Below are 72,089 nucleotides of genomic sequence, written 5' to 3'. Positions count from 1 at the left end.
TTTTTTGGATTTTATTCTCGAGGAAATTCGCCATTGACTCAACCCATTCTATGGAAGGGCTAAACTAAATAGTCACTGGAGGTGCAGTCCAAGCCCGATGTGCCATCAGTGATTAGCAGCATGGATCTATTGGGACACTTGAATCATAAAGCACTACATTTGAAAGAGGTACCCTTGGGTGGGTCGCTAAGTGCCTCCCGCTGCAATTGCGCTAATAATGCCACAAACAAACCAACACAAAAAAGAAGAAAAAACTCCCCCCCTCCCACTCCATCCCTCCCGGTGGTGGCAGCACTCCGCATTCATACTAGTCCATACGCACAACACTCACACCTGGAAGAGATGTAGGCTCCTCAACGTGGGTGGGTAGACTGCTGATGGCAATCCCCTAGAGAGGAAGGGGAACAGAGGTCCCCAGCGAAAGGTAAAGCTTTTAAAATCGCCCAGAAAGACTTCGGCCATACGTTCCATGCTCAACAATCTCCACAGTCTAGCATGCCACAAAGAGATCGCTGGGGCCTCCCTCTTTTTCCAAGCCGCCGCCAGGGTGATCTTGGCTGCCCCAATACACAACCAGAGGATTTTCTAATCAGCCCGGGTCTGGTGCTCCAGCAGTGGATCACGGAGGCCCAATAGCACGTGTGCCATTGAATCCGCTACGGGGTAACCCAGAATATCTTTAATGTGGGAGAGGATTTCCTCCCAGTAGTCGCGGATAGCTGGGCAGTCCCACCAGATGTGGCGAAAGTCTCCTAATAGGCCACAGCCGCGCCAACACCTGTCGGAAGTGCCAGGGTATATGCGATATAACTTAGCAGGAGAGAGGTACCAATCCATCATTGTTTTGAGATGTGCCTCGCGAAGTTCAATGGAATGATTGTGTTTCGCCAAATCTCTCCACAGTTGTGACCATTCCACATCCGATATATCGCGGTCCAAAATTTCTTCCCAGAGGCCCATGTAACGCGGTCTGGGGGAAATAGCCGTGGACAGGAGGTGTCGGTAGAGAAAGGAGATAACTCCCCGCATGGCAGTGGCCCGGGAGATGAAGGCCTCAAAGGGGGTCAGGGCTCGAGTGGCCGCGTCCCGAACAGCAGGGGAGAGCGCCCAGTGAAGCAGCTGGGCATGATGGTACCGCTCCGCTGGGAGGACTTCATAGTCCCGTCTACAGTTGTCAAATGTGAGCGGAGCATCCCCATGGAACAGGTGGGTAAGGGCAAAACAGCCCCCACTCCTCCAGGCATCAAAGGGCCCCTCACATAAAGCGGGCGGGAAGGCAGGGTTGAAATGAATGGGCGTAAAGGGGGAGGGGAATGTTGTCCACCTCTCATCCCCGGAGACTGAATCCCATACCTTCAGGGTGGTGCCAGTGGGAATGCTAATATATGCATTCTTAGGTCTATCTCTCTTGGGCTTCCAGACTAGATCCCAAATTGATCTCCCCGCCACACTCCTGTCCATATGTAGCCAATGCTTTTCTGACATAGGTTGAGACCACTACACCAACACCCTGAGCTGCGCTGCTTTGTAATAGAGAAGCATGTCAGGAAGGCCAACCGCTCCCCCCTCTTGCGGACGCCTAAGAGAGGTAAAGGAAAAGCGAGCCCGCCCTCCTAGCCAAATAAAGTGGAGCATAAGGGTTTTAACACGGCAAAAGAAGTCAGTGTCTACAACTATGGGGAGCGTTTGGAATAAATACAGAAGTTTGGGGAGGAGTGTCATTTTAATCGTGTGTATCCTCCCTAGCCACGAGATATACAAAGGCAGCCACCGTCTCAGATCTGTTCGGATACGCGCCAACAGGGGGGGAAATTAGCGGCGTACAGTTTCCCCACTGTGGGGGCAAGGTGAACCCCCAGGCACAGCAGAGAGGAAAGGGTCCACTGCAAAGGTGACAGCGGGCGAAGGCGGTCCACCTCTGCTAGGGAGAGCGTGAGATTTAGAATAGTGGACTTGTCGTAGTTGGCTTTAAAGCCCGCTACCGCCTCGAAACGCGCCAGTTCCGTCTGAACGTGGGGGAGGGAGTGCGCGGGGTCGGAGAGGGATAGTAAGACGTCATCCGCAAACAGGGAGATTTTATGTTGCTCGCCAGTGAAAGGTAATCCCCGGATGTCCGGGTGCACCCGTAACGCCATCGCCAGCGGCTCTATACTTAGGGCAAAAAGCAGGGGAGAAAGTGGGCACCCCTGCCTCGTGCCACGTGAGCGTGGAATAAAGGTTGATAGGTGGCCGTTGACCGAGACTCTGGAACGGGGGCAGCTATAATTCACCCCCACCATGGACAGGAATCTGGGCGAGAAGCCAAAAGCCATAAGGGTCTGGAATAAAAAACCCCAGTCCACCCGGTCAAAGGTCTTCTCCGCATCCAGACCCACCAGGACTGCCGGGATACGGAAGCGATTAGCCTTTTCTATAAGGTGGACCACTCGTCGGGTGTTATCGTGGGTCTGGCGTCCCTTAATGAAACCCGATTGGTCTGGGTGGATGAGAGCGGGCATGAGATATTGTAATCTGGACGCTATTATAGATGAATATAACTTAGCGTCAATGTTCAGCAGAGCTATAGGCCTATATGAGGTACACTTGGTGGATCTTTCCCCGGCTTGGGGATAACCGATATTACAGCCTCCGCCATGGAGCCCGAGGTTGTGCCCGACTCAGCCATGGCGTTAAAAAGGAGCACCAGATAGTCACTTACTTCCGGTGCAAAGGTCCGGTAAAAAAGCGCTGTGTATCCGTCCGCCCCGGGTGCCTTATTGAGTTTTAGAGTCTTAATTGCCGTCAGAACCTCCTCCTTAGTGAAGGGGGAAGCGAGCAACTCATGCCACTGGGCAGAGGCGCGAGGGAGCGGAAGGGCATTCAGATAGTCTCGCTGAGCCTCCGGGTCCAGTGTGTCCCCCGAGTACAATTCTGCGTAGAACTCCCCAAAGAGTTCAGCCTTGACCTCGTCGCGGTGCCTCAGCTCCCCTCCTTGGTCTTGAATACCGCCGATATACTCCTTCTCCCTCTTATCTCTCAGCTGAGGCGCGAGGTGCTTCCCTATCTTATTTCCCTGTGAGTAAGAGAGACGGCGCAACTTCAAGAGAGTGAACTCCGCCCGGTTATTATAATGGGCCCTAAGCTTACCCCGGATCGCCGTCAATGTACGGAGTGTCTACCTGGTGGGGTTCTATTTGTGGGTCTGTTCCAACCTGGATAGTTCCTCCTCCAACCCCTCTCGTTCCTCCCGCCGCAGCTTATTGAGAGCCGCGTTAAGGGCTAAGCAACTACCCCTTATTGACGCCTTAAAGGCATCCCAAGTAACAAAAATTGAGGTCAAAGAAGTTGCGGATCGCTGTCCGCAGTGCCTTACAGGAGGAATCGTCTTTAACCAGGGAGGCCGGGAAATACCACTATTTTGACATTTTTACACTTGTTAGCACTGTACGGTATTGCTTGCTCCTCATTTGGTCCAGGTTAACACTCAAATATAGCAATAAGCAACAAGAAAGGTGCAACCATGGTGCAAGGATGGCAGCGTCATGGGGATGATCATTTATGTGCAGGAAGGTGTCCCTTCCTGCACATAAACAAGCTGAAATGGCGTTTTTCAGCTTCTATGCATGGTGCATTAGCACACATAGAAGTTGCAAAATGTAATTTTTTTTAATGATTGTTTATGTACAGGAACGGACACCTTCCTGCACACAAACAATCACCAGGGGTGATTTCTTCGTTCTATGTGTGCTGTAAAATGCAGCACGCATAGAAAGAGAAGAAACCGAGGAGAAATGAATACGTTTCTCCTTGTTCTCCTTTTTCCCCCTTCCTACGTCTCTCCTGGGGAGGCATAGCATTCAGACACATTTCCAGATTTAAAATTTCTCCTAAATCTGGAAATGTGTCAGGTTCCATGGGTGTTGCTTGGGAACACCCATAGCAACACCCATGGAATGCCCTTTCACGCAAAATGCTGCCTGTTAAGGGGTCGTATTTACAAGGACAGGAAAAGACACGCAGGGTGTTTTTTCCTGTCCTTGTGAATATGGGGCAGCAAAATGCGCCTCCGGTGCATCACAAAAAGTGACGCTCAAGCGGCGCAAGGGGTCTGTAAATAAGCCCCTCAGTACCATCTACTTAGACCCTACACGTAAATGAAATGTACCAATCACATATATGCCAAACAACGAAATCCAAAAACTAAATCCAAACTAAATCCAAGCTGAGTTTTGGGGGGTTTCCCAAGACAGAATGGTCTCAGTCTTGAATTAGAGGGGCTTCAAATTCGTGCCCCAGAGACACCACAGATCCCTGCCCTATCTAGCACCTGCTGACAGTAGCGACTAGTGTCCGATAATAATGGTGCGGCAACGCTGGGGCAGTAACAAACAAACAAAGCACAAAAAAACACTTACCTGATGCTCAGTGCTTTTCTCCTCGCTGCTGTTCTACTCCTCTGGGTACAGGCTCCCAGACTCCCCTGCAGCCAATCCCGATGCTGCTCTTATCAAAAGAGCACATCTTTATTGGGAGCAGTGCACTGGTTTTGCGCTCCATTGGGAGCTGAGAGCCTGTGCCTGCTGGTATCTCCACCTAGCAAGGCAGCTGGGTTGGGGAGAAGTCAGTGCGCATGACGGTTTGGCCATCCTAAGGTGCCAAACCACCATGCGTACTGACAGCAGTGCCCAACACTCCCCTCTCCCTGCTGCAGTGCCGCCCACAAAACTCAAATGATTTCATTTTTCATCTGCCTCTGCAGGCAGGGGGGCGATGCTCCACCGTCATAGCGGAGGAGCCGCTGCCGCAGGGCCTGTGACACCTCTTGAGGTGGAACAGGTGATCCTCCCAGATGGAATTAATGACAGTTGTGTCATCCAGGTTGGTAGCACTGAGAGCCTCCATCCCAGCCAGGACCCTGTTAAGCAACCTCTAAAAGATGGCAGGGGTATTCCTTAGCCCAAAGGGTTTCACCCTGAATTAGAAATGGCCTTGTAGGTGGAGAATGCAGACCTCTCCTTGCCCCCTCAGGTAGTTTGATGTGCCAGTCCCCAGACATTAAATCAAAAGTACTGAGGAAATTGGCAACTCCCAATCTATCTATGAGCTCATCAGCTTGGTGTTTTGGGTGTGCATCAGTCTTTGTAACTGAGTTACACCCCGACAGTACACACAGAATCTGAGTTCTGGGATGGCACCTGGAGGTGCAGCACTGGGTATCAGCACCACAGGGCTGGACCAAGGGCCATTGGATTGCTCAATCAACCCCAATTCAAGCATCTTAGTCAGTACCTCCTTGATGCTAGTTCTCACCTTTTAGCTAGATAGCATGTAAAATGTGTTCTCCACTGCCCAAATGTGTGAGCCAGGGGTTATGGCGAATAAAGAGGCAAGCTATCCCAGCAACTGGCGACAGTCCCTCTGCTGTCCTGGGGGCAGGGTATGAGAGAGGTTGACACTTTCCATTGACCCATCCTACTACTTTGGGAGATAGTAGGATGAGGAGAGGATCACTCTTCTCTTGCACCCCATCAACTGTCACCAGGAGCATGGCAATTTTCGACCTCTTGTAGTGGAGTTTGAGGCAGTACACTTACATGGAGTACACTTAATGGGTTCATGGAAGTCTTGTCCTCTCCATTTCTCTCCTTTACCTCATAAGGCATAGAGCAGAAGTCTTATAGGGCCCTAGGCTGCACTGGCTCCGTAACACACACTTTTTTGCAAGGCTGAAACTCGAACAGGGTGGCCTTCTGCTCATGCCAAAGCTTCATTAACTGTTGGCTGGTTTCCAGATTCTCAGAGGCCTTCTTCCAGAGGTGCTGTGTCTGATTTCTCAGAGGCACATGTAGCTAATCACATCCTGGGGGAAGGGTGTTCTTGGGAGCTTGCTCATACCCCTCCTTCACACGACAGAGAGGCTCCTAACAGAGTGGTAATACAGGAGCTAAAACTGACTAAACCCATCTCCTTTCTGTGGCACCTCCCTGTAGGAAAACAGAAGGTATGGATAGAAGATATCAGAATTTCATCTCATGGACTCTGGTGCACCCATAATCATGACTTTAAGAGTCTTGCTGAACCTTTCAACAAGCCCATTAATCTGAGGGAAATACAGTGTGGAGAACTTGCAAGTTACCTCATACTCATCCCACATTGACTTCGAATAGGCAGACAGGAAGTGTGTGCTCCTGCTAGATACTACTTCTTTGGGCAAAAATTCCCAGCAATGTCCTAGCTACTGTGTGTGCAGCTACAGTCCTGAGAGGTGTAGCCTCTGGGTATCTAGTGGCATTGTCCACTAAGAGCAGATAAACCCATTTTCCGAAGCAAGTTTTGGGATTCAGGTGCCTAACAATGTCGATGCCTACCCTTTCAAATGGGGTGTCAATGACAGGTAAGGGAGCCAGGTGAGCCTTCAGCTTTATCTGTGATTTCACGTTGACCTGGCAGGTGGGACATGGCATGCAGAATGTATCTGAGGCTGTGTTCATCCTTTGCCAAGAAAAGTGGGTGACAAGCCTGACGAATGTATTGTCCTGTCCCAGATGTCCTGCCAGATGTAAGTAATGACCCAGACCCAGTAGGGAGGCTCTGTACCACTGGGGGACCACCAACACATGGGCTTCCCTAGGCTCAGAACTCTTAGGCTCTCTATATATTAGGTACTTTTTCCAATAGAGCAGATGATCTCCAGAGGCATCTCCCGCTGCCTGGGCCTCAGGCTCTCAAGGGTAGGACACTCCTTTTGAGCTCTGAAGAACTCATCCCTGGATGGCCACCCTCTGCTTGCCAACCAGCTAGTGAGGGTAGGTCTCTCCAAGCAGTAATGCCCCCCCCCCCCGCCCCTTTAGGTTATAGGATGTTGCCATCAGGCTCAGCCTGCTCCCAGACTGTAGGAGTTTCAAGGGCTGGTTTCTTCGCCACTGGCCCCTCCTCCTCTTGGCTGATACTTGAACTATCTTTTCAGGACTTCTTGACCACCCTTTCCAGCTGCCATGGACATTGTGGTCAGGAAATCCCACTCAGATAAACCTAACATCTCCAGGTGAGACTGGACATCCACTTCTTTTCAGAAGGTGTGCTCTTAGTGATTCCCTATCAGGCAACCTACAGGCATGGCAGAACTTACAACTACCTTCAAGTAACCTGAGACCCCCCACCCCACTCAAAGTGAACCAGAGCCACTGGATAGTGACTCTCACGGTTCTCTGCTATCACAACCTGGTGGGATATATTAGGGATTAGTTGCTCTGAGGACACCAATCCTGACAGTAGTAATAATGGCCCATGTGTCCCTCGGAGCCTCCACCCTCTGCCCATGGATAGTGACCCACTGCCTGTACTTGGACGTATTTGAATTCATGTGGGCTTTGTGTACCATCTGCTTGTCATCCAGGGACACTAGGGTAACCTCTGTCCTAGCCCTATGCTACACTGGCCAACCGTGGTGTCTGACATCCAACAGTGGAGGGCTGTGCCCTCTTGGGACACTTGGCATCCCCTTCATGTTCCCATACCCATAGCACTTGGGGATGAATTTCCCTGTCATCTTATTAGGAAACCCATTCTTCTTATGATCAGGTGGGGATTGTATATTCTTCCCCCATGAACTATTTTTTTTAATTTGTCGATCTCCCCTTTCTCCTGTTGGAGACACTGTCTCATGGATCTTGGTGCTGTGCAAGTGGTAAGCTTTTACAGCAAGCTCCATAGGGCCAGTGAGCTTACTATCCACTAGGTGTTGCTGCAGCTCTGTAAAACATGGGCTGAACATGTGCTCACTGGCAATCAAATTATACAGCCCCTTGTAGTCATCTACCTTGCTGCCCTTCACCCAACTACTCAATGCATTGCAAAAGTGATCCACAAAATCCACCAGGACTATTGGGACAACTTTGTGCTGTCTCTAAACTTCTGCCTACACTTCTAAGGTGTGAGACACTATTTTCTGACAAGTGTGTCTTTTATGAGTGGATACCTCATCCTGTCTCCCTTCCCTCATAGGGTATACAGTACATTATTCCTTTCACTGTGAATGTACCACCAGAAACTGGCTCTGCAATACTCCTCAGGGGCCATATACATCTCCAAGGCAACCTCATAGGCCTCAAACCACTTATCAATATTGCCCCCCACACATTGGGAATGGGGACACTCATATCTCCATTGGTCACTAGAGTATCACTGCCACCATTGCTGCTGGCAGCTGGGCTTCATTTGCTTTAAGGTCCAGTTCTTTTAGACTTACTTCATGAACCAAGATCAATTTTCTCTTGAGCAAGGCCCTCTCAGGCTCGGCTATCTCCTAGTCTATCAATACGGAGCTGTTGCGGGAACAAAAAGAACAGGTCGCTCTCCTCTCAATTTATCAAATACACAAATGACTGTTCCCTCAGGCTTATCAAATCACAAAACTGGACGTAGAATTTGTATTTTTTATCTAGGTTGGTCACTCCTTACTTCTTACAAGGTAATGTCCCACAGCTTTATTGGCCTTCTTTTTATAAAATGGTGTTTTTATCAAATGACAGTCATAACCCATCAAATATTAAAGACGGGTAACAATGGTATATATACCCCAAATAACACACCCATAAATGTGTTTAATATCTCAAAAATAGTGAAAAAAGCAAAATGGCACCTCACGTGTGCACCATCAGTCGAGCTTGCTGATTGGTACTCACCAGCTATGCTCACTTTTATCATAATCGGTAACCATTTTGCTAAAACTTATAAGTGTCCCAAAAAAGTGTGATCAAATGATTTTAAAAAACACACACACTATGTGCTTTGCAACTACCAAAACAAAACAAGACCCAATGCAGTATAAAACTGAAATAAGACGCACAAATTACCAATGTTATTCTTTTCTTGTGCGCTTATTCAGAAATTTAAAACCGGCTGCATACATGCAGACCATTTCCTTTCTTAGCCGACATGTTCCATTGCCATTCAATCTTTAAGGCAATTTCGTCAGAGCAGGGTAATTCGTCGCTACTGTTGAACACTGGTGCAATTTTCTTAAAATGACTGTCAAATGACAAAACAACACAATGGCAGGGTTACCAGAACACATCTTATCTCTCCACCTCTTTAAAAAAAGGGGGGGGGGGCAAGCATACACACATCACTCTAGGGCATTTTATCACCATAAGGGAGCCAAGGCCAGTCATACCAGCTCTCCTTATTATTAGGGGAACTCCTGTAGTGAGGTCGTTCACGGCAGGAGTTCCCCTAATAATAAGGAGAGCTGGTACGACAGACCTTGGCTCCCTTATGGTAATGAAATGCCCTAGAGTGATGTGTGTATGCTTGCCCCCCTTTTTTTTTAAAGGGGTGGAGAGATAAGATGTGTTCTGGTAACCTGGTCATTGTGTTGTTTTGTCATTTGACAGTCATTTTAAGAAAATTGCACCAGTGTCCAACAGTAGCGACGAATGATCCTGCCCTGACAAAATTACCTGAAAGATTTTATGGCAATGAAACATGTCGGCTAAGAAAGGAAGTGGTCTGCATGTATGCAGCCGGTTTGAGATTTCTGAATAAGCGCACAAGAAAAGAACAAAATTGGTAATCCTTGCATCTTATTTCAGTTTTATACTGTAATGGGTCTTGTTTTGTTTTGGTAGTCGCAAAGCACATAGGGTGTGTGTTTTTATTAATCATTTGATCACACTTTTTTGGGACACTTATAAGTTTACTGATGGTGATAAAAATTTGCATAGCTGGTGAGTACCAATCAGCAAGCTCGACTGGTGGTGCGCACCTGAGGTGCCATTTTGCTTTTTTCACTATTTTTGAAATATTAAACACATTTATGGGTGTGTTTTTTTGGGTACATATACCATTGTTAGCCGTCTTTAATATTTGATGGCGTATAGCTGTCATTTGATAAAAACACCATTTTATAAAAAGAAGGAAAATAAAGTGGTGGGACATTACCTTGTAAGAAGTAAGGAGTGACCAACGTAGATAAAAATAAAAATTCTACGTTCAGATTTGTGATTTGATAAGCCTGAGGGAACAGGTCTTGTGTGTATTTGTCAGCTATCTCCTAGACCAGGGCAATCTCTGATCTGCCCTCCTTTCTTGCAAGGACCTTTTTGCAACAGTCCTTGGCTGCTTACATTTCTAGGTCTTAGCTTTACCATCTGCAGCCTGAACTCCCTCTCAGCCTTCCTGTACTCCAGTTCCTCAGGGGCCAGGTTGTGGGAAGAAATGCTGCTGCCTGCTCTTTACCTTGCAGGAGACCATGCTCCTGTGGGTCTTCCTCTCTCCTTTGGGGTCATGGTCAGAAGGTTCTCTCTGTTTCTCCATCTCCTTATCCCCCATCCTGAGCTGCAGCTTGTAATTTGTACCCTCCTCTCTGAGGGCCTTCCTGGTTTCCTGCTTTCTGAAGCTCCTATTTGCTGAAAGCCCCCCTCTCCCTGCAGAATCCCTTGAGCTCAGTCACGGTGTAACTGTCCAGGTTGTTGTGCTCAAACTCCATGCTTGCAGCAGGCAGAGTCACAGGTGTACAAAGTCAGAGGGAATAGAAGTGAATTTGAGAAAAACAAAAATAGAATTTAAAAAGTGATTGAGTCTGATGTCAAATTATTTATATGGGATTTTAGTGTTACACAAAAGTACTGAGTGGCACTGCACAAACACAAGCAATGGATCCCACCACTGAGAACTAATATAGGGAAATTAGTTTTAGGTTGAGTGGGTTGATAACCCAACTCAACCAACAACCACAAGCCTTGTCAGGGTGAACGACAAAAGTCACTAAATTAACATGTGCTTAACCCTCTAGTACTTTTCCATAAAAGAAGTCATCAGGCTTAACTTAGAGTCAAGTGTAAAGTATGTATGCAGCACCCAAACAGTAATAAAATTAAAACACAGCACAAGAAAAATCCATAAATAATTTTGAAAAATATAATCAATTTTATTGATTAAAATGATTTCAGGGCAACAAACATTCAATCAGTAGAACTGGAGATATTGAATGTGAAAGTTTTAGGTAGGTATAGCGCAAGCTTAAAAGCACAAATAGCTACTCACAATCATCTGGTTGTGCTAGACCGAGGAAAGTCACAAGCTTGGGCTGAACATGATACATGAATCAGGTTAGTCCTACTGAAAAAGTTACCTTCTCAAAGTCCGGCTCAAAGAGTCCAGAACTTGTGTATTTCTCCTTTTCTTGTAGAGGAGTGCACTTTCATGCCAGCTTAAGGTCCATGGCCTGCGGAGGCACCTCTTTGGGTTCAGGGACTCACTGTAGTAGAGAACAGAAGGGCTCAGGCAGGCCCAGTTTTAGCAGGTTAGCTGGGCAGTTTCAGGGAGGTCCCTGGATCTGTGTCTCTGCAGGTTACAACAAGAGGTCAGCCAACTGACTCTTGGGAGTCACTCAGGTAGCCTGAGCTGAAGGGAGCAGGTCTAGTCTTCCTTCACAGAGAGCAGGGCAGGTCTCAAGCAGCAGGGAGGTCCTCTGGGGAACAAGGTAAGCTTCAAGCAGCAAAACAGTCCTCTGGTAGCAATACGGTAGTCCTCTGAGGAACAAGGCAGGCCTCAAGCAGCAGGGCAGTCTTCTGGGGATCAAGGTAGTCCTTCTGTAATGTCTGCAGGTTTAGGAGTGTACTGAAGAGGGGCTCAGAAGGTCCAATTTTTATATCGAGCGCCACCTTTTGAAGTGGGGGAACTTTGTAGGCTACACACATCTCTGGTTCTGGAACATTCTTCCCTTTCCCTGCCAAGGCTCAAAGAAATCTAGGGTCATAAAAGACTAGTGTTAGGTTACCTTGTGTGCGCTGGAGTCGAGCCCTTTGAAATGTAATTGGGGCAGAGAAAAGCTCCACCTCAACCATCCTGGCAGGTTGGTCTATCCTGTCCACAACTAGTCTTGTATTGTTCACTGTTTGGGCCCAATACACATTCGTACTGGAGGAGCGTTAACAGACCCAGGCAGCTGGACACTCCTAGAAGGTCTTAAAACCTTTTGGGCAGGAAAATGCTAATTTTCTAAAAGTGTGTAATCTAAAGTCCGACTTTACTATTAAAGAGGATTTTAAATTTCTATTCATTTGAGTCTAAACAAGACACTTCTACCTGCTCCCAATCAAGAGCTAACACTTATTAAACTGTAATAAGTTAAACCAGTGTTATCCACTAGCAGAGCTAGACCTGACATTAGTGAAAACAAATGTACACATTTTTCACTACCAGGACATGTAAAAATTAAAACACATTTTGTACTTTTTAAATACAATGCATTCTGAAAGTTTAGGGATGGCAAATAGTTTATTTTTAAAGACTGTCCCACAGGCTACAGTGGCAGACCTGATAGTTTCTTTTTAAAGACTGTCCCACAGGCTACAGTGACAGACCTGATACATATTTTAAAAGGCTACTTCGCTGGATGCCACAATGAGTGCTGGACGCCCACGTGTAGCTTTTTGTTTACAGGCCAGGATGCTTGTTTCTGGTCCAGGGAAGACATGGCTTGGCAGTTCGGGCTGGACTGCTCCCATGAGGCACAGGATCAGACTGATTTGTATATGGCCATGTCTGAACTGGAGTGGTGGAGTGAGCTAAAGAATGATGAGGAATTAAACCCAGATCAGTTGACTGGGGGTGAGTGCTTCCAATGTTCAGCATCCGTCCATCATCCCCTTTGGTTTTGCTTTGTTCGACCTAAGTTGGCAGGGTATGCCCAGACGTGGGTCCCTTGCTCACTTTGACACTAGATTCAAGCTAGCCTGGCTGATGATGGCTGATTAGCGAGAAACCGGTCCCAGAATGCTTGTTTTCAGTCCAGGGAAGACATGGCTTGGCAGTTCGGGCTGGACTGTTCCCATGAGGCACAGGGTCAGACTTATTTGCATATGGCCATGTCTGAACTGGGGTGGCGGAGTGTGCTAAAGAATGATGATGGATTAAACCCAGATCAGTTGACTGGGGGTGAGTGCTTGCAATATTCAACACTCCGTCCATCATCCCCTTTGGTTTGCTAACTTTCTACAAGTGGCATTTTCAAAATTGTAATCTAAAGTCCGACTTTACTATTAAAGAGTATTTTATATTTCTATTCATTTGAATCTAAACAAGATACTTCTACCTGCTTCCAATCAAAAGCTAACACTTATTAAACTGTAATGAGTTAACCCAGTGTAATCCAGTAGCAGAGCTAGACCTGACAGTAGTGAAAACAAATTTACAAGATTTTCACTACCAGGACATGTAAAACGTTAAAAAAAAAATGTATTTTCTAAATACAATGCATACTGCCCTATGGGATGTGTAGGGCATACCTTAGGGCAGGGTGCACCTTAGGGCGTGTACACCACCGGAGGATCACATTATATGGTCCTGATGAAAGCTGAGCGACTTGGGCTCCAAAAAAGCAGAAACATGTCGACCAATATTTTTCACTATGGACTAGGGGTCTTTAATAACTGAGACCAACCCTATGGGTCCATTTATATCTGTTTTTAACCAGTGCAAACCGGACGATTTATAAAGTAGTTGAAAGTCACGAATTTGCACTTTTTAATTAATTCTTTTTCACTTTTTTGCACTCACCTAGCTTAATTTGGCCGGAATACACCCTCAACACACACAAGAACCAGCTCCGCTGTAAACAGGCGTTGAAGCACACTGGAAAGACACTAGGTCTTTCCAGTGGGAACCCAGTGATGAAGCATGTCACCACTAGGTTGGTGAGTGAGGGTTCTTAAATTATCTTGTATTGTCTCATCCCTCTGTTTTTCCTTCCACCTCATATATTATTTTGAGGTTGTTTGTTATTTCTTCACTCTTCTGTTGTTTATTGATAGTAAGGTAAGGGGTGTAAGAGTGAATATCCATACCCTTACTCTCCTGTTGTTTTTTGATGATTTAGGCAGCGCACAGCTTCGAGAGTTAAAATAACAACAAGTTTTGCACTTCCCTGAAAGAACTTCTCTTTCACATAGCAAGGACAATGGAAGACATAGGTCTGTCTTTTTCAAAGGAGGAGGTTGATGCTTTATTAGGGGACAGTTCCCTTTTTTCGGACACACTGCTGGCACAGACTATTTCTCAGACAGAGGATTGGGACAAGTTAGAAAGCTCAAAAGGAGTCGTATAAGGGCCATACTACACGGCACTATGAGCGCAGATAGCTTGGCACTGCACAAGAGATTGGGGTATTCTCATCATAAAAACAGCGTTACGACTTTCTGAGACTCTATTATTAGAAATCCAAACAACTGAATCCCAGTTTAAGGCAACACTAACAGGTTTTAAAAAGAAGTTGGAAGAGCTGAATAAAGAACAGAATGAGTATAAGGAAAATCTAGCACAATCTAAAGCGCAAAAATTGCAAAAAGATCTCAAACGCTGGTCATATACACAAGTCTATCCTTATTCCAGCCCAGACTATGTCCAGCCCACAACAACGGACTATAGTTCTGACTCCTCAATAGATTCAAATGCGAGTGGCTCAAGCGGGGGAAATACAAGAAGCGGTAACAGAGGAAGGCGACTTGGGCGTGGTCGAGGCAATCAGGCGACCCCCACGTATCAAGGATGGCCACAATACTTCCAACATCCTGGACTAGTACCCTACCACAATAACCCTTTCCCACCACCCACACCACCGATGATGGGGTGGAACCCTCATTTTGCTCCGCCACATTTCCAACAGAACACCTACCGCCAGCCTTTTTTAGATCAGGGCCGACGAGGCAGGGGGAAACGCAAGGGACCGAATCAGGTACATTGGGACCAGTCAGAAACAGTAGGGGACAATACCCGAAGCAAAACGGGGGAACAGAGAGCAGGCCCAAGCAACAAGTAAGTCTGGTAACAAACTTATCCTCTTACAGTTTGAATGACGATGAAAAAACGGTTTTGGAAAAAGGCCTTGGGTTCATATCTACCCCGAACTTTGACAAATTCAAGTTGTTGTGTGAGCTCAATGAGTTCTTTAGAAAACTGAGATTGAAGAGTTTCTTTGAGAAGAACAAGGACACTGAACTCACTGAAGTAACCAGAAGCGATACCCCTTTCAGACTTAAAATCCAACTTCACCCCTCCGACTCATCTTGTACCACCTGAAGTTCTAGCTTTTGAACAGGCTGTTTTACATGAGGTTGAATCACTTTCCTGCCCACCTGTCTTCAAAAAATTGAGAGCAGTGGAATATCAGGCAATACAATCACTGAAGAAATACAATACTATTGTGATTAAAAGTGCCGATAAGGGCGGAGGCATAGTGGTGCAGGATAAACAAGCTTATGATACTGAATGTAGACGGTTATTGAATAACACTACCATCTACACTATTCTGAGAGTGGATCCCACCGAAAGTCTCCGTGATGAGATTTTAGAACTGGTTTCCACAGCAGAATCAGATGGGTGGCTATCGAAACGAGAAGCCAATTTCCTGACTTCATTAGCTGGCAGAGTACCATATTTCTATACTCTGCCGAAAACCCACAAGAACATCTTGCCTCCACCTGGGCGCCCAATCGTCACTGGGATCGGTTCATTATTGGAACCCCTTTCTCAATATTGCGATTTCTCTCTGAAGCCACTGATACAATCGACTGAGACCTACATTAAGGACACCAAAAGCCTTCTAGCCATGCTTAAAACCATTGAGATACCTGAGGAACCCATACTCCTAGTCACCCTGGACATCGAGAGCCTTTATACCTGCATACCGCAGGATGACACCATCAAGGTAGTGGCTGATGCTCTCGACCGGGCTCCCTGGGATTTTACAGTACCGAGAGGTTTTGTGGGAGACTGTGCAGCGCTAGCCCTGAAAAGGAATTATTTCGAGTATGAGAACCAAATAGTCCTTCAAATAACAGGGACTTCCATTGGCAGCACTTTTGCCCCTTCGGTAGCGGGATTGTACGTTTACAGCTTCGAAAAAAAACCCATCCTAGCCCCCACCAACCCATTTTCTACCAACATCGTCCTGTGGCAACGCTACATCGACGATATTTTGTTGCTATGGAAAGGAGATGAAGCATCCCTACTTCCTTTCTTCAATTGGTTGAATACTTGTGATCCTCATTTGAGGTTCACAAATGAATATGCCAAAGAAAGTATCACCTTCCTGGATATCACTATTGATAAAAAGGAAAATCTTCTGCACACTCAAACGTACTATAAACCAACATCGAAAAACAACCTGTTGTTGTTCAGCAGCTTTCATCCCCGTCCGTTAAGGGAGAATCTCCCCTACGGACAATATCTCCGCATAAGGCGCAACTGCAGCGAGCTGAATAATTTTAAAAAACAAGCAGATGACCTGACGACAAAGTTGGAGGAGCGTGGCTACCCAAGGAGAATACTCCAAAAAAGTCGGAAGAGGGCACTCAATCAGAACAGAGATGCCCTTCTGGAGACATACCCTAAAAACACCCAAGAGGAGGTTCCTTTGACCTGCGTGACCACGTATAACAGCCTGTCTAACGTGGTGAGTCGTAGCATCCAAAAGAACTGGAAGATTGTGACGAGCAACCAACTGACCTGGGAGAAGCCTCTCTTTTCCTACAAGAGAGCGACTAGTTTAAAAGACTCTCTAGTCCATACTCGCCCAGTGAAGAAGCAGATAAGCCAGGATCCCACAGTCTTATCCACCTGGGGACTGCCACCGGTGATGGGACATTTTCCATGTGGCGATTGCAGCATTTGCCATTTAAACACCCACACCAAATTCCTGAGCTTGGAACCTGGAAAACAATGGGAACAACGGAGTCATACCAACTGTAATACTAGCAACTCAGTGTACTTGATCACCTGTTCCTGCGGTCTGAATTACGTTGGTATGACCACAAGACGTGTCAAGCTCAGGATTTGTGAACATCGAAGTAGCATTCGATGTAAAAGGAATGCTACCAAGCTGACTATTCTATTATTATTCTATTAAAATTATTTATAACGCGCACTATCACCATCGGTTTCTTGGCGCTCATTGACATATAGCGTTGATCCAGAGTGAGGGGTTAATCATAAGCAGCTTGAAAGAGCAGGGTTTTTAAAAGTGTACGGAAACAGTCGTACTTTGGGCAGAGACGGAGAGAGGAAGGTAGGGAGTTCCAGGTGGAGGGGGCCAGGACAGAAAAGCTCAGGCCACCGTGCTTTTTTCTTTTAAATCTGGGGACCTCGAGGAGGTTTAGTGATGCTGAGCGAAGAGCTCTGGAAGGGATGTGACGGGACAAGGTCGAAGAGATGAACCTAGGAGCTGCGTCCGAAAGGGCCTTAAAGGTAGTGCAAGCCAATTTGAAAGTGCAGCGTTTAGAAACAGGGAGCCAATGCAGACTGCGGAGGAGGGGAGTGACGTGCTGGTGTTTGGGCTGGCGGAAAATCAGGCGAGCAGCCTGATTCTGCACCAGCTGAAGTCGGTGGAGGTGGCATGCAGGAATTCCTGCGTACAGAATGTTGGCATAGTCGAGCCTGGAGGTGATGAGCGCGATGACAACTTGGGTCAGGGCCTCTTTGGTAAGAAACCTGCTGATCTTGCGGATCCGCCTGAGGTGGAAGAAACAGGCAGAGGTAACCGCGTTGATATGTGGTCTCATTGATAGATCTTCGGAGATGATCACCCCCAGGCTTTTGACTGAGCTCACAGGAGTGGGTGCAGTCCCCAGAGATGTAGGCCAGAAGGTGGCATTCCATGGGTGATTGGGGCCGCCTACCAAGACGAGCTCAGTTTTGGTAGGGTTCAGCTTTAAGTGGCTGTGGTACATCCACTCCGCGATGGTCAGCATGGTGGACTGGAAGTTGATACGGGAGGAAGGGAGGGAGTCTATGGGAAAAATTAACTGAAGGTCGTCCGCGTAATTAAAGATTGTGACCGGGGAGTTATGGAGGGAGGCTAAAAGTGGTTGGAGATACAAATTAAAAAGGAGAGGGGATAGTGCAGAGCCATGTGGGACACCGCAGGGAAGGGAAGTGTAGGGTGCAGAAAAAGTGGAGAGGTGGACGGACTGTGAACGCTGGTGAAGGAAAGATCTGAGCCAGTCAAGGGCCACTCCCTGAATGCCGGCGTTGTGGACACGGTCGATCAAGATGGTGTGATCGACCGTGTCAAATGCCGCCGAGAGATCTAATAGGACAAGGGCTTGAGAGGTGTTTTTGTCAGCGCCTTTCCTGAGGGTGTCCATGACTGCTACTATGACCGCCTCGGTGGAGTGGAGGGGTCTGAATCCCGCTTGTTGAGGGTCTAGTAAATATGATTTCTCTATGAAGGAGCTCAAACAGCAGGTAACGTAGGTCTCCAAGATCTTTCCTAGGTAGGGGAGGAGGGAAATGGGTCTGTAGTTACTAAGTATTGTAGGGTCTGCATTGGGTTTCTTTAAGATTGGTAAGACTGCAGCTTGCTTGAAAGAAGATGGGACCTCCCCGGTAGCAAGGGAGTTGTTAAGTAATGCTAGAGGGGGGCCTGGGCATGCAAGAAAGGCTCCTTTCAGGACCTGCGGGGGACAGCAATCATTGGGGGATCCCTAGCTGACTTTATAAAGGAGGGAGGCAAACTCTTGTAGAGATATAGGTGGGAATTCAGTCAAGATGCTAGTGTTTGTAGGGGGGAGAGGAGGAGAAGTAGGAGATGCCGGGGTTGGGATATTATTTTTTATTGTTGTGATTTTTTCTATGAAATAAGAATTGAGCGAATCACAGAGGATTTGGGTCGGCTGAGGTTGGGGGGTGACTCTATCTAGTAGGGAGAGCTCATTTACAATTGAGAAGATATCTTTCGTTTTGTTATTTGAATTCAAGATTTTTTGTGAAAAATATGCTGTCTTGGCTGCCAAGATAGATTGTTTGTAAGATTTTAAGGTCTCAATGTAAACAAGTTTGAGCTGAGGATCGTAATGGCGACACCAGCGGCGTTCAGTTTGCCGCAGGGCGAGTTTGTCCGCTTTAAGTTGGTCCGTAAACCAACGTTGAGCGTCGTGGGGGCGCATAGCTTTAATTCTTTTGAGGGGGGCAGCTTTGTCGCTAGCCTGACGCAGCCATTCATCGAGTTTTCCCGCCTGATTCTCTAATGAGGACAGCGGCGTGGGTGCAGTAGAAGCCAGTAAGTCGTGGAAATCATTTAATTGAAAAAAATCATACGCCGAACGACATGCGTTGGACCATCGTGGAACAAATATCCGGTGATGAGAAGACTCTTTTTGAGAAGGAGCAGCGATGGATTCATCGTCTATCCAGCCATCGCACAGGCCTTAACGATGATATCGCCTGGGAATCGGTACTACGACGTTAATACAGCTTTAATTACCACTCATTAAAATATTTTGGGCCTTACATTGGGTATATCTTCACATTGGGTAGGATCATTTTACCTTTAAGTGAATCGCAGGACTTCCCTGATAGCCCCTCCATTATGAAACATAACGTTGTTACAGGGGTTCTAAACCAACATACAGACGTATTCTAAAAAAACTTCCGTTTGTAGGTATTTGTTCCCCTTGAGTAATTTCTGATATTTCTTTGGCTTTGGATTAGGCTTCTTTAGTGAGATACAACATCCACTTTACAAATGAGTTGCGTCTTTCAAATAATCCCGATAATAATAAGACTGTCATCTAATTAATTTGTTGGATGAGTTTAGATGCATCTTGTCATAGATATAGTCAATGCCAGCATTGTGTGTTTTTTTAGGTGGGCCCCCCCCCTTTTCCATGCAGCGTTCTTTGTTAATTTCACACGCAATTGAAGCAAATCTCTCTGTCACATAAGAGAAAAACCTAAGTTGCACACGTAACTGCGTGGAATAGTGTTCGGGTATTATGGCATTTACCAACGACAAACTAAACGAGTACGAAGACCCTATGAATACTTGTAATACTCGCTGAATTAACCCACCTTCCGACTTTTTAACACACCGAGTCGGAACAATAATAGTACGTCCCCTTTAACATCTTGGGACGATATCACGATCCACACGATCACATGACGCGGTCACGTGCTATTGTTAGGAAGTACGAATACAAGCAGCGCCATCTTCTCAGCGTTTATACCGGGCCGCGGTGGTGTTCGAATAGGTATTCGGCGGGGAGTCGCCTGAAAAAATGTAAGTACCGACCTACAAACGAGAATCTATGACCTAGCGTTTCACTGCTAGTTTGATTCTTGCACTGAGACGTGAATATTTTACTTTAAGTGAGTTGTCCCTTTGGCTGTCTTTGTATAGATATGCGGCATGAAGATAACCCCTCACCGCGTTCGCCCATGAGGACATGCACTGACGTTCCTCCTGTGAGTTTAGACAGAGACCTCCCTGTCTTCCCATTGTTTGATCCAGTCCTTGCCTACGGAGCCTTTTTGAGGCCCCTTTTTTACGCAAATATCACTTAAAGTGCATTGCTAGCTTGTTGTTTTCTATTTAAATATTTCCACGTTGTTATTCTTGATAACAGTTGGATGTTATGTTGAGCCACAGGAATTTGGAGGCAGTACATAATTCACTGATTCACAGAATGCCGAACAGGTTGTGATGTTAGCTTATGTCAATCGCGACATTGGGAACACTGATTAGCTACCCCATTGATTAATTCACCACATAGGTTTTTTCGTCTGGGTGATGGGATTGAGTGGTATTAATTGGTACTGCACCATATTAGTTGAGATTGCTTCATTCTAACTATGGAAACATTTCTCCCTACAGGTACCTGACTCCAGCAAAATTGCTGTAGTGGTCTTGAACGGCTTACAGCCGTAAGTATAATATATACTAAATAAAAATAAAAAAACATTATTTTTCTTTTCACACGAATTCCTCACGGCAGGGTGCACCTTAGGGCGTGTACACCACCGGAGGATCACATTATATGGTCCTGATGAAAGCTGAGCGACTTGGGCTCCAAAAAATCAGAAACATGTCGACCAATCTTTTTCACTATGGACTAGGGGTCTTTAATAACTGAGACCAACCCTATGGGTCCATTTATATCTGTTTTTAACCAGTGCAAACCGGACTATTAATAAAGTAGTTAAAAGTCACGAATTTGCACTTTTTAATTAATTATTTTTCACTTTTTTGCACTCACCTAGCTTAATTTGGCCGGAATACACCCTCAACACACACAAGAACCAGCTCTGCTGTAAACAGGCGTTGAAGCACACTGGAAAGACACTAGGTCTTTCCAGTGGGAACCCAGTGATGAAGCATGTCACCACTAGGTTGGTGAGTGAGGGTTCTTAAATTATCTTGTATTGTCTCATCCCTCTGTTTTTCCTTCCACCTCATATATTATTTTGAGGTTGTTTGTTATTTCTTCACTCTTCTGTTGTTTATTGATAGTAAGGTAAGGGGTGTAAGAGTGAATATCCATACCCTTACTCTCCTGTTGTTTTTTGATACCTTAGGGTTGACATATATGTATTTTAATAAGGAAAGTTTAGGGATGGCAAATAGTTTATTTTTAAAGACTGCCCCACAGGCTACAGTGGCAGACCTGATACATATTTTAAAAGGCTAATTCACTTGGTGCCACAATGAGTGCTGGACGCCTACTTGTAGCATTTTGTTTACAGGCCCTGGGTTCATGTAGTGCCATTTACTAGGGATGCACAAGTGAATTAAATGTTTCAATCAGGTATATGCCAATTGCACCATGCTTGAAGGAGAGAGCAGAAGCAGTTTAGCACCGATTAGCAGTTGCATATTGCCCAGAGCCGTAATGCCAAGAAAAACTAAATGATGACAATAGTGGGAGGTGGAGGCAGGGGGGGACAAAAAGCTTGGTGGAATTCACATATTTTCCAATGGTCACATGAATTGAATTGTGTTGAAAGTGATGTTTACAATGAGCATTGTTTAATAGTATTTTATGCACTATGCCGCTAAAAAAACAATAACGTTTCAATTGTCTTTCTCCTCTCTGCCTTTAGCTCTAGTTAGAATGTTTACTCTACAGTCTTACTACACAGCTTGAGTAGTCAAAGGTCACATTACGCAGAGTGAGCCAATCCAACCAGAGCAGTATTCCATATTAACATGAATTGCCTTGTCTGGGATAAATGTTATCTGGCTCTGGGAAACCCTACCCCTTCTCTCTGCGTTGCAGGTAAAGGATGGAGCCAGCCCTGGGAGGGCACCTTGCTAGATACTAGGCAAACACCAAGAATCAATATTTGCCACCAGCTGATAGGGAGAAGGGGTAACCTACCGGATCCCATTCACGTGAAGCAGAAAGAGTCATCTGAAATGGAAGAGAGGTCAACAGACGCACCCCTAAGGTAGGCCCGAGGGAGGAAGACCCTCTGGCTCTGGAGTAAAACGTAACATGTATTTATGAACTTTATTTTCATTAAAGTGCTTCAGATGCTAGGGGAATAGTGCAAACTGCTCTTCCTCACAACAGCAGAAAAACATTTCAAGAGTGGAGGGTCATGATTGCAAGCGATAGACTAAAATATACTGGAATTATTTTACAGAGGCCTGCGCCTTTAAAAGTACAATACATTTGGTACAAGTTAATCACATGTGAGGCAACAGGTCACATGTTACTGATTCTTCCCCAGCTTTGCCAACATTTCAGGTGTAGCCGTTCCCTCCCAAAAGACCTTTAGGATACACCAGCCTGTCACAAAATCTCCCCATTTGACTGCATATCAATCTTACTGTAGATTTACCATAATGTATTCAACTACATTGAATTAAACTTTCCTTACAGAACCTTATCAATTGAGGGTGACCCATTTCTGGAGACAGGGAGCTTCGCTTTTTTAATAAAACAAGAATGCAAATGCAATTGTCTCCTTTCCCTGAAAGCACTTGTCTCCAGAATACTCAACCTCCTTCAGGGGACTTGATTCTTCTTGTGGTGAATCCTTCGATCTCTTTTTTCTTGTTCTCTCTGCTAGAAACACAGCACTTTCTTGCTGCCCCATTGCATACTTCCTCCCTACTGCTCAGATACTTACAATGGCTGTCCCAAAATGCAATGCTCCCTCTTCCTCTCCAAGTTGGCCTTATGGTGGCATGAAGTGCAAGCTGACTTTAAGGTGGCACACAGTGCTGTGCAAATATCCAATAAAATAAAGTAATTTCGATACCCTATCCCAGAGGGGAGAAATTGTATTCCTCCCCTTCTCGGATAGGGTATCGAAATGGACAGATTTTATGTATTTCCTATCTCCATGGATGGCAGATACCTACCACTTTTTTCGGACATGGCAAATATTTCAATGTATCCAAATATTTTCAGGTTCTTACAGCTGGCCAAAAGGAAAGTAGCATTCCTTAAATTATCATTAGTGGGAAAAACAACTGTGTTGCGCTAAATATTGTCTACAATAAGGAGAAGTGAATAAACATGTTATGTAGTTCGAGTTTCAGGTGTGAGCTCCTGAGATAGTCCAGTGACTTACCTGTGGCGGAGTAGGGAGGGGAGGAGAGCAACACCTCACATACATGCTACCGGTGGTTAAAATAGTAATAATAATCAACATTTGTAAAACGCAAACAATCACCCATAAGGGACCCTAGGCGCTGGGGAGCATCAGGAAAATTAAGCAAGCTACTGCCCAGAGTCACATGGTGCTGGGCTAATCTGCTGCCAGTGCCAGGGATCGAACCGTGATCCCCAGATCCCGGACTCAGTCGCCCTGGCCGTGGCACGACACCATCTGTTACAGGTCTTAGCTAATCCCCCATCCTTTATATCGGGGCCCCTTTGTGTTGAGTTTGACATCTAAAACAAACAACTACCAATCAGGTTGGCCAGAGATCTCATTTTTTCACAGTATTCAGTGTATATTCTTTAAAAAGTACTAGAAGTTGGTTTGGTCAAAAGGTTCTGGTCCAGGTCTGTTCTTTACAGCGTCTTGGTCCTGAATTCCCTTGACCCACTGCAGTTATTGATGCACTTGGACAGTATCCTGGCTGTAGCTTGGGTGAGCTGCTTCACATTCCCTCAGCTTTGGCAAGCGAGTGGGGTAAGCACTAAAGCGGGTAAACACCTCTGCATTCTGAAGTGTAAGCACCCTGTCCATTCAGCCCCTTGTGCGGAATTGCATCATACTTCTGTTTGGTAGAAGTGAACAAACTGACACAGATATATGTTAGAATTTCCCCCAATCTCTTGATGGTTGTGCCTCCCCTACTTATAGTTTCATCTTCAGTGAACCTTATTTTGCTGAATCCATCATTTGAGTGACGGAATGAGGCGTTAAATCTCAAATGGCGCCGCTCCCTCTGCTGTTCAACTGTTCTACACAATCAATCCTTGCATTTTCAGTTCCTAATGGAGAGATAAGCAATCCTGTTTATGGTTGAAGGAAGGTTGTATTTTCTATCACATCAGCTGGTACAGTGAAACACTGGGTCCTAGTTTCAATCAACTTTGCCATAAATCGTGACATGAGTATTGGTGGCTACTGGCATGAAGGCCAAACGTGTGGCTTTGAAATGCGTTGAGGAGAATTCTCTTCATTGGGTGTTACATTATTTATGTCAGACTTCAGATGCATTCATGAGGGATGGTGAACATCACCCTTGGTGTAGGTCTGCTTCCAGCAGTACCTCTAAGGTTAAAAAGGCATTTCTAGTAGAAACGTACTTCTGTTTTGGTAAGCCCCAATAACCTTCTGGCATCCAAAGCATATTGGCCCTAAGGTTAAATCTTTGTCTCCCCTCTTGACGTTTTGTTCCTTCTTGTCATCTAGCTTTCTTGTGCCTAGAATCTCCAATCTTCCCACTCAGGGCAGTGGTGTTTCATGTCCGATTATGGAATTGTTCTCATTCCTTTGGACCTGTCTGGGAGAACTATATCCCTTACTTACTGTTCTCCCTTTTTAGGTCTCACCTGACCCAGCGCATGCACTGATCTGGCGAGACTTTTAGTGAGGACTCAAAAAATGCTACTGACAAACGCGACTAGGCTGTTCCTAGAGTACAAAAGAAGAAGAGGAAGAGGAAGTGGTCATGGGAAGGGCAGGGGTAGTGCTCAGTGGAGGGCTACCCTGGGTATCCAATTTGTTGGATGTAATGGCCTCACACACCCTTGCGAGTGTCATGCTTCTTCATAGGCAATGCTCCTCGTTGGGCAGGCGGTGCAATGCCCAACAGGCTCACCTCGAAGAGGGGCTCTTTGGCGGAGATCTTTTAGAACATCAAACCGGAGTTTTTAAAGAACATCAAACATCAAACATCAAAGAACATGTTGCTGTGTTAATGCTTTGCTGCGCCCGTTTGACTTACAACATGATTTCTCTTTCCACAAACTTGATGTTTGTGTTCCTTTATTTTGAGATGCTTTTAGTATTACTGTCACACACACAACCACAACCATACACACAACCACACACACAACCACACACAACCACACAACCACAGACACACACAAAACCACACACACACAACCACACACACACAACCACACATACAACCACACATACAACTACACACACACACACAACCACAAATACACAACCACACACAACCACACCCACAACCACACACACAACAACCACACAACCACAACCACACCCAACCACACCCAACCACACATCCACACACACTCACAGCTACACCTGCACCCACAACCACACCCACACCCACAACCACACACACAGCCACACCCACACACACATCCACACACACAACCACACACGCAACCACACACACAACCACACCAAACATTGGCATTGCCAATAGGTCTCGCCTTTGGGACCTTATAAGTGTTTAGCCATGCAACAGTTGATGTGGTTGCACCATGGATATTGTGCTGCATAACTAAATAATTAGAAGGTTCCAAAAGCGAGGGATATATGATGTTACCACGCGTACTTTTAGCACGCATACCATTACCACGCATTTTTTACAACGCAGGTCATTTTACAACGGAAACCTTTACAACGCAATACACTACAACGCAGATACTATTACAACGCATACCATTACAACGTAAGTATAGGTAAGTATATAATATTAATATATAATGTAAATAATTATTTTTGTATTATTTAATTTAATTATTTATTATTTCATTATTGAATAATATTATTAATAACATTAATTTTAATTTTATTCTTTGTAAATATATGTTAAAAATACCCCTGTACCCCAAAACACAATCCCAACCCTAAAACCTAAAAATACCCCTGTACCCCAAAACCCAAACCCAGCCCTAAAACCTAAAAATACCCCTGTACCCCAAAACCCAAACCCAGCCCTAAAACCTAAAAATACCCCTGTACCTCAAAACCCAAACCCAGCCCTAAAACCTAAAAATACCCCTGTACCCCAAAACCCAAACCCAGCCCTAAAACCTAAAAATACCCCTGTACCTCAAAACCCAAACCCAGCCCTAAAACCTAAAAATACCCCTGTACCCCAAAACCCAAACCCAGCCCTAAAACCTAAAAATACCCCTGTACCTCAAAACCCAAACCCAGCCCTAAAACCTAAAAATACCCCTGTACCCCAAAACCCAAACCCAGCCCTAAAACCTAAAAATACCCCTGTACCCCAAAACCCAAACCCAGCCCTAAAACCTAAAAATACCCCTGTACCCCAAAACCCAAACCCAGCCCTAAAACCAAAAAATACCCCTGTACCTCAAAACCCAAACCCAGCCCTAAAACCTAAAAATACCCCTGTACCCCAAAACCCAAACCCAGCCCTAAAACCTAAAAATACCCCTGTACCCCAAAACCCAAACCCAGCCCTAAAACCTAAAAATACCCCTGTACCTCAAAACCCAAACCCAGCCCTAAAACCTAAAAATACCCCTGTACCCCAAAACCCAAACCCAGCCCTAAAACCTAAAAATACCCCTTTACCTCAAAACCCAAACCCAGCCCTAAAACCTAAAAATACCCCTGTACCCCAAAACCCAAACCCAGCCCTAAAACCTAAAAATATCCCTGTACCCCAAAACCCAAACCCAGCCCTAAAACCTAAAAATACCCCTGTACCTCAAAACCCAAACCCAACCCCTGTACCCCAAAACCCAAACCCAGCCCTAAAACCTAAAAATACCCCTGTACCTCAAAACCCAAACCCAGCCCTAACACCTAAAAATACCCCTGTACCCCAAAACCCAAACCCAGCCCTAAAACCTAAAAAATACCCCTGTACCCCAAAACCCAAACCCAGCCCTAAACCTAAAAATACCCCTGTACCCCATAACCAAATACCACTAATAAATGTTTTAAAAAAAGGATAAACTTACCTATAATTATACTTACGTTGTAATGGTATGCGTTGTAATAGTATGTGCGTTGTAGTGTAATGCGTTGTAAAGGTAATCGTTGTAAAATGACCTGCGTTGTAAAAGTATGCGTGGTAATGGTATGCGTGGTAAAAAATCCGTGGTAACAGTTACATACCAAAAGCGAGACCTATTGGCTATGCCAATGCTTGTTCAGGATGTATTCAGCCAGGGTAATTCTGAAACGAGATCCTGAACTTGTTCCAAAAGCTTCCTCTAAGCAGAATATAGAACAAGAGCTTTCTATTTCTGTTATTTTCCTTAATCCAGTTTCAAAGGAAGACAGTGCCTTGCACATCTTAGATACTCACAGATCACTTTCCATTTACATAATTGCAAGGGCTGAGAGTCATCATTGTAATTTGCTTTTTGTTTAATTTTGGTTCGGCTTCAAATGGACTAAACCCCTACACTCAGTCAGTTAGCGGAGGGGGTGGAGGGGGTGTTCAGTCATTTTAGAAGCTTATGTCTGTAATAGTGGGGCTCTCGCTTGCACTACTCAGGGGGCCCATTATGGGTTAGCTGCCTCCTGGGCGCTGGCCCAAGGCAGTTTCATGGGCTGTACCTTCTACTTTCATTTCTCGTGATTGATTGTCTTCAAGTCTGATTTGATGGAGAACTCGAGAGTGGTACTGAAGCTTTGGCACATGTCTCTAAATCTAAAGTTAAACAAGGTAAAGGGATGATGTTCTGAGAGGTGAATTACCTCTCTCAGTAAGGAATGGGACGAGGGCGTTCTAGCCAGCTCACCTCCATTTCATATTTGAGTCTCATCAGTGACACGCTGCAGAAATAGACCTTTAATGCCACTGCATTGTAACAGGACACAGTGCAGAATGGTGCGCTTGAGGTTGTGAATGATGGTCAGCAGTACGTTTCCTAGATTAATGTGCCTCGAAACCACTTTCTAAACGTTTAGAAGGCTTTGCTCTGACCTGCACAGGTCGGTAAATAGTGCCAAGCCTTAAGTAAACAGAGCAAGCGCTAAATGCGTGCGATGCCCTGTGAACTCAGTGGGAGGGAGGGGGCACTAGTGAATGAATACCTGTTGCTTCAGAGCATCTGACTGCTTCCTCCGTGAGGTGCCTCGACGGTGACGCGTATTTACCTAGCAGGCATGGGCAGGGCGCCCCAGGAGGGCCCGGGGAGAGGGTACCTCACCTGTCCTCTCCGGTGTGACTGCTGACTCCTGTCCTGCACTACGAGGCCCCGGTGCGGATCTCTCGACAGAACTGCGGCCACCTCGCCCCTGAGGCTCCGGCCATGGAGGGCATGATGGAGGCAAGGGGGGTTTACTTTGAGAGTGGTTATGGAACTTGTGGAGACGAGCTGGAGTACTTCCGGCAGAGCCCCCCAGCCTGCCTGTACGCGCAGGCACAACCCTGCTCCGGGGGAGAGCCTCTTGGGGCAGCGTGCGTCAGAGGGGGCATTGTGCACGGACACAATGAGCTGACAGCTAGAGCAGGGCTCGAGGCCTCCCACTACAGGGCCTCCTCTGGCCCCGGCAAGCAGTGTTCGCATGGCACGCTGTACCCCTGGATGCGGAATACCAAGGCCCAGCAGCCCCAGCGAAGCAGATGCGAAGCTCAGTACACAGGTGAGCACTGCCCGGCCGCCACTCACCTCACTGACATGCAGCTTCCATTCACTTCACTGCTACGCAGGCACCAATCACCTCACCGCCCCCGCAGCACTCGCCTCACAGCCACGCAACCACCACTCACCTCGCTAACACACAGCCACTATTGTCCTCACTGCCATGCAGTGGTCGAAGTGGGCCGGATCGGCAGGGCACGGCGCACCCCTACTTATTTAATTCTATAGATACGGTTCCCATACTTTTTTATTATGAACATGCGTCCCTGGACGTCAGAAATATTCAAGGCCTGCCGAGAAGGCTCGGCATTAGTGGCTGTTCGGGGACGGGCGGGGAGCACAGAAGGAAAAGGTCTCTGCCTCTTACTTCCTGCCCAGACAAGACAAGGTAGGTGTCCGCTTCTGCTCTGCCACTGGCAGCTGCCCCCCTCTCTTTCTTACTCGTATTCCCTATCTTTCTGTCTAGCTCCTCCTTACCGAAAACCAAGATTCAAGAAATGGTTCTCACCCTGTCTTTCTTCCTGTCGTCCATTTGTTCCCCTGTGAAATGGATGCAAAAAAGAAAAGCACTTTTGCTGGAAATGCGTTTTGACATTTTTCTATGTCAAAGTGCAGCCGGAAATAAAATGTTCAAAATATGAAAAATAAATAATTAAATAAAGCAAGACGGAATGTTCTTAAAGTGGCCAGGTTGTCAAACCCAAACACATTAGCGCCACTTTATAGAGTTTGCCAGTAAAGCGCTACTTTTGGTTTCTTGTCTTTCTTTGAACCGCATTGAATACCTCCAGTACCTCCTACCTGGGGGTATAATACCTGGTTGATGGGTGGATTGGAAAACAAAATGTTTATGGCGGCTTTGTGTTGACAAATGTGGTCTTTTTCACCCATACTGCTTACATTTTGTAAGCATATAAGCGGTGGACATTGAAATGGGTCCTTTCTGGGCCCTGTAGTTACGTCCTTAACTTTTCAGGCAAAAATACTCGTTGATTTCTGAATAATTACTGTAAAAGAGTTAAGTTCACCATGTTGTTACTGCTTACGTTTCACATGCTTTATTTAATCTTTCATTCCCTATGAGTGTTTGCTTTTTCCAGGGTGTTGTTACCTTTTCTTTTAGGCAGCATATTGCTCTTGCCTAGTGCATAATTTGAATTGAGTCGCATCCAGTTGTTTATAGCAGTTCAAATTGGATTGTAGTTGAAGGCAGTATGAATTTCTCTCAGTGGGGCAGTATGGTGTTCAGTGAGGGGGCGGATGTAGCACTGCGGGAAGAGCTGCTGAATTTAGAACTGGGGAATCAGGTTCAGCCTTCATGAACAGTCTCCCAGAGCACTCTCGTGGTGGGAGCACATTCCCATGCTAGACCTTAGAAGGTCCCGCAATACTGGAAAAGCCCTGGGGCCTCATTTATGAAAAGTGACGCATCGCTGTGTGAAAACAGCGATGCGTCACTTTTCACTGCGCACTCCTTACGACATTCCTGATGCGTCATATTTAATGTATGACGCATCATGTCGCAAGGAGTTACAGATACGTCAGTATTTCAGACGTATCTGTAAGCGCAAAAGTGACGCATTGCTGGAGTGTGCCACAAAAGTGACGCAACTCCAGCAATGCGTCCTTTCACATGGGGAAAGCCCCATGCGAAAGGGCTTGCGTCAGTCTTACGCCTGCTGTGAGGCAGGCTCAAGATTTTGACGCAACAGCGTCCTAAAAGTGACGCAGTGAAATCCCATAGATTTCACTGCGTCACTATTACGAGGCTTTTTGCGGGGGAACGCCCCCTCTGCATACATTATACCTGACGCAGGTATAATGTGGCGCAGGGGTTTAAAAAGTGACGCATCTACCTAGATGCGTCACTTTTTAAATATGGCGCAACGAGGCGCATTTTTTACACCGCTGGTGCGTCACAAAAAGTGACGCACCGGCGGCGCAAAACTGACGCATGGCCTTCATAAATAAGGCCCCTGGTGTCTTAGCACCAGCAGGTGGACCCTAGCAGTGGCAAGTGTGGGTTCACCTTGAAGGCTTGCCCACCACAATCCATACTGAAGTTCACCTCCAGTCTTGCGGGCCGGCCTACGATGTAGCAGACCCTCGAGCAACAGTGACTCTGTCACTGAGGTCACAGGACCCCTGAAAAGAGCTGGCTCTAGGGCGGTGCGACCGGTGTGACCACAATGTGCACTGACTTTGAGTGGGGGCGTCGTATATTATGGTTTTAAAAGCACTGGCTGCCTTCTTTCTGGCAATAATAAAAATGTCATGATAACTCCGGTGAATAAACTTCTTCCTAGAGCGAGATCAGAGTTTTGTCTAGTGGAAGTTTTGACTCATGGAAAGATAGCGTAGAGGGTTTATGTGCCTGCTGCAAACAAAATGTACCATGCCCATCACAAAGTGCACATATTGTAAATAGGTCAGTGGGTTACTGCTTTTGTCAGTGAGATCCTTTTGCTACTTGCAGTTTATACATTAAAATCCTAACAAAGACCAGTGAGCTATTAATTTTCATCTAAGAGCTGCATACAAACTGCAAGGTATAAACTAGAGCGTTATGGTTTTGTCCCTAAGCCTTTGATTATCCTAATGTTGCAAAAAGTGTTATTTTTTATAGAAATCAATAATGATTATTAAAGAGAACCCCCAATCATGGTATTAAGTTTTACATTTTGAGTTTTTGTTTCTCCAGATGAATCACTATTAAACTATACTGCCTACTCGTATGATTGTCAGTGACTCCTACACCTTGCAGTCCTTTGTCTTCTGTAACATTTACAATACAGTTATTTACACATGTAAAATTGATTGTCTCTGTGTATTCTGCTGACGACAGAAACTCCATGTCTCGGAAACAAATGGCTTGTGCTTCCACTTTTAAGCATATTTGGCACATTCTGTGATTAGAAACATATCCCACTTTGTGAATTTATTTTAATGTCTATAACTCATATTAATCGTTAAATAATCATGTGTATCCATTGGTTGAATTACATAACATAATAAGCTGTAATTGGTCAGTGAAATGCCAAACAAATACAAAAAATTGGGATGTTTTGCGTATCTTGGCTACACCTCTAACTCCGCCCACTGATCCAATCCTCAGGTTATTTCCACCCTTTGATTCTCTGCCCACAGTCCCCCTACTTCCCCTCCCCCCCACTTCGACCACTGCTGCCATGTAGTCACCGTATACCCCCACTCACCACACAGAGGGTGTGGCTTAACAACCAGAGATGCCGACTTTGAAGCTGGGGAACCAGGTTTGAGTCTTGGGATCGGCAGAAGCATCCTGTGAATCTGGGCAAATCACTTCATCCCCGTGCCTAACAAAAATGACCGTGCACGTCTGTAATGCAACTGGTGCGCATGTAAAGCGCTCTGGTATCAAGTATAAAACTGCAACAACAAAAAACTGCACCACGCCCAATTCTCCTACACTCACTCCTTCGGAGCCACCACTCGCATCCCTGCCTTGCAGCCCTCACTCACCTCACCACCACAGAGGCTTTACTCCCCTTACCTGCACACACCCAGCACTCACCTCACTGGCACACCGACATCACTCACCCCACTTTGTACTGCAGTCATCACGCACCTCACTTTCACACAGCCACCCCCGCCTCACTGCCATGCAATCAAAACTCACATCGCTCCCACACAGCTACTACTCACCACAAGCCATCACTCACCTCACCGCCACGCAGCTTTCTAATGTGGTACAAGAGAGACGCTCAGAGCACAGGTCCGTGATTGTTAGATTTGAGAATTTCCTATTGACAACTGTACATTTGAAAATATGAAAAACTGGAATTACAACTTGACATTCGAACTATCGCAAAGACACGGAAGGCCCCTCTGAATGTCATTACTGATCTAAAACGTTAATTATGTTAATCTGCAAAGGGAATTGAAATGAAATTAGTGACCATTCTGGAGAAGACGCTCACATAGTCTTTTTTGTTAAAATAAAACAAGTGTGTGTTCATTTAAGTATTTGATTGATCTTAATTGCTGGTTTATGGCTTTTCTATGTAGGAAGTTATTTGTTTGGGAGACTTACGCAGTCACAAAGACATAGTGCTGTTCACTATTTACCCTTGCACATTAATGTGTCATGAAAAAAATGCAACTGAATTTCAAGCTTTTTTTTTGCTCGCCAAGTAAAGGCATGCACAGAAGTAAGAATTCTTAAAAATGAAAAAAAATGCTGTCCCTTTGTCAAAAGTATCTGCTAAACATTTTTTGGGTGAGCATGCCGTTTACGTTCGCTCCGTACAATGCGAACTTCATCCTTTAACTCTTTTGCGTAACGCTCTTGTTTGAGGGTACAGGCTAACTCTATTAATGCTCTACTCCCAGGTTTCACATCATTATAGGTTACGATGTTATGTTGGTTGCCTCAAAGGGCGGCATAAACTATTTGTCCAATTATTACCAAACACTTCATCTAACAAAAAGCTACCAGCCATATTGGCTTTGCCAATGATTGTTCATCACAGGGGGGATAGTTTAACTATTAAGAACTGCTTAAAAGAGTGCTGTAGAATTGCAATGTATGATTTGCTTTTGTTTTTAAGAACATATAGAGAAGTATCACACATTCAGGGCCTTTTGTGTCTGGCTAACAGGCCCGGAGTTGCCTGTAATTTACATGACCACCTACAGTATTCCCTTCATTACTAAAATCATTGAATGCCTAATAAACCTATTAAATACTCACTTATGCCTCCTCAACTTCCTCTTGGCTCGCTTTAGGTGACACCAGAAACAGCCAATATTTATTTGCCTCCGGGATGACTTGGATATCATGGTAGACCAAGAAGGGGAGATACTACTTTGGCATAATGAACAGCTCCTCTTTATGTCATTCATTGAATATCAAAACCTACTTCAGAGGCTGCAAAAAAATTGCTACACTTCGTGGCTCTATGCAGAGCATGAATGTAATCCTTCACCAAAAATAGACAAAAGCTGCAAATTAAAAGAGAAAGGCTAAAGATCTAAGGTATTCTTAACAAGGCCATCTAGATTTCAATGTGTAATTTCTGCACTGCTAGAATATTTTAGTAACTTTAAGAGAAAATCAGTCAAACATTCGGTGAGGAGAACTACACAAGATGTCTCTAGTTCCTAATAGAAGATTAATAGGAGCCTCTTGATTATATGTTTTGTTTAACCTAGAGCAAAGGAAGAGACATGCCTTTTGTATAGTGTCTCAGTTTGTGCGAGCATTACAGGAGGCCAGAATGTTTATCTCTGATACATCCATTCTCTCACCTTAGACTGTCCTCTTCTTGGTCAGAAGGGGTATATAAAATAACTTAAACATTTGTAGTATGATATGTTACGTGTTATGTGGTGGTTTATTATTTGCTTTAATGAAGAACTAGGAGAAAGTCCTGGCCACTTAATCTCATGAAATGCTACTGCCTAAGCACTTTAAATGAATTTAAATATTATGATTTTCCTTCAACAAACTTGGTTTACTGACATATCAATGTTAAAAATATAGATGAAAAAATATAGAATGCAAAAATATTGACTCTCTATACTTAAACAGGTAAGTACAAAAATATCGAAGTAAAAAACATAGATGTACAAATTATTGATTTAAAAATATATCTGAAATATATTTAATACATTAAATATTAATAATATTTTTAACAAAATACATTACATTTAATAAACATTTACCTAAATATCACATATAAACTTAATATATAAAATTATAAACACACAAACATGATAATTTACACATATACATATATTTAACTATTAACTTTTTTAATTTTTAAACTTTAGAATTATATAAAAATAAAAAAGATATATATCAATAATAAAACAAATTAAAACATTAAATTATTCAAAAAAATTCAAACTTACATTTCACAATAAAATAAATGCAACAGTAAGGAAAAAGTTGGATAGCAAAATAATTACATTTACTATTCCAACTCCAGTCAGTGCAACAGTAGGGAAAGTGTTGGATAGCGTTGGGGGTTAAAATTACTATTCGCCCTCCAGACTGTGCAACAGTATGGAAAATGTTGGATAGCATAGGGGTAAAAATTACTATTTCCACTCCACTGAGTGCAACAGTAGGGAAAGTGTTGGATAGCGAAGAGGTAAAAATTACTATTCCCACTTCAGTGAGTGCAACAGTAGGGAAAGTGTTGGATAGCAAAGGGGCAAAAATTACTATTCCCACTCCAAATAGTTCAACAGTAGGAAAAATGTTGGATAGCCGAGGGGTAAAAATTACTATTCCAACTCCAGAGAGTGCAACAGTAGGGAAAATGTTGGATAGTGGAAGGGTAAAAATTACTATTCCCACTCCAGCGAGTGCAACAGTAGGGAAAGTGCTGATTAGCGGAGGGGTAAAAATTACTAATACCACTCCAGTGAGTGCAACAGTAGGAAAAGTGTTGGATAGCGGAGGGGTGAAAGTTACTATTCCCACTCCAGTGAGTGCAACAATTGGGAAAGTGCTGGATAGCGGAGGGGTAAAAATTACTATTCGCACTCCACTGAGTGCAACAGTAGGGAAAGTGTTGGATAGCGGAGGGGTAAAAATTACTGTTCCTACTCCAGTGAGTGCAACAGTAAGGACAGTGCTGGATAGCAGAGGGGTAAAAAAATTCTATTCCCACTCCAGTGAGTTCAACATTAGGGAAAGTGTTGGATAGCAGAGAAACAAAAATTACTAATAACATTTAAACACTAGAAAAGATTAAAAAAAACATAAAAATAAATAAATAATATTAAAAAAATATACAATGAAATATATTAAACATATAGAAAGAACACATATTATAATATAAGTTATGTATAACAAAAAGCTAAAAATATTATATAAAAAAATTAATAAATACATTTATAAACATTAATTATTTTAAAGGAGCAAATATTAACAAACCAACAAATTACTTAAAACATACATTTATTTATTTTATTTCCTACCCTATAACACCACACCAATAAAAAACGTCAAAAGTTTTATTTACATTTATTTCCATAATTAACATAATTATAATCAATTAAAAAATTAGTATTAAGAAAAAAATAAACATTCATTAAATACACATGCTGTAACACTATAATATCCACAACTCACACCAAAAATAAATTATACAATTACCATAATTAATTTCTATTTAATTAATTTAAATTAATTAACAACTAATTGTTAATTCATCAATTAAAAATAAATTACTTCCCAACCTTCCCACCCTTTACACCTATAAATACCACAAAACACACCTAAAACTAATTACACAACACTCATAATTAATTACTAATTTACTAATTATTTATTTAAAATCAATTAACAACTAATTATTAATTCATCAATTAAAAATAAATTAATTCCCACCCTTCCCACCATTTACACCTATAAGCACCACAAACACACCTAAAACTAATTATAAAATCATACAATTACCATAATTATTTACTAATTAATTATTTTAAATTATTTAACAACAAATTATTAATTCAATTCAAAATAAATTACTTCCCACCCTTTCCACCATTTACACCATTTACACCTATAAACACCACAACACACACCTAAAACTAATTATACAATTACCAATAATTGTCAATTAAGTAATTAAAATTAGTTAATTTTATTCATAACAAATTACTTTGCACATTTAAAACTATAACATCTCAACTAAACAAATATGAATAAATAAAAAATATTCAATGCATTTAATATAATTAAATTACCGTATTTTCCGGCGTATAAGACGACTTTTTAACCCTTTAAAATGTGCTCGAAAGTCGGGGGTCATCTTATACGCCGGTAACCAAATTTTACCGCTCCACCAACCTTGCCTATGCCTGCCTGCTGTTGTCCTTACCGGCTATGGTAGTCGTGCCGCTCCGCTTTCACGACCCAGGTCGCCGGAAAATACGGTATACAAAAGATATGAACAGCTGTGGATCTGAAAGACACAGTTCCCACCACGTTTTAGGTCCTTAAATTGACACTAACAGCTCCCCACGTACCGGCTAGTCTTTAGACTGTGCACTCCGATACAGGGCACCGAGCCTGTGAGCATGCCTCGAGCCTCCGCGTCGGCGCATTTAGTGATGGCAGCGCAGCAGCTCCAGTGGGGAGAAATTCGGGCGCCCTGTTATCTGCCACTGCTCGTGGGAGGGTGGGGGGATGCAGCAGCATGTCCTGATCTGGCGTCTCTCTCCTTCCGATGTGGCCAGAAATCTTGCGGTCATCGGAAGCAGAGGAGCGTCAGTTAATGGCCATAGAAAGGGGACTGTGATATTTTCCCGCCGGCAATACAGCAACATAATGTTTTGCTGCAGTTACCCACAGTACATTCCTGTTGAATCACCAAGACACTGCGTTCTTTTTAAGATCGGATGGACAGTTCTTTACACTTCATGTCACGGAGGAGGGCTAGAATCACGGGTAGTCTTATACGGCGAATATAGCACAAAACCTAAATTTTTTCATGAAAAGTAGGGGGTCGTCTTATACGCCGGGTCGTCTTATACGCCGGAAAATACGGTACTTCCCAACCTATTCTACTATAAACTCACAGCCCGCTACTGAACTAAAAATGCAAAATTCAAATATTTGTTTTTAATAACAACTAAAAATGATCTATACTTTTTATATAATTAAATTACTTTCCGCCCTATTCCCCTATAAAGCCACAACCTGATATGGAACTAAAAACGCAAAAGTCAAAGAAAAAAAATTAATGACTACAAAAATATTAACACACATAGTAAAAATACAAACAATTCTTATACAAAAAACATACATCACATACATATAAAATATATACTAAAATACATGACATTAATAAAAAAATCGATATGTTTAACAATTATATTTTGGCAAACGATATTAAACACTTCGATATTCTAAAAATCAATATTACCTACCTAAAATCAATATTCTTGACCACTATATTTTATCTGTCAAAATTTCTGACCCGCGATATTTTTACCTCGATATTTGTGCATATCGATATTTTTACATCAATACTCCCCCCGCTAGTTTAGCCCTAACAGTGTGATTCTTGATGGCTGGTTATTAACATCATGGATTTCTAATTCATGACAGTTATAGCTGCAAGCATCAGGTGGGGGTAAGCTCGGTGGAGCCGAGTTCAAAGCAGCCCTTAAATCCGGGCCTTCTGCTTCTTTGGCCCCCCTTTAGGTGATCCAGGCCCTCCCCATTCACAGGGAGCACATCCCCCATATTTGTTGTTTTATGTTCATTTGCTGTAAAGACCACCACATTCGAAACTTACATTTGAACGACAGAGCCCCCCCTTACCCTTCCCCTTAGTTAGTGCTGGTGGGGAGAGAGTGGGAGAGTGCCGGCATACCTTCTTCCTGGCGTTGGATGGGGGGCCCAGCTGTCTGCTTCTTTTCTGGAGATCCAGGCTTGGGCATATTCTTCGGTGACTGTAATGTTGCAGGGTTAGTGTCAAAACGGTCTGATCCGCTAGTTTCAGGCGAGCCTCGCCTATGTAGATCCTGTCTCGCTGCTGATCTTCTGAGGAGATCAGCCACCTTAAGGCAGACCGGACTGGATTACCGGCAGCCCCACCTCTCCCCATCCTCTCCGGAGGAGGTTGAGTGTCCTGTATGGAAGGAGCGCGTTGTCCGCCTTGCCTCTTGGTCAGCCCTCCCGTACTCTCGCTACCCTGCTCAGCCGAGCCCGGAGCAGCCTGCGCTGAGGGCGAGTGATCTTCCCCTGGAAGATTTCGACCCAATTGTCGTTGATGTTACCACGGCGTGGCAGACAGTGCAGCCAGAATGTCAAAGAGCAGACGCTGTGAGGCTGTATAGTAATATACACATGAAAGGTGTCAAATGCATCCTCAAGACGGTGTCAGGAAGAAAAAGTCACAAAGGGCAGAAAACATCTCATTGACAATATTTATTTTGTTTCCATTTATTTTAGTTAGAATTGCTGATTGTGGAAGGGAAGTGATGTTGAAGCTGAAAAATGGGACACCGAAACCACCTTGAAATCTGGGTTGAGAAAGAGTCCAGCATGAGATCTTCCAGAAGAAAGATTTCCAAAGGAATCCTGCGGCAGAGAAAGAGTGCCACAAATTTAAGTTAAATAGGAAGCTGGGTGGGCAATAAATGCAACCAAAAATCAAGGTAACAGAGGCATTCAACATATTTGTCTGAAGCCCATACCCCCTTATAAGTGATATAGGTAGGGAATTCTCACAGGGGAAAAGACTGACACCATATTGAACTGGAGACTTCAGGCTGCAAATACTGGCTATGCAACCATCTTGTATAGGGATATATATCAATTTGGTCATACCTAATCTTCCAGAAGAATGGTGTTTTTCTGACCTTGGCGGTGAAAGAAGCATACCTCAAGTTTGACAACCCTCATGCCTTTGCACTCTGCTACCTGTCTCCTGCATCCAGTGCTTTGCTGCACCTGCATCACACCATGCTTAGTGACTTTGACTACAGAGATGCCAAAACTAGCCAGGTGGAGCAAGGGAAAAGCTCGACCACACACCAGGCACGAGAATCAAAGACACATTGTCATTTCGTCACATGACACAAGAGCAGGAGAATGTGATACTCTCTTTTTCTGAGATATAACAATGTACACGGACAGGATGTATTTATGGAAAGCCCTTCAATCCACATTGTAGCATATGCAAGCCATGGATTCTAAGAAATGAAATTATGTCTAATGGGTTACATAAAAGTTGGTAGAGCAATCAAATTTAGTAAAATGAACAGGAGTCATGCTGTTTTCATAATTTAGCTAACACTTGATTGAATGCATCATACTCCAAGCCCTTTGACAAGAAAGACCAGAGCTCGTGGTGAGTGAGCATGAAAGGAAGCAAGATGGTGGCTGCGTAGGTCGCCGACAGTGGCACGCAGACCCGTGGTTGAGTTCAGATACTAAGTAATGGACTGACCTGAGAAAAGGTGATGACCCTTGATATTTTTCATGGGCATATTGGCATCCCCAAAAGCTGCCCACAACTGGCACTGATTCACGGAAGTCTATGCACTATGCTTTTTACACGTACATGTAAGCAAATCATGACTGTAAGATGATTGCTTTGTTTGAGATTTCAGAAAAGGCAATCTTATTTAAGTCCTATCAAGAACTAATGCATAGTCTAGCAAAACTTGACTAAAGACTAATTCAACAATTGTTGGTTTGCATTTAATTTAGTTCCAAAATAATTTCAATACCAATCTCACGTTTTAAATATAATGCATTAAAACATATATAAATAAACCAATAATTGTTTGTGGGTAAAAAAAAAGTCTCCTAAGGCTGAATTCTAATCAAACTCAGGCCTAGGCAGTATCTTCACACAGTTATACAAATTTGTGCAATAAGTGAATATGAAAACTATAGTATTGCATACATTTTCCCATAAATGCCAATTTATTTTATTTGTAAATGCTAAAACAGCACATGCAAGCAAATACAGTGCTGTATTCATTGTTTGCATAATGCCAAGGCAGTATAAAATAAAACAGCATTATCCTTCACTTTGATTAGTCAACTGATAGTAGATCCTTGGACTCCGAGGGATGGAGTAGTGGAGCGGACCCGTGGGGAAAACACAGCGGTAGACAAAGAGCTAAAGCCTGGCACACCTTCAATAACACCCAATCGACTTTTTCCAACCCTCACCACCGTCCCAACTACCACAATATTACGGATGGGTGAACCCATATAATTAACACAGACCTCACAAATTTCTGTTAAAAGTCTAAGGGCTGCCATTGGATAACCTAAGCCCAAAAACGTTGGTCCATAAACAAAACAGGGCCATAAACAGAAACAAAACAGAGCAAATCAGGATCCCAGAATCCATTCGAAGCACTAGTGCCAACTACGTCCCAATATGGCGGACTCCAGAGGCAAAGACTCAAATGATGTTGGAGAGAACAAACCAGGTCAAAAATTATCTGATCCACCAACCATGGATTCACCAGTAAAAGGAAGAACTGGAGCGAACATGGACATTATCCTGAAGAAATTGAATGCCCTTCCCGAGCTAACAATCTTGACTAAGCCACAACCCACGAACAGATATGGATGAACTCAGGAAGAACTTCAAAACATAACACTAGGGGCTCCATTAGGATAACAGGCGGACTTTGCCCGCCCGTCATACCTTCGTAAATCGGGACCGCCCGCCATAAGGGCGGGGGTCCCGGGGGTGCCATTAGGATGTGCCCGCCACAGTGGCGGGCACATCCTCTATTTTCAGCATTGTGGCGGGCGGTGCTCTCTGCATCGCCCGCCACAATGCTGAAAATGCACTTTAACATTGTCATGTGCAAAGCGGCAGGCACGGCGCGGTGCCTGCAGCTTTGCAAATGACAATGAAGGGGGGTACCGCAGGTACCCCCCCACGTGCACCCCCCACCTGTACTTCACTCAGGGGGCCCGCAGGGGGCCCCCAGAGCAAAGACTGCATGCCTTTCCGTGGCGGCATCGCCGCCACGGAAACGCACTGCACACCAACCATCATAATATGCCTGGCGGTGTCTATTAGACACCGCCACCATATTATTCCTTTTCCGCCCCGGCCGCAAGGCGACTGGGGCGGAAAAGTGGCGGGCGGTGTTTCCCTCCGTTGTGTTCCCCCCCGCCATTGTAATGTGGCGGGGGGTAAAAGGGTGGCGGGCGGGCATTTCTGTCGGGCGGATTGCCACCGCCACCATGGCGGTGGGGATCCCCCCGACATCCTAATGGAGCCCTTAGAGATAAGGAGGCAGAGAATAGAGTGAGTAGGGTGGAAGACCAATCTAATTCTCTACAGAAAAAAACAACAAGCCAACAAAAAGAAAATTACAATCCTTGAAAAATAAATCACAATCTTGGAAGACAGAAACAGAAAAAGTATCCTTAGGATCTTTGGATTACCCGAAACAGAGAGTGAATATGATTCTTGTGCGTCTTTCCTAGCGGTTTGGATACCACAAGTCTTGAAAATTTACTTCAAATGGGAATGGACTTAACACCACCAGAATGTCTTAAAAGTGATGTTCTGATGGCGTAAGTTCTTGTACATATGCCCCTTAGACACCCAACAAGATCATTGCACCACCTTAAAATACCACGTCCTATGATGTTCAGACCCTTGAGATATGAACACACTGAGAAAATACTTAAACAAATAAGATCTCTGAGAACAGTAACTTGGAATTAATAAATGGTTAACTTAATTATTCTGCTCACTTGATAACTAAGTTATGCCACTGTATAACAAACCTGTTTCTACACAACACATATTGCCTCAACCCATGTAACCTTTCACTAACCATGCTTGGAATGGCCCACACTTAATTCCTGAAGTTTCGAGACTCTACTTGCATGGTTAAAATTGCTAGGACTAACGTTTAAGATAACGTAAAGAGAGTCCCATTGCAACCATAGTTGCTTACAGCAATTAGTTTGATGTTGGACTTCGAAAACTCTTAGATAAATAACTGTTACTGTATTCCACTGGATATAGTTATTTAAATGCACTGCGTACTGCTTTCTTTAGACTATACGAATATAATAGGCACATATAACATCTATATGTTAAATGTAATTATGACCTATATAGAGTTTTTGAGAACAAGTTTGTCTCCACTAGGCACTAGTCTTGGCCACTGTTTGCTACCTTAACCATCCTGAAACAATTGTCTTACAACACTGTAATCTCGACAATAACATGTTTTTATATGTTTTATGTTTAATGCTGAACACTCAAAATGCTTCAGACGGAACTTAATGTCAATATCAATGTAATTAATATTATCTGTTCTGTTAGCTGTTTTTTCCTTGCTCCAATTGCTGCTTGCATGTTTCATCACCCCATCTGTTAGCGACCAGAGTCCCTGGGACTTCCATTTCCTTCTGTCTCCTGGAAGGTACTCATTGATTTGGTTATGGATGGGTCAAGGGGTTTTTCTTGTGTCCTATCTCCTTCTGTTTTTCACTCTCTGTTCTCCTGATATCTGTCCTTTTTCCTTTTCTATAAACTTTCTTTCCCTCCTTCAGATGTCACAATCACAATCACCACACTTCTTCACAACAACTGCTGGTACATACGCCACCTTGTTATCACCATAGCACTCCATCACTAGCCACGACCCTTACACCACCCTGCATCCTTAACAATCCGATTACCAATCCATATATGTGTCTCTAATGATTAGAGATGGCCTCCTTATTTCACATATATGTGCACCTACAAATACTCACGCTCACCATGAGTTGACTTGGACCCTCTCAACCCCAACTAGAAATCATGGCTAAGAACACACTAAAAGTTTTCTCTCTCAATACCAAAAGTATCAATCACCCTGTAAAATGTATGAAAGTCTTTAAATACTGTACTAAACTCAAGGTTAGATATGGATGAACTCAGGAAGAACTTCAAAACATAACACTAGGGGCTCCATTAGGATGACGGGCGGACTTTGCCCGCCCGTCATACCTTCGTAAATCGGGACCGCCCGCCATAAGGGCGGGGGTCCCGGGGGTGCCATTAGGATGTGCCCGCCACAGTGGCGGGCACATCCTCTATTTTCAGCATTGTGGCGGGCGGTGCTCTCTGCACCGCCCGCCACAATGCTGAAAATGCACTTTAACATTGTCATGTGCAAAGCGGCATGCACGGCGCGGTGCCTGCAGCTTTGCAAATGACAATGAAGGGGGGTACCGCAGGTACCCCCCCACGTGCACCCCCCACCTGTACTTCACTATGAAAGTCTTTAAATACTGTACTAAACTCAAGGTTGATATAATACTTTTGCAGGAAACTAACTTGGGTCGCAAAGACTGCAACTTGCTGCGATATCAAGGTCTACAGAGTATCTCTGCCTCCCCTGCCAATAAAAAATAAATTGGGGTGATAACCCTGATAACTAAAAAAGCTAATATAAAATCATGTACAGCAGGTGGCTAATCTCCCAAGTTAAAAACAATCATTTCTCGCTCTATACTATAAACATATATGCTTCTAAGGCTGACAACCCTGATTTCTGGATCACCTTAAACAAACAGATATTGTCGGGAATACTCTGTCCCGGCCTCAAGTTGCAGCAGGGGTGGAGCCACGCCAGCTTAAAGGATCGAGTAGGGAGGACGGAAGGAACACTTTGCGTTCTAGTTCAAGCGAGCGTTTCCTTCATGTCAGGGGTCACTCACCTGCTTCCAGGTCTCCGCAGCAACTTCGACTCCTGTCTCCTCACGTCGGGTTCTTGGTCAGCGGCCCTTCGTCCGTTCCGCGGCATCAGCAGGAATTCCTCCTGCATAAAGACAAGAAAGAATCTTGAAAAGCATTGTGTGGTGAAGGTGGTAACACGCTTGCACTCCAGATGCATAAATAGAGGTTCCAGATTTAAAATTCTAGAAAATTCCTATCCGATTGGGTCTCCGTAGCTGAAATGGGCATCTGCATTCCCTGTTGTTGCATTGTTTTAGGCTGCGCTGAAGAATAGCAGTCAGTAATTTAGATTCCTGAAATAAAGGATATAAGAAATACGTTAGCCTGCATATTTTTTGCATTTTTATTTGTTGCTACTCATACTTTTCACTGGGGTTGATGACTAGGCTACCATTTTAGGGCTATATTTCTTTCTTTATGTTCATATTCATGGTAAGCCCATTACCTAGTACATTACACTGCATAAAAGGGAATAGGGTACACATTGTGATATTCTCTGTTTTGCTGTTTTCAATGCAGAATTACTTGTTGACCTGAAACAATTATTTTGGATGTTAGTGGAAGAGGGTAATGAATCAGGTAGAGAATATTGACATGCTTTTAGGTATTGTTTACAAACTTGTTTTTCTCTATCTTGAGTATAGTCTTATTCTGATGCCTTGCTTACAGGATCAGGTACCTTTCCAGTGACAAAACTTTGCTGTCCAGGTCACACTGAGGGACCTGCTTAATTTTTTTCTTTCTTTGTTTCTCCTCTTCCCCCAGTACACTGATTTACTTTGACTTTGTTGTGCAGACTAGGTGATAGCGGGAAGTCGGGATCTACTCTTCAGTCTCTTGTCTCTCATTCCTGTGGAAATTTCAGGTGATCTCTGATAGATATGTGAATTACCAAATAACTTTAGCATTCTCCTTGCAGAAGATTTTAACCTCCCATGGGATGCTGTATTAGATAGGAATTCAGCTTGCAAATACAGACCAAACAAATCCCATTAACAAATGAGGATTCTGTGTAATGCACACTTCCTGAATGAAAACTGGCCCCTCCAAAACCCAACTAGAAGCAAATTTACATTTTAGTCACACCCACACAACACAGTAGCAATAACAGACTATATCCTGACAAACAATGTGCTTACACCGGCTGCCATATCCTCAACAATTGAACCAATATTATTCTCATACCACACGTGCATCTCTGTGAACTTACAAAATGATCACAACCCCCTTAGGAGGAATCAATTGAGATTCAACAAAGAGGTTCTCAAAGACCAATCATTTATCAACAAAATTAAAAACTCCATAGACAATTCTTCCTTGAGAACGACTCTACTAAAATCTCTAAAGAAACCACATGGGATGTTATGAAGGCTATCATCAGGGGGAACTCATTAACATTATGTCCAACATAAACAAATTGACTAACAAACTCATCATCAAATTAGAACATTAAATCAAACAACTAGAAAATAAACTCTCTGTTAACAAAAATTAAGAACTTCTGCAACAACTTAAGACACTAAAATTTGATTATAACATGATTTTGAGTAACAGGGCGCACACCTGGGTACAACGCAACAAAATGAAAAACTTCAAAGGTTCAAACAAGGTAGGCAAAGCCCTAGTGAATTACTTAAAATTTAAACAGGACCAAAACTAGATCCCATATATTAAAAATAAATCTGGAACAATGATCATTGATCCTACAGAAATAGCTAACGTCTTTAGAGAGTTCTATAACGACTTTAACAATCCCAACAAAATTACAACAATAGCCGATTGTGAGAAATACTTGGAGAAAATCCAGCTCTCAGATCTCCCAGAGTCTAACTATATTTCCCTTAACCAACCCTTGTCTCGTTTGGAGATTGTGAAAGCAATACATTCCCCTACGCTAGGCAAAGCACCAGGGTTTGAAAGGTTAGCAGCCAGCTTTTACAAAACCTTCCAAAATGAACTAATTCCTCATCTAAAGTCCCTTTTCACTCACTTTGAAAAATCAGGTGAAATCATAGCCACAACACCCGAAGCCAACAATTCAATGATGCACAAAGATTGGAAGGATCCCCTAGAGGTAAAAAACTATAGACCCATTTCAATCCTAAGCTTGGACTGTAACATATATGCAAAATCTTGGTGAACAGACTAGAAAATAACTCTCCCATTCCTTATTCATAGAGCACAAAAAGGCTTCATTAAAGGTAGACATGGATCTGATGTTAGACTTTTCTGCCACGTCATTGAAAAAGCGAAACTTATAACATCGCCAACAATGGCCTTGGCTTCGGAGGCAGGGAAGGTCTTAGATAAGGTTGCCTGGCCTTTCCTGCGGGCTGTCATGAGCAAATTTAACTTCAAGGATACTTTCATTCACCAAACATTTCCTCTACATCCCCAAACATCGACCCATATCAGAGTGAATGGGGTCCTATCCAAAAAAAAAACTTGGCTCAAGGAACTAGACAAGGCTACCCCCTTCCTCCTTTGTCTACCTTTTAGTCATCAAACCCTTCCTTGTTTCTATCAGTACCCACACTCTTATAAAAAGCAGATGTTTTGGGAACACTGACTACAAAGTTGCCTCCTATGTTGACGACTTACTTATATTTTCGCAAGAGGCCAATATTGCCATCTCGGCAATCTCATCTGAAACGCAGTTCCTACGCTTAGGTCACAGGCTACTCCCTAAATCTTGAGAAGACCGAAGTGTTCCCTTTGAATACCCTCACTCTCCGGTCCATTGTGAACAACACCAAACTACAAAGGCAATCCTCTCATATCAAATACCTAGTCCTATACGTTAAAAGCAATCTAGAAGACACAAGGAAAACAAATGAGGATTACCTCCCAAAGAAAATCAAAGAAACTCTGTCAGCCTGGTCTCCAGAATTAATGACCCATTGGGGCTCAGTGGGATGCATTAAAATGATTACTCCACCATAAATACATTTTATTTACATCCATACTCCCCTCACAATTATCAAACACCGTCTATAATAACACTGACAGCGTAATTTGCGAATTTATCTGGAAAGTGAAAAAAGGTGGACTGGCACTCAAGAAACTAAAACAAAATAAATGCAAAGGAGGCCTCAACATTCCCACCTTTCTAAAATACCAACTTGCCTTTTTAATCAAAAAAGTCACTTAGTGCTCACACCCATTAACACTAGACTCCCCGCTTTGAGTTCAAATCGAGGGATCACTGACAAAACCCTAGGTCTGAATCTCACTGCTAACCATGAAAACAGTACTGCTACAACACTATTACACTGTTATCAAATACACTATCTTGGCCCTCAAGTCATTAGGTAAGATGCTCCTGCATAAAATCCAAAACTCAGACTACACTTTCCTATGGTACAAGGCAAAAATATAAATAGATGGCACTTCTCCATCTTGGACATCTTGGTCATCAATTAATATATTGTTCCTCAAAGACCTCACCCATCAACTTTTCCTAAAACATTTGCAGAATTACAGAATGCCCACAACCTGCAAAACATTGAATTCTATAACTTCCTCAAACTAAAGATCGCAAAAGACTCATGCCCCACACAACTCTGACTTAATCCCCCTACTTCTTACATTATCCAAAACCCCTCATGCTGCATCAATTTATAAGTTACTGAACTCCACCAGCCCCAAGAAAAGAATAATATTCATGATCAATTTAATGCACTAGGTCAGCCTCTATCTACTCTATTTCCACCTCAAATTATCCATTGTGGAAGAGGATCTGGACATACTCTCTCAAAAATAAAATATCCCCCACTTTCTCACAATGGAAATACTGGATACTACATAAGGCCTACCTCTAGGGCGTCTTGAATCAGACATTTGCTGGAACTGTCAAAACTCCTCAGGTACTCTTACCCATATGTTATTCAACTGTGGTAAGCTCCAACATTTCTGGAACAAGGTTCAGAAAATCGTAAATACAATCTTCAACATTGATGTTGCCCTAAATTTCCATACAGATACCTAAGGCCCCTGGGCCCACTCTACCACCTTAGAACTAAACCAATCAGACATATGCCACATGGACGTCCTATTGACGATAGGAATTAAAAAAATGCTATGCAAATGGAAATCTTTTGAAAATCTTACATATCACACATGGTGGGCGTGGGCCTGCTTCACGAGAAGCGTGGATAACACTCGCTAACAACGCCTACACTAGCCAGACATCTCAGAAACTATGGAATAGATTAGACAAATACATGCAAGAAATAAAACCTCCTTAAAACCTTAAAACACACTATCCCCACCTTCAACTTTGGGGCTAACCCAAAGCTTCCCACTTGCTTACAGGTGCTGAACAACAGCACAAACCATCACATCACCATCATTCTAGACATCTCTCTCTCTCTCTCTCTTTCTCTCTCTCTCTCTCTCTCTCTCTCTCTCTCTCTCTCTCTCTCTCTTCTCTCTCTCTCTCTCTCTCTTACTCTCGCTCTCTCTCTCCTTTATTCCTCTGTCTCTTTCTGGGGTACCTTTATTCCATTCCTCTGCACCTCCTTACCTCCCCACTGGGATTTACTTTAATTAATATCCCTGTAATTACTAATGTGTTTGGATCCATAACCAGCGGATTATATTTGGTTCTATTCTTGATTGTACCAGCCGCGGCCCGTGGAGGGAGTTCCGTGGGGCAGGCAGGCAGGGCGGCAGAGGGGCAGGGTGGGGGGTGGTAAACACCGGAATATGGATGATTCCAGGTAAGTAAACAATTAAATTAAAAAAACGAATTTTGTTGTGCGCCCTGCATTGCAAAATGCGATGCAGGGCGGGTGGATTGTACTCTTGTTCTACAAGTATCTTTCTCATTATGACTGTCTAATACCTCACCCTTTTTCCATCCCCTTATCTTTGTATCCTCTGATAACAATAAAATACTTTGAAATCAAAAAACAGAAGTCCATGGGCACACAACGGTGACAGTGCACATAGTTCAATAGGCATGGTTACACTTGCGACTACTTTATTGGTATCTCATCAGTCAATGGTCGTCAGTCTTACATTCTTTGAGGAAGTTATTTTAATGGAATTAAAGGAATCTCTTGCTAGTAGATGGACATTCACAATCTGAAAAGGGGCGCTAAGATGCACCTGGACCCCCCTCGGTTGTTCCCACGACTGATTCTAATCGTTCTCAATGTTATATCCTTTGAGTAACTCTCTTACTACAGAATAATGTGTTGGTTAAGTCAGCCAATGCTCTGACGGTCTTATACATAAACCATCAGGGAAGTACCTGATCGAAGAGTCTCAACCTAGTGGCAGTGCAGTTGAGTCTTTAGGCAGACAGCAACCTGTCAAACTTTCTACGGTTCACATCAAGGGAGTCGACAATGTGCTAATGAACTCACTGAGCTGGAAATTCACCTTTTCTCAGGATCTCACTCTTTCCAGGATGACTTTCAGGAATATCTGCAAACTGTTTGGGGTTCAGTTTATGGATCTGTTTGCAGCAAAAGACAATGCACTTCTACCAAAGTTCTGCACCAGTTTTTCTGGAGGAGAAAGCCTGGGGGTCAAAATTTCTGGAAGAGAGAAGATATCTGATTCTGGTGTTTCCCTAATGTTGTGGAATTTTAGAAAGTTCACCTTTTTGTACCTTTTGAGAAGCTTGGTTTTAATTTTTATCCTTTAAGGTTCTTTTCTTGGTGACTAATACTTCAGCCCCTGGTATTGGTGACTTAGGGCTTTTAGATGTAATCTTCCTTTTGTCAGATTTATGGATAATAGGCTAATTCTCAAACCTGGCCCTACCTTTATTACCAAAGTTAATTCTGTAATTCACAGATTCCAAGAGTTGATTTTTCCTTCCTTCTCCCCCTGCCCCCAATGTTGGAGAAGTATTGATGAGTACTCTGGATATTAAAAGGTTTATAATGATAAGTTTCAACACCACATAAAAACGGATAATTTGTTTGTGATATCTGGCAACCCGAGAAGGGGGAAGAAGGCAACATCGATTACTCTAAACAGGTGGACTAGGTCAGCAAATGTGGCGGCTATCAGCAGAGACAATGATCTCTGATAGCTCAAAGGGTCAACATGTTTTGTGCCATAGGTTGTCAATGATGATCAGTTGGCAATTTATCAAGACCAATTATCTCTAATCTACACAGTGGTTGGAATCTGGTATCATATTAAGGATTATCCAATCACAAAGTAACCTAAATATGGTGTAGGTAGATACCTTCATATAGTGTTTTCTAAAATGGAAAGCCAACCTCTAATAGAAATAAAAACATGAAAAAGGCCAACTGTGTGATGCAGGTAACCATAAACATATTCTCATCTTACAGCGGCATGCATAATATTGTTTGACATGCTGCTATCAGTGTTGGTGCACAGTGACAAACAAAACACACAACAAACAGGTGATATACTCAGTGGTAATGGCATTTAGATTTTACGCACTGTCACAAGAGGAAAACAATTCACCCAATTTAGGTAGCACTTCTTCCTCCTCGGTGGGAGCAGAGTTAACACTGATATAGCATGCTAAAATGCAAGTTAAGAGAAGCTGTAGTATTCCCATAGTGGAGATCAGGGTGCTGTTGGGAAGACCTGTAAACAAATCATGTGGTGGTAGTTACCGTGCCGTGGTGAAGACTTCACAGGATGACCTACCAAATCGCTGCTGTCTCGGGAGTGGAGGAGCGAGAAAAATTGTGGACTTAAAAAACCACAGTGGTTGGTAAATTTTAGGTGATTCTAATTGTAGAGCACTGAAGAACTAGACTGAGTCATGGAGGTAAATAGTATGGGCGTCTTTTTGAGGGAATATGAGGTCGCCTAGTGCACTTATTGGGGCCTCCGATCTCTCTGGTAGAAACCAAAAGTAAAGAATGGAGGAGAAATGCCCTGAAAAATCCCCCAGGACCGACTCAGCTTGAAGTCTGATGCCTGGGATTTGGAGCATGTGGATCATGCATGCACAAACCTGAGCATGTGGCCCGGTTCCCTCTTCGCGCCTTGATAGATTGGGGAGGAGACGACCAAGCTGCTAGTGTCTCAAAGGAGGATGCCTTGGAAGTGAGAGAAAGGAGAGAGAGCAGGCAATACGTGCATGCATGTTAGGGCAGTCACGGAAAATCTCCCTGAGCGTCATATTAAAATTGAAGGCAATTATACTGTGGTATATTAAAATATAGACACAATAAGAATTCAGAGCCATCACATTATCGCCATTGAAGGCAATTATACTGTGGTATATTAAAAAATAGACAGTGTGTGATTCCAGAGACAGCACATTGTCGCCTAAGAGGGCAATGGTCCCTGGTGCAAGGGGATGTATACTTAATGTGGTGCATTGAAAAGTTTGGAATATTGATAGACACAGTGCGGTTACCTCACTTTCAGAGCCTATGAATATGCATGTCAAATTGTTGCCTCTAGGGGCAATAAACACTGGTGCAAGGGGATGTATACAATGAAAGATATCCCTAATTACAGGTATGGAGAGAGCCTTGGTCATGGGTGTAAATAATGCACCTGGAGCTACGAATAGAGATGACTGCACATCTGCTATGGAAATTGAAGAAGGCAGATGCCTTATAGTAGACAGACAATAACTGTAGATAGCAATCTGTCTGCTGCTGTAGATCCAAAGGGTAAATGCCCCATCGTCTACATGGCTGGACATAACTAAACAAGGATTTACCCTTTGGATCTACAGCAGCAGACACTGACTTACAAAAAAACCTACTAGCTGCTTGAATCTATACCCCACATTAATACTCGCCTGTACTATTACTATCTGCCTAAAAACTAGGTGCATTACTCTTGAACACATAGAAATCGTTCCTTTCATTTTACATATAAATCAAAAGTATAGGTTCTAACTTCAAGCCTGGGGGCATTTCTCTAAAGAACTCAAGTAAGTATACCCACACAATCTGTACCCCAGAACTTAAAAAAAAAACCAGAACAATGTCTCATAATTGTATCGGCTTTAATACAGAACTCCTGAGCGCTCGCTGGGACAGTCATCTTTTGACATTTCAGGACTTTTAATTATTTCAAGTCTCCTTCATCAGGAAAATGTTTACTTTACTATCCAAAGCACCAAATTGAGTATAATCTAGAAAAAGAAAAAAATAACTATAAACCAGCAAAAAAAATACACACATTGGTAGAAGCTCTGTGATGCATGCCATTTACCCCTGCAATCAAGAAACTGCACTTGATGAATTCCAGAATTTTACCAAAAATCAAAACCACTTCCCAGCCTTACCATCATATAAATATAACAAGATTTACATAAACAACTCCATATACAAATTCATCACAATCCCTATTGCACATCAGTAAAAACTGCATTGTAGACATAAATGACATGCATCATCATTGTTAATACACTCAATTCAATTAAATATTTATTAAAGATTTGGAACTCAAATGAGGTCCTCAAAAAAAAATCACACCTTCATCTTAATACATAAAAAATTGTAAAATATCATGGGGCACATTAATGGCAACAACTACATGTATAAATCGCTAATATTGTTCATGCACAGCCTTCGGATTCAATGTTGAATAAAGGCAATCCAAACTTGATGTGCTCCTGGGGCATAGCTCATTGATCGAGAGTGTGGTGAACAAAATCGATAGTCCAACTCACATTAAGTTGAATCCCCCGTGCACGATTTTGGCCTCTATCTTACTAGAGGATTTGAAATTTGCATGATTTTAAAAAAAAACTGTCATCAATATTTCTGATCCAATCAATTGTATTGGATTATTAGATGAACTTCCATTCAGTCCATTAATGTTTAATATTTATAATGCCATTGTCCTTTTCATATCTCCGAAATACAATGCATTCGGGCAGGGGCCCTTCGTCAGGGATCACTCTAAAGTTAAATGAACATGTCATAAAGTATAGGAGAAACTATAATGTCATTCATAAAATATAAAAATCTGAAATGTAGTTAAAAGTCTGATGAATGTTATGTGATCAAAGGAACAGTAGGTGAATCATTGTGATCGTTGACTAGCGTGTAATACAGGTGGTATTGAGTGGTTGATATTCAAAACTCACGTGTTAATGGTGAAACTACATGTACAAATTTTACTACCTATAGCAGCTTCGACAAATAAAGATTGGGATCATCAGCAATAGGAATAAAGTAACAAAGCATATCCCTAATTGTGCAAAGAGCATTTAAGTAGCAGTCAGTTCATGTTCAAAATACGATTAAAAGCCCAACTTCAGCAAAAAGTTGAGTTCAAAATTAGCGGTCAGTTCCTGTGTAAAATACAATTAAAAATCCCAGAAACAGAAAGTTGAGTTTGAGAATGGCAGCAATAGAATAGGGGTACCAAAGCATATCCTAACATATATAACAGAGGCAGTTGAGTTACTGCAGATTCTGTACATAATATAATCCAAAATCCAGCATCAATAGAGAATTAGGTTTTAGAATTGGCAACAAAAAAGTGAACAAAAAGCAAAACTAACCAGTTATACAAAGAACAATTAAGTAATAGCCAAAGCGTGTGCAAAATACAGACATAAGAGGGAGAGAATATTTATACTCCATAATAGGACGGTAGGCACAGGAGTAACAACCCATTTAGAGGAATGTATAAAAGGTTAAAATATATACATAAACTCCTTAAAAAGTTGACCAATTTTGCAGAGACAGCTTTGTTTTTCGGATTAAAGAGAAAGTCACGGGCTGCAGCTACATCTTTAACACCATTTTGTAAGAACATCGGCCGAAGCCAGCGGCGATGACTCGAAACCAATGCTGGACAGACAAACAGGACATGATCCAGGTTCTCAATGCTGAATTCACAAAAATTACATATTTTTAAATTTTTCATATTCTATGACCAGCTTACTGTTAAATCGTTTAAAGGTAAACGATTCATGCGACAGATGGTGAGTCAACGTCGAATTCCCTGTTCTAGGTTCCAAGATAAATATTTCTGGGAGATTCTCGAGGAGCTCGTCTTCGTTATTATCTTTAATCTCTCTTTTATATTACAGAATTTGATATCTCTATTGTAGCTGAGTTTACCACTTAGAGTTTTTAAAAGGGATTCAAATTCTAATGGCAGGAGGGTAATCACTGATTCTTCTTGTACACAAAAGAGATTTAATGCCAGAGAGAAGTCACGAAATAAGGAATATTTCCCCCCAATACCACCAAAGATTTCTTGACGCATTCTTCCTGCATCAATGATTTTTAACATAATAGTGTACATGCCCATACGCCTGCTTCCCAAATTGATTGAAAATGGTCATGGGCTCGACCCACTGTTTAAATTATTTCCACAGTCATAAATGCTCTCATGGTGTTAAAAAAGTTTATTTTGCTAATGTGAAAGGTCAATAATGGGCCCAACGTATGTACAGGCTGGCTTCATGCACTGTGCTAACACAGACATCTCAAAGTTAACCATCTCACAATGGCTCCCCTACACACAGGACAAGATACAATGTAGAAAATAAATAACAAGAATTTTCAATGGAATAGGTCTCGCATTTGCGAGAGTTTAAGCTATTGGTATTGTAAATGACAATGCCTTTCATTCATGTTTTAAAAACCAACACATAAATAAAAGGCATTGCCATTTACAATGCCAATAGCTCAAACTCTCACAACTGTGAGACCTATTGCATTGCAAATGCTTGTTTTCTGTGTCCGTTGGAGTCCCAGCAAGGCAGGTGTAGCTCAAAAGCAGCCAAATATACGAGAACTATACAGAAAAGGGAGTGGTGATGAACAGAGTGTCTGAATTAAGCAGACCACTCTTACCCAGTCCAAAGATCAGGGCTTGATCCATCACCGTTATTTATCTCACTGCACCATCCCAGCTCAGAACCTGGCTATATGCAAATCAGTCTGTCCCTGGCCCAATGCATCATGGGAACAGGGCAGACTAAACTACCAAGCCAATTCTTCACCAGAAAGGAGACAAGCTACCGGGGACCGGTTTCTGGCATTTTAGCCGTCTTCGGCCCGGCTTGCTTGAATCCTGATGGTGCAGTGAGAAAGGGACTCATGTCTGAGTATACCCTGCCACACCTATAGTGGCCAAAAAACGATACAGAAAAGGGGGTGGTGATGAACAGAGTGTCTGAATTAAGCAGACCACTCATACCCAGTCCAAAGATCAGGGCTTGATCCATCACCGTTATTTATCTCACTGCACCATCCCAGCTCAGAACCTGGCTATATGCAAATCAGTCTGTCCCTGGCCCAGTGCATCATGGGAACAGGGCAGACTAAACTACCAAGCCAATTCTTCACCAGAAGGGAGACAAGCTACCGGGGACCGGTTTCTGGCATTTCAGCCGTCGTCGGCCCGGCTTGCTTGAATCCTGATGGTGCAGTGAGAAAGGGACTCATGTCTGAGTATACCCTGCCACACCTATAGTGGCCAAAAAACGATACAGAAAAGGGGGTGGTGATGAACAGAGTGTCTGAATTAAGCAGTCACAAATGCTCTCATGGTGTTAAAAAAGTTTATTTTGCTAATGCGGAAGGTCAATAATGGGCCCAACGTATGTACAGGTTTGCTTCATGCACTGTGCTAACACAGACATCTCAAAGTTAACCATCTCACAATGGCTCCCCTACACACAGGACAAGATACAATGTAGAAAATAAATAACAAGATTTTTCAATGGAATAGGTCTCGCATTTGCGAGAGTTTAAGCTATTGGCATTGTAAATGACAATGCCTTTCATTTATGTTTTAAAAACCAACACATAAATAAAAGGCATTGCCATTTACAATGCCAATAGCTCAAACTCTCACAACTGCGAGACCTATTGCATTGCAAATGCTTGTTTTCTGTGTCAGTTGGAGTCCCAGCAAGGCCGGTGTAGCTCAAAAGCAGCCAAATATATGAGAAGTCACATTTTGATTGTGGAGAACTGTTGATGTTCCATAATTTCAGTGTCAAGCTCCCATTTCTGAGGTAGTGCGAGAGCTGATAACATCTGTGTTGATTTGCAGCCTTAAGGCCACTGCTCGGTTAGATGGTTATATACCTTAGCCCTTTGCATGCTTTAACAGTCAGCCCACAAAGGTGTCTGGTAGCAGATTTATGAGCCATGCAAAAAGAACACAACATAAATTCTTGCCGAACACTGTATGTCGTGCTTGCATAACAGTTAATTGGCCCCTGAACCTTAACGACTCCAGATCTAGTCCGGCCCACTACCCCCACGCTTCTCTCCCTCCCGCACACACTGACACATTTTAGATAGATGGATGTAAAAAGGTACGTAATTTATCGATTTTGTACTCATCGATATTGGTGGCCATACAGTACACATATCCTGGAAAATAGCTAAGTAAATGTACGTAGTTTATGTACACATGCAGACATAAGTACACATGCATAAAATACGCTTTTGGAAAGCGGTGTGTTGAAGTACACAGCATGCTGGCTGCGAACATACCGATACATAAATAAATGTTGCCACAAACACTTACATACGGTACGTTCTGGAAGTGAATGTAAGGAACTGAGTGACTCTGTATTGTTATAGAGAGGTCTATTGATAAACATGTACAATTTGAAAACACATTCCAAAAGATGTATTTAGATGTATGCGATCAATCTACTATGCGCACATTTATATTCACATATTGACACACACATACACTTATACATACAGAAACAGATATCAAAAGAATACATTTTTTCAGTAGAGCTTCAGACCGCACTCTTGCCGGTTTTAAGTGCTGTAAACAGCGAATGTTACGGTCGCCTGAATTTAATGTTCTCTAAGTGTCTTTAATTTAGTGACGTATACTTTCGCTAGAACAATACCCACACAGGCATACAAAAACATTGATGCATTCTGAAAGTGACGGCTACTTAGAAACAAACGTGTGATCTGTGGCAGACGCATGTACGTGCTTTTCCCACGTAGCAAGCGTATGTTAGCAGCCGCGGCATGTACAGTTAGATGCTTATTCATACGGGCAGGCACACACTGTTTCATCTACAGACCTTTCCACAGACCCACCAATAAGAGAAGGACATTGCTTCTGACATCAAGCTGGGCTTTTGTGCGCGTGCAAATGTGTACCAGGGATCGACGCAAATATTTCTACCTTGTGTGCGTGTATAAACGTGTACCAGGGATCGACGCTCATATTTCCAGCTTGTGTGCATGTGCAAACATGCACGGGGGATCGACGCTCATATTTCTTGCTTGTGTGCATGTATAAATTGGTACCAGGGATCGATGCTCATATTTCTAACTGGTGTTCATGTGCAAACATGTACCAGGGATCGGCGCTCATATTACTAGCTTGTGTGCGTGTGCAAACGTGTACCAGGGATCGGCGCTCATATTTATAGCTTGTGTGCATGTATAAACATGTACGAGGGATCGACGCTCATATTTCTATGACTCCAACTCTAGTCCGAAGATAAGGCCTGCCACCCATTGAATAACAGCGATGTTCGACTTCTGGTGTGATCAGTAACACCCGATAATGTCAGCAGATAATCAGACTAAATACTACTTTGATTAACGTGTTGTTCCCGAAAACATTTGTTTCTTTGCACTGTCTGCAGGGTTAGGCAAGCACAATAGTTATGGCTACCTTAGATTGTGTTGGTCAGTTATCAAAACCAGCCCCGGGACTCAATGCCAGCTGAGCGGGCTCTGGAAGGGAGGCTGCAGATGAGGCTTTTTTGTGCTGGAGAGGAGTTGGAAGTGCTCGGAACAGCTTGTCTGCTTCACGACTGTACTGAAGACTTTTCTTATCTGCTTGTTAAAATAAACAAGTAGGTAAGAAAAGTCTTTACGGCAGCCGCAAAGCAGACCATGGTGTCCGGAGGGACTGTCTGAAAAACGGACAGGGTGGCACCCAAAAACACTCCTTTCCATTGGGAAGCCAGCTTTTACCATAAATGCTGACGCTACCCAATGGAAAGGAGGGGCGTGACTTAGAGTCCCCTTTAGAATTTTTTTTACAATATCTCTCGCAGAGGCTAAGCAGCTTCGCTGCCACGCCCACGCGAGACCTAAAAAATGGTACCCTGAATCAGCCTATTTACTCACCGCAATGTATCTACCAGTATCAGTTAGGTGACTGTAGAAGATTATACACATGACCACATTTATATAAGAGTTATTATAAATTTGGCACTCTCCCCAGGCATTACCTGGTACAGTTGTGGGCTGTGGTGAGCTGTGATAGACTGGAGAGTGCCCAGGCCTGCTTTATGCATGCAGATTCCGTTTCACATCACTCACTGTAGCAGATTTTCCAGCAAATTGCTATTAGGGATTTCATACATTTTTGTGTTCAGTTTTGCCAATATATTAGTGATTTTACTTAGCATTTAGCCACAAGGTCTTAATGTTTTGGCGTATAATACATTCCTTTAGTATGACAAACAATCCAGTAACCCCTTCCATGCTGGTGACGAACCCCAGCCGTCACGCTCTGCGGCGCTCGTGTGCTGATGACGGCTGGGGTTCGTCACGGCCCGCCCTGTTCTTTTGTTTACCGCACAGCGGCGGAAACGGCCCAGCATGGAAGGGGTTAACATATGATTGCTGACTTGGGGGTTGGAGAGGAGAACTCATCATCAACCTGTTCAGTCTCTGGCAGGACTATCCGTCATTCCAAAATTGGGTCAGTCTTAAAGTAAGACATGAAGGTGGGATCATGGGGGCACTGGAGAGTTTTCTGCACTCCACACAGCAGTCGGATATACCTTCATTGCCCTGGGGTTAAGAATAATCTACCATTTGTGACTAAAATGTTTAGCACACATGATAATGGCCCAGGCAGAAAACAGTTTTGAAGGACTTCAGTGTAACCAGCTTTCGTAGTCGCACACAGCAAAAAACATTAATAGTGATAGACAAGTAACATGCACTGACACCTCCAGAGAGTAACAAGTATTAAAGGTACACATTAATGGCCCATACTGTAGTGATAAATAATAACCTTACAAAGTGAACATCACTGGCCAGCTCTTACTACTGGTGCTATTTTATGTTGCAGCTGCAGAATGTGAGCCTTTGGACCATGGGGAGTCAGAGTGCTGTGAGGTGCTATAAGCATGTGCTGGCTGCTAAGTGAGCCTTGTTGAAACTAGTGGGGTGACATGGACCAATAGCAGTTGCGTAAATGAGCTGGTTCGGGCACCGTAGATCATCAGCTAAGACAGTGAGGTGAGCAGCTGGTAGTTGGAATCTTGCTAGCACAACTAGGGATTGAAAATGCTGCAAGAGCTATTATTTTAAAAATGCAATGCCGCAGAATGATATTATTTTTCGAAATGCATGACGTTTTCCATGGCAACTGCGGGGTATCAACATTTGATCATCCCAAGTTCGGTAAGGAAAAATACATACTTTTTGTTCCCATTAATTATGTTGTGCACTTTTAAGGTCAAATCTAAAATGGGGATCCATGCCATTAAGGCAAAATCTAAAAAATATAGTGGCATTATTGTTTTGTTAAAATGGAGCTGAACTGAAATATATATCTTGCAGGGCATTCCTGAAAATTGACACATTTCATACAAATCAGGCATACTTTTATTGTAAACATGACATACTCTAACTCTTTGGAGTGTATATTGTGAGGCTTAAGACCAAGTGAAACTAATATTATAGCTGGTAATGATAACTAGCAGTATGATAGATCACCATAATGTTGTAGCAGCAACTTGACATTTATCGCACTCACAAAAATTAAAAAATGTAGCAAAGAGAACAACAATATTGTGTAAGAGAAATATTGTGTCAAAAATATTTACAGAAATATTGTGTCACAAATATCGATTTCCTATTCTTATAATGGTAGTTACAAAAATATCTAAAAAATATAATATCACACTAATACTGTTAAAAAATGCAACACTTTTGTTTCTAAATATATATAATTTAAAGTATTCAATCTTAAATATTTTAATACATACCATGAATATAATGTTAATTAAATAAGTCTTAACATATTTAATTGTATATATGAATGTATACTTATATTAACACCATACATATATGAATATTTGTGTATGTTTATATACATATATATTCACACAAAACAAAAAACAAAAGTTACACGTCAGTTATAGTTAGGAAACCATTATTTAGGTTTGTTATAGAAACACAAATTACGCTCCACAAACATTGGAAATTCTACAGTTATAGTTATTTCTTAATTTTATCATTCATGCACTACTTACGCACTCATTTCAATCTTATGTGTGCCAGACACACCATAAACTATACAAGCATACCAAATCAATTACTTGTAGTTATCTTTTTAAATGATCAGTTATGCGCTGCTTTCATATTACAATAATTCATACTTATAACTCACATTTATACTTACGCGCCACCTTTGGATGAATATCACTTGTGCAGTTCAGTACACAGTCATCATGTCACTCACCATACTACATTGCCTATAACTCACCACTTCGCCGTGTACTACCTATACCCTGGGATATTACCTAAGTTGTAGCATGTGAAATTCTTGGAGTAAATAAAACCCTTATGACATCAGAAATTATATTATTAGCCAGAATACAGTGCATTGGACAGTGGTGAGTTATAGGTAATGTAGTATGGCAAGTGAGGTGACAAGACTGTGTACGGGAGTGCGCAAGTTATATTAAAGGTGGTTTGTAACTATAAATGTGAGTTATAAGTATGAGTTATGGCAATATGAAAGCAGTGCATACATTATCATTTCAAAAGATAACTAGAAGTAGTGAATTTGTCATGATTGTGTAGTTTAAGGTGTGTTTGGCACTAATAAGATAGAAATAATATCTTAAGTGGTGCATTAGTGATAAAATTAAGGGATAATTATTACTGTAGAATTTTAAATGTTTGTGGAGTGTAATTTGGGTTTGTATACCAAAGCTAAATAACAAATTCCTAACTATTACTGACGGGTAACCTTTGTTTTTTTGTGAATTGCAGTGGTTTTTACAATGGTAGTAACAATTTTGTCATATTCATCCACTTTAGTGGAGTGTGGTACATTATAGTGGTGGATAGTGTTGTAAAGTGAATTCTGGGACAGTATATTGAGGTATTTTAAAGTGGAGTAAAGTGGAATGAGGTGTAGTGAAGTAGTGTATAGTTGAATGCCATACAGCAGAGTGGCATAGAGTTCAGTTGCATACAGAGGAGTGTCGTACAGTACACTCAGATACAGTAGAATGAGATTTATTGCAGTAGCAGAGAGTTAAGTGGTATACAATGCACTGATATGAAGTGAGATAGCATAAAGTCGAGTGTGGTAAAGTGGATTGATTCCCTATCAATATTTGGCGTAGAGTGTAGTGGTGTACATTGGAGTGTTGTAGAGTTTAGGGGCCGATATTTGAATATTGTGTACTGAAATAGCATTCAGTGGAGTGGCATACAGTGGTATGTGGTACAGTGGAGTGGAGTAAAGTGAAATTAGGTACATTGGAGCGAGGTATACTGGAGAGCTATGGAGGGAAATGGTGTTTAGTTGAGTGGTGTACGGTCTGGCATACGTAAAGTGAAGTGTGGTACAGTGTAGTGTTGTAAATTTAAATTGCGTAAAATGGAGAGGCATATATTGGAGTGCTGTATAGGGCAGTGGTGCAATACGGTATACTGTAGACTATAGTGGGGTAGAGTGTACTATGGTATAGTGTAATAGCATAAAGTAGAGTAGCATAAACTATAGTGAGATAGAGTGAAGTACTGTATGTGTTGCAGTACTTCAACTGCCATATATATTTATTCCTATTACAAAGTGTGACTAATCAAGTTGTGTATCCATCAAGTTTAACCCACTTCCTATAGTTCATAAAGTTCTCTTTAGTTATAGTTAAATTAATTCTCTGATGACCCTTTCATAAGAGATCTCCCGTAAGTCATGAGGGTTCTTGTGGCCACTGACATTCATGAAACTTGACTTTTTAGTTTTTGTGCTTGTCTCTGTATAAACACAAAAGGATGTAACTTGCTTATAATATTCAAATTCTAACTGTAGCTGATATTTATGGCTGGCAACATAGCATCTTCATTTATTAGTAATAACGCCCTTTACTCCCTAAAGGAGCTTAAATTGGGTGAATAGTTTTCAAAATAAGTACTTTCACAAAGCTCTCCATGGTACTGAAAAGCTTTTAGAAAGTACGTGAGTAATTCATGTTAGCACCCCCAAACATAAAAAAGTCATTAGAATACCACTGTAAGTATATTCACATTTCATGTAATAAAACAACCATATTTTGTTTTATGTCCTCACAGGTGAGTTTTATGCTGTACATCCTGAGGACGGAAAGCGGGCCCGCACTGCCTACAGTCGGGCTCAACTTCTGGAGCTTGAGAAGGAGTTTCATTTTAATCGCTACATTGCCCGCCCACGACGGGTAGAACTGGCTGCTATACTCAACCTCACCGAGAGGCATGTAAAGATATGGTTCCAGAACAGGAGGATGAAGTGGAAGAGAGATAAAGTTCAACAAGAGGCAAGGCTGGCCTCAGCACCAATTAAATCAAGGACAACCAAAGGACTAACACAATAAAACGTACAAAAATTGATCTGTCTATAATAAACATTTATTTATTTAAATTTGAATTTGAATTTGAAGAGAAGGAGATTTATAACATTTTTGTCTATTTTTACAAGATTATTGGAAGAAACAGAAGACAATTGTTTAAATGATGCACATTCTTAGGATGTCGTCCAATGTGTCTTTTATAAACATTGAGATGCTTAAGTTGTGAACTAAATGAAATGCACCGCCTACAATAATTGAAGAAAGCAAATATTTTGTATTAATTGTCTCCCTGGTCCAAGGGCATTTACGTTTTTTTATCTGGATTGTTCACGTTTGTGTTTTCCTGATTACATACTTCTAACTTTGCTGGATACATATTTAATCATGACAAAAATAACTCAGCAATACAAAATACACACAGGTAAGTTTTGGATTCTTTTTTTTCTATGGACAAAAACACATTTGTGCACTTTGGATCAATAAAGTTAAAAGAATTATGAAGCAAATCAAGACATTAGTGGTCAAAGATATGCTGAACGCTGAGAAGAAAATATGAGCTTTGTAACTGGACCAAACATTTTAGGCATTTGTGCGACCAGCACTCAGGAGAAAATCTGTTCCATGTACAGAAAATCCCAAGCTACAGAGAAAGAATGTAACGCCTTGCAAGTTTGAGGGTGCCCATAATATTTTGTATTGCAAACCCACAAGAATTCTCACCAGCTTGACTACTGTCCAAATATTTATGACGGAAAACAACCTGCAGTAATGAACATTGAAAGTTTGCCAATACAATATTTACCTTGTTTGAAATTTCATAATAAAAAACTAAAAATTTTCATCAAAATGTTGACATTTAGCACTGATAATAAAAAATAATATTTTTTAAATTTATTTTGCTGAGAAACAGTCCAACATAATTTTAAAGTTATAGAAAAACTATTCAACTTTTTTTTACATCTTAATTTATAAACGTCAAGCTACACTCCCCTTAGTTTCTGGGAAATCGAACTAGCCTTACTTTATTTCCAAAGTTTTTTATAACTGTTAGAAAAAATAGAATATCGATCTTTCACAACACAAAAAAAGTGATGTTACTTCGTATTTTTCATATATTACACAATTCAGTTCTATTTCTTATATTGCAGTTCACAAAAAAAAATTTAAACAAATAAAAAGGGTCAAAAGTCAAGCGAAACTACTAAATTCTAATGTTTTTGGAAAACACTCTACACTTTTGCGCATTTAGGGGCAGATGTATCAACATCCATGTTTGGGATTCTCAAAAGCGATTTTTTGAGAATCGCTATTTGAGAATTGCAAATTGGGACGTATGTAGAAAATCGCAATTTTTTAGCGATTTCTTAATATTCCTTAATTGCGATTAGCAAATTGCGAATCGCAATTAAGGAATATTTTCCCATTCATTTGTATGGGCCAGGAGGCCCATAGGAAGGAATGGGAAGTTATTCTCAATTTGCGATTTGCAATTTGCTAATCGCAAATTGAGATTAATTTCAAGGGTGCAAGGGTGTCTTAAGGACACCCTGCTGCACCCCTGAAATGTACAAGTGTGAGCATATGGCGCACATACATGCCCTAAGGTCATGTATGAGCGCCACATGGCAACTTTACAAATGCCAAAAAGTGCATTTGTAAAAGAAATCGCAAATTACCACCAACTACAAGTTGGTGGTAATTTGCGATTTCTTAGTGTGAAATCGCAAAACTTGATTGCTTCTTACATAGCATTTAAGGAATCGCTTTTTGCGGTTCCTTAAATCCTTGCGCAAAATTAAGGAATCGCAAATTTTGCTATTCCTTAATTTTGCGATGCGATTTTCTTCATACATTGCATTTGCCGATTTTTTTGTCGCAAACGCTGCTTTTTTGTGAATCGCAGCGTTTGCGACAAAAAAACGGATGATACATCTGCCCCTTAATGTAATAATTTCGTAAACTAACCCATTGTTTTTATATGTAATACAAATAATATTGCATTCAAATTGAGTTAATTTTCCTCTTTTCTACCTTTATTTTGATTTTCTTAAAAAAGCAATGCAATGTTTATAGTCCATTTTATAAAAATCATTTAGCAAGTAACAAAAAACAATGTCTACAAAGGGAACAGGTTGAGCAGTTTATTCATGGCATCAGCAACAGTCGGCAATAGATTAACAATTTTTTTTTAACGGTTGTTCATACTGGGTCTGCCACTTAATCTGAATGCTCTCATTACAATTTCAGTGAGAATCATGATCCTGGTGCAAACAAGAGTTTGCATCTCAATCAGCATTCCGAGATTTGACGTAATCACTACACCTGCGTTTTTTCCTCCCATTATTCTCGGCAGATAAAATCTGCTCATCTGTTCTTAGTTTTCACAACTCCTAATACCATTGTGGTATCCTCATTCTGAGGTAAGTAACTAAGAATGATCATATAATACCAGCTGCACCTGATAAATAACACAGTCTCCAGAATCATTATGAACCAGGTGGGTTATTACCACTCAAAATAAATCCGACCTAGATATTCTGAATAAGGATGCACTAAATAAATCTGTTCCCTGTGGCACAAAATCTCTCAAGATGACACTGCATAGATCAGTTTCAAGCCAAGCAAGTCACATCACACAACCACATACATAGCCTAGATTAGAGCAGCCTAAAAAGCATAGGAATTATCAGTCTTTGGCTATGATGGAAAAGGTGGAATGCCAATTATGGCATTCTAGATTACTGACAGCTCTGCAAGGCCATACTAATGGCATACTGGGCCTTGTCACATAACGCAAACAGTGGACATGCTAATTCAAGGCAGGCCTCCGCCATGGTTCTGGGCCGACTGGTGTCTTAAATAGTGGAAGAGGTGGAGCAGGAGTAATTATTACCTTTGATAGTGGTAAACGATCATTCGTAACTGGAATTTTAAGTGAATGTGCATCTTTTGGCTGGAAATGTAGCAGAATTTGTTGACCCCTATAATCGTGTTAGAAGATGCTGAAGGAAGACTTTTAATGGCTCCCACTCAGCGCCCAGAAAACGTCATGCATGACCTCATCACAAGCTAGCTGGACTCACCCCCTATGCCGGGCGCAACAAAAAACTCACCAAAAGGCTGCAGACCATTCAGAACTTGGCAGCCAAAATAAGTCTCAAGCTCCCACACCACACTCACATTACACCTGAAGGAGCTCCACTAGCTCCCCACACACACTCAAGAACAATTCAAACGCCTCACCCACACTATCAAGGCACTACATAACAATGGCCCAGCATACCTTACCAAATGGATATGCTTTAACATATCTTCCAGACACCTCCACTTATCTGGTCTCCTACTTGCCCACATCCAACACATATGGAAAAAAAGAACCATCCATGAGGTCTTCTTACATCACTTCTAAAGTATTCAACGGCCTGCCACTACTTATATGAGCCACAGTAGCGGTCGGTGGTGAGAGTGCTGCCGGGCGGTGATGAGGGGCAGTGTGGGCAGTAGTAAACTCTGGAACATGGCCAAATGCAGGCAAGTAAACATATAAATAAATAAAACGAATTTTGTTGCGCGCACTGCATCGAATTTGGCCATGCAGTGCGCGCAAACGAAATTAGTTTTATTTATATGTTTACTTACCTGTATTTGACCGCATTCCGTAGTTTACTACCCCCCACTCTGGCCCTCCCCCGCCCCACGTCACCGCCCGGCAGCACTCTCACCCCCGACCGCTACTGGTGAGCCTCCTCCTCACTTTTTGAATCCAGCAAGAAGCTGAAGATGTGGCTTTTCGAGTAGTCCCACTAGGCGCTAAGTTTGGTTGGACTCACACCTGCTCAGCACACGGATACCCTCCCAGGTGATAGTGCGCTCTACAAGTCTGCATAACATGACATGTAAACAACAGAACATATCACAGTAACATAGTAGAAGTGACCACAACAACACAATAAACACATACTTGGGCAACACACAACAAAACAGTCAAAGTGAAACAGATCACAGCAAACAGTACAACAGATAATGCAACAATACTGCACAAAAACATAAAACAACAGAACATATTACCATCACATCAAAATGCAGCACCATAAATATGCACACACTTTCTTGTCACAATATTACTAGCAGAAATCTGCTTTAAAAAAAGATGTAATCAGTGCCAGTGGCAGTGCCTGAGGGATTCAACGTAATATCCCCTGGGATTTTTGGTCAGGTGGTGTTTTTAGGGGAATATGGGGCATGGGATAGGTTAAGTGGCCACACACTGCAGCGCTAGTAGGGGGTTGAGTCTGTGCGCAGTGGGATGTTGACACCCATTGCCTTCTCATTGCTCACTGGGTACCTTTTGTTTTTGGGTGTGTTTCATGAGGGTTTCCAAAGAGGTGTAGGAAAACCTTTAGTCTAGGGCTGAATGGCTAAGCAGAGTATGTATCGTCAGGTGATAATAGGCGTGCATCAGAAGAATCCTTAATGACTGTGAAGGAGCCTGGCAGTCAGGATTTACGGATGTACGTGAATGTATAGAAAAATAAAACCCGAGAAACAACATTGGAGCAAACCAAACCATAGAAAGCTAATTTTAAGGAAAGACATTTTTAGGGAAATAAAAAAAACTTTAAAAATTCAAGGAAACATTTTGAAGGAAAGAGGATTTTAAGGAAAAATCTAAAAATACATTACAATTGGAAGGAGTTTTTGGATAGTAAATGGGCTTTGGGTTCAGGAATGAGTGATGTTTAGGGTTGATGAGAGACTTTAGGAGTCACGGATGGGCGAATTCGGGTGTTGAAAGAGTTTTAGGGTATTTTTCGGGTTCAGGGAGTTCACTATAGGAGTGTTGAGTGTTTTTTAGGGTTCAAGGATGGGCAGGGTAGTGCTGCAAGGGTTTGTAAAGTTGAGAGATGGGTATAGTTTAGAGGTGACAAAGTGTTTTTGGGGTTCAGAAGTGGATGGTGGTTAGGTTGGTGCAGGGCTTTAAGGGTTTACAGATGGGTGAAATTTTAGATTTAGAAATGGGTCTTCAAGGGTCTGGGGTGGATGGTCTTTAGGTTTGGTTAAACAGTTTTTAGGGGATCAGGGATGGTTGTTGTTTAGGGTTGGTGAGGTTTTTTAAGGGTTCAAGGATGGGTGAAGTCAGCCACGGCTCGTGGAGGGAGTTACGGTGGGGCAGGAAGGTGGGGAGGGCGAGGGGCAGGGTGGGGGGTGCTAAAAACCTGAGTATGGATAATTGGAGGTAAGTTCAAGCTCAAGTTCAGGTACTTGTATAGCGCACTGCTCACCCAGAGGGTCTCAAGGCGCTTGGGAAAGGGGTTCATTATTTGTCGAATAGCCAGGTTTTAAGTTCTTTTCTGAAGGAGATGTGGTTTTGAGTAAGGCGGAGATGAGTGGGGAGTGAGTTCCAGGTTTTGGCAGCAAGGAAGGAGAAGGATCTGCCACCCATGGTGGATTTTCGGATGCGCGGGACAGTGGCGCGGGCTTGAATGGACGATCCTAGTTGGTGGGTGGGCTTGTAGAAGGATAGTCGAGTGTTGCGGCATTCGGGTCCTAGATTGTAGAGGGCCTTGTGTGCGTGGGTGAGAAGGCGGAATGTAATTATTTTGTTGACGGGAAGCCAGTGGAGGTCTTTTTAGGTGTCCAGTGATGTGATCTTGGCGAGGGATGTCTAATATGAGTCTCGCTGATGCATTTTGGATGCGTTGGAGTTTTTTTCTGTAATTTTGTTGAGATTCCGGCGTATAGTGTGTTACCGTAATCCAGTCGACTCGTGACCAGTGTGTGAGTGACAGTCTTTCTTGTCTCGAGTGGGTTCCAACGGAAGATCTTTTTGAGAATGCGAAGTACGTTGAAGCAGGAGGAGGAGACTGCGTTGACTTGTCTGGACATTGAGAGAGAGGAGTCTAGGATGAAGCCAAGGTTGCGTGCGTGGTCTGTGGGTGTGGGTGCTGTGCCCAGAGCGGAGGGCCACCAAGAGTTGTCCCAGGCGGAGGGGGAGGATCCTACGATGAGCACCTCCATTTTGTCTGAGTTGAGTTTTAGGCGGCTGTGTTTCATCCAATCGGCTACTTCTTTCATGCCTTCGTGAAGATTTGTTTTGGCGGTGTTAGGGTCTTCGGTGAGGGAAAGGATAAGCTGGGTGTCGTCGGCGTATGAGATGATGTTGAGGTTGTGTTGACGCGCGATGGAGGCGAGTGGGCTCATGTAAACGTTGAAGAGGGTGGGACTGAGTGAAGATCCTTGTGGTACGCCACAGATGACTTCAGTGGCTTCAGAGTTGTACGGGGGGAGTCGGACTCTTTGAGTTCTCCCGGCGAGGAATGAGGTGATCCAGTCCAAGGCTTTTCCTTGTATTCTGATGTTGCTGAGGCGCTGTATCAGGGTGCTGTGGCAGACTGTGTCGAAAGCGGCGGAGAGGTCAAGTAGAATGAGGGCCACTGTTTCACCGTTGTCGAGTAGTGTTCGGAAGTCGTCAGTTGCTGCAATGAGGGCGGTTTCGGTGCTGTGTTTGGCTCAAAACCCGGATTGAGATGGATCGAGGGATTTGTTGGATTCAAGGAAGGCGGCGAGTTGTTTGTTGACGGCTTTCTCGATGACTTTGGCCGGGAATGGGAGGAGGGATATGGGTCGGTAGTTTTTAAGTTCAGAGGGGTCTGCTGTGGGTTTCTTCAGCAGGGCGCTGAGTTCGGCGTGTTTCCTGCTTTCTGGAAAGGTGGCAGAGTTGAACGAACAGTTGATGACATCACGCAGATGGGGTGCGATGATGGAGTCTGCTTTGTTGAAGATGTGGTGGGGGCAGGGGTCAGTTGGTGAGCCAGAGTGGATGGAGTTTATTAGGCGGATGGTGTCTTCAGTGGTGATTGGGTTCCAGGCGGTAAGGTTGTTAGTTGGCGGAGCACGATCTAGGAGGGGTGGGGAGGGGTGAGCGCTGGGAGTATTATGGAAGCTGTTGTGGATGTTGGCAATTTTGTTGTAGAAGAAGGAGGATAATGCATTGTAGTGGTGCACAAGGCAAGGGCTAGGCTTGAGGTAGCTGAGGGTGCTGGAGGTTTGGGGCAGGTTGGGGGCAGCAGTAGTAGGAAATCTGGCTGGAGCAGTAGCCCCAGGAGTGCAGTGGGTTGCAGAGCATCCGGCATAGAGAAGGAAGTCCATTCTGGATCCAGGAAGAAAGGTTGAGGCCTTTAAGGCAATGGAGTGTGGTAGGTGAGAGAGCAGTAGTTGTGGACCTGGAGGTTGCGGGGTTAAGAGAAGCAAATTAATTGAACCTGCCAAGGCAGGTAAGTGTTTCAGGAGACAAAAATGTGAAGGCAGCAGTGAGAGGATGCAGTGAGATATGGATGATTGAGGTGGAGCCTGCAAGAGAAAAAGCAGTTCGAGAGAATACCATGGAGGCAGAGCTCAAAAAAGTGAAAGGGTGGAATGGCATACGTTTGAAATTCATTGGAAGGGTGAGGATTTTGAGAAGTCTCAGCCAAATAGGATTGTGGGTGCACTGCTGACAGGGGAATATACCTAAAGTGAGGAATGGGAAAGGGGCAAGGTGGGGAGAGCTATGTAGAGAGTAGGTTTATTGTGGTCCATGGAGCTACCAGTGCACCAGACCCTTATGGTTGGCTCAACTATGGAATAGGGGTGCAAGCATTGCGGGCAGACAAGGCTGGTATTGGTTTTCAGCTACCAGTGGAGTTTTGTGTGGCTTCAAGACCCTGTAAAATAGGAACAGTTTGATCCGATATGGCAAGCTTGATGTCAGCAGGTGAAGGAACATTGCTGAGTGGAACACAGGTGCTGAATATAGGGAGGTTCTGGGGGTTACTGGCAGGAGAATGACAGAAGTGAATGGTAAAAACTGGAATTATGACGAAATTAGGGTGAAGAGATCAAAGAGGATGCACTTGTGAATGACAATGTGAGTAAGGGACAGAGGCCTGGTTGGCGTGATCAACAGGAGCAGCATTGACGGGTGTGAGAATTATTGTGTACAAGAAGCAAGGATAACAGGGAGAAGAGAGTTGGTGATTTTCAGTGCCACAGTACTCACCTGTCTGCAGAGGGACCAAAGTAAAGAACAATGAAGTTGAAGCATCGTGTACGTTGGATGGCCAAGGAGATGAGAAGGTGTTTGATTTACGGGCAGGTAAGGCAGACTGCGGTAGACAGAGGAGACAGAGTCCAGCAGGAGGGGAATATTGGGCATTTATAAAGGGCCTCTGCAGTAGGGCCTTCTGCAAGTTCCGGTCGAAGTGTCCTAAATGCAGGGCAAAGCATCCTGTTATTCAATATGTTGGGCAGGTTGCTTGTGGGCAGGAAGCATTAGGAAGGGTTTAGAAGGCTCAAGGTCGTGTGGTAAAGACTTGTAAAAGTTGCATTTCTGGCTGGAGCGCTATCATGATCAATGTGATTCTATTATATTGGAAATTAGTTTTATGGAGTGCATTTAGTTGAATTACAATCGGCCGCATGAAAGGCAGAATTTGAAGTCAGCAAAAGGAAACCCACAAGAAGTGAGGGGCAAAAAGAGCAAATAGAGCAAAGAAAAGAGCAAGGGCAGGGAGGGGGGTTCGTTAGACAGCTGTACCTTACAGGACTTGATAATGTTTCTGTTATGAGTTGTCCCCAAAAAGGCAGCATGAGAGTTCACATTGATTCACCATTTGTTGTAGACAGAGGGTGGGTTGGTAAATTATTACATTCCAGTGGAAGACACTTCTGTTCGTGATGCAAGTGGAATAATGTTGGTCTATGGTCAGGGAGCAGATAGTCAAGCTGTGATACAAATTCAGCTTTTCATTTCATGCAGGTTAAGCCAAAATACCTTTGCCTGCTAGGGATTCGATTGTATGGGTTTTATATGTACAGATAAGGTGTTACCCATGGGATGTGCCTTATCGTGTCCCTTTATTCAAATGTTCAACAGTTGTTTGCAATGCCCCTAAGGGCTCTTGGAGAAGCCTGGACAGTCGAACTGGGGGTCTTAGACGACGATGATTGGACAGATCCCTTACAGAGTCCCCGGGAGGTTGCATTCAGAGCAAGGTTTTGCTTCATACAATTGCGTATATGACACAGATCATACAGTTCAAGGACTCTACTACACCGAACAGGACGAAGTGACACAGATCAGTGCGTAAGGGATTGAGGGGAATTGGGCACCACCTTTCTATAAACTATACTGTTGCCCTCAAATTCAGCAATATTGGAGATAAATAATAGGGGTAATGTCTTTGGAAGTGGTATACCAAGAGGTCATTTTGGGGGCCAAGTAGCATATCCAATGTGTGGCTGTAGTGGATAAATGGCCAAAATATTCCAGGATATGGCTTAGATCGCAGACATAGTAGCCAAAAGAAATATAGCAAAGGAGTTGAGGGCACACCAATCACCGATGTGCAGAGGAAGGAGGATTAGGACTTCTGCTGAAGTTGTGTTCCAGGGCAAGGGGTACCATAAGAAGTGGGACAAAATCTGTGGTAAGTAGATACAATACAGAAGTCTCTGAGGTAACTTTATGAGGATTGGATGGGTGGAAGGAGGGGGGTACACAAGACACTGTACTACATTGAAATG

At 42.9% G+C, this 72,089-nt stretch overlaps 1 protein-coding gene across 1 annotated transcript; it reads left to right on the top strand.

The window, feature by feature from the left end:
• The first annotated feature begins 28,211 nt into the window (after positions 1-28,211).
• On the top strand, positions 28,212-62,596 carry LOC147728856 (pancreas/duodenum homeobox protein 1-like). The gene is made up of 2 exons (XM_086963353.1): positions 28,212-28,782; positions 62,272-62,596. The coding sequence occupies exons 1-2, from the start codon at positions 28,449-28,451 to the stop codon at positions 62,547-62,549; spliced, it is 612 nt and encodes a 203-aa protein (XP_086819479.1). The 5' UTR covers positions 28,212-28,448; the 3' UTR covers positions 62,550-62,596.
• The last annotated feature ends 9,493 nt before the right edge of the window (positions 62,597-72,089 follow it).

Source organism: Lissotriton vulgaris, chromosome 3_1 (assembly GCF_964263255.1).
Source record: "Lissotriton vulgaris chromosome 3_1, aLisVul1.2, whole genome shotgun sequence".
Taxonomy (NCBI): domain Eukaryota; kingdom Metazoa; phylum Chordata; class Amphibia; order Caudata; family Salamandridae; genus Lissotriton; species Lissotriton vulgaris.
The sequence above is the reverse complement of the archived record's forward strand: the minus strand, read 5'-3'. Positions and strand labels throughout refer to the sequence as shown.

What these genes read in the sequence shown, in the direction of transcription:
- LOC147728856 (XM_086963353.1), top strand. Translation starts at nt 28,449, where the DNA reads ATGGAGGGCATGATGGAGGCAAGGGGGGTTTACTTTGAGAGTGGTTAT. An exon ending in ATGCGAAGCTCAGTACACAG is followed by an intron (nt 28,783 to 62,271) that starts GTGAGCACTGCC and finishes ATGTCCTCACAG; the next exon opens with GTGAGTTTTATGCTGTACAT.